Source organism: Adiantum capillus-veneris, chromosome 3, assembly GCF_014529385.1.
Source record: "Adiantum capillus-veneris isolate H3 chromosome 3, ASM1452938v2, whole genome shotgun sequence".
NCBI lineage: Eukaryota > Viridiplantae > Streptophyta > Polypodiopsida > Polypodiales > Pteridaceae > Adiantum > Adiantum capillus-veneris.
The window spans coordinates 125,363,127-125,435,215 of NC_140933.1; the positions used below are offsets into that span (position 1 = coordinate 125,363,127).

At 43.5% G+C, this 72,089-nt stretch overlaps 1 protein-coding gene across 1 annotated transcript; it reads right to left on the reverse strand.

Annotated features, from left to right (window-relative positions):
* Positions 1-12,836: 12,836 nt before the first annotated feature.
* Positions 12,837-36,945, reverse strand: LOC147461657 (protein CONTINUOUS VASCULAR RING 1-like). Its single transcript, XM_086509147.1, has 7 exons — positions 36,679-36,945; positions 30,038-30,090; positions 29,851-29,960; positions 29,590-29,757; positions 13,404-13,501; positions 13,186-13,312; positions 12,837-13,039 (listed from the first exon to the last, which is right to left on the reverse strand). Exons 1-7 carry the CDS (start codon positions 36,817-36,819, stop codon positions 12,969-12,971), a joined length of 768 nt encoding a protein of 255 aa, XP_086365273.1. The 5' UTR covers positions 36,820-36,945; the 3' UTR covers positions 12,837-12,968.
* Between the last annotated feature and the right edge of the window lie 35,144 nt (positions 36,946-72,089).

Genomic DNA, 72,089 nt, shown 5'->3' on the forward strand with positions numbered 1-72,089 from the left:
GTTGTGGTTGTCTTGGGGGCACTTGCGCATTTGCTGGCTGGCGGCGTTTAGGCTTCTTGAAAAACTTAGAGTTGCGCCTGTTTACATGCTTAGGGGCTGGATCTGCAGCCTCTTGTGATTCATCCTCTTCCCTTGCCTGCCGATCTTGTGGTGCGGGACTGTCTTCCCCCCAACGGGCACCCGGTGTGTGCGTGATATTTTAGCTCGCAGCCATGGTGGCTCACTCTTTGATTCAGTGTCTGTATGGACCACTCTTGTCCTGGATGGTTCTGCTTGTGATTGGTGGCGCGACGGCTCCTCCCTATCGAACTCTGTTGTTTGATGGCCCTCTTCTTCTCTCCAGCGCTGGGCACGTTGCTTCATTCTTTTTCTAGGTGTTATATCTTGAGGATGTGGAGATTCAACAGCCCTCAATGACTCTGGTGGAGATTCAACAGCCCTCGATGACTCTGGTGCCCTACTACCATGCCCACTGCTAGAAGAGTTTCTGGAACGGCCAGGTGCTTGTGGCCGTTTTCTTGTGCCTATAAGCCATGCCGGCTTCTCACATCCTTGGAGGGTGTTTTTGTTGGCAGGCGGATGCTCTTTCGCGGTTTGTTTGGTGCGCACCATTTCGTATGATAAGAGCTCAACTGTTCTTCAGAAATGAGTGGTTTATGAGAGCATGCAATATTTATAAGGGCCCATTTAAAAAGGGCCCTATTCACACTAATTTTGAAAAAAACTATTATTTTTTAAATAAACATGTCGCTAAGAGTTGGACCCTGCGTTCACGTGTAGTGACTCGCGCAGTATCCACTTTGATCCTTGTCGCACTCTGCATCGTCGCCATGCAGCATGCTTGGCGGGACCTTGCGACATTTGCCACTTGTTGCTATGCTCTTGACGACTCCATTTCCGCACTTCAATAGCAATCTTGGATTGTCGTGCACGCTCCATTGTGAGCTTACGAGCAAATGTTGTGCGAAAAAACCAGTTGAACATCTCCTTCAAATAATTGGATTGCACCATTCCACCACCATGTCGAGTATTTTTGAAGTACACTCCCCTTGCTCGATAATGGGACTTCTCCATGCCTTGAGTGCTAAAAATTTCAAGCGATCCATACTTGTGCATAAAAAATGCACCATGTGCAAACAAGATATGTTCTTCACATGAGTAAACGATCCACATTATTTAATAAAAACAATCTCTTGTAATAAATACACCACGTAAAATGGCTTACCATGTAATGTGTGATGTTATTTTTACCCCAAGAAAGGGTGAAGACCTTGGTAAAATCCACCAAGGCTTCTTGAAATGATTGGCGTTGTTCTTCTGTTGTGCTGTCAAGGCCCATAAGCTTGACCATTTTATCAAAATGTGCCCAAACTTGCTTGCGCTTGTTTGCAAGCTCGCCATTTGAATCATTGTCAGTAGTAGCTTTGCATAACTCCTTCCAAAGCTCCCAAAGGTTACCTGCATGCTGGCTTTCCTTGGGAAACTTTCTTCAAAAAGTGTCTAGATTTTTGTCCACTCATTGACACTTGTTGAGCAATTTCATGGGCCTCCCCTATGTTCTTTGCAACAACGATAGACACGTTTCCACTGTGACAGCCAATGGAATTCAAGAGTACCTCCACTCTTTTGATCGCTTCCTGGGACTTTTCCAATGGTTTCATTGTGAAAGCATAGTCAATGTGGAGCTTCAATAGCCTATCAAAAATGCACATGAACGCGTGTAATGTACAAAAATGTACATTCGATAGAGGAAATGGAAAGATTAGATTCCAAGCGTGGTCCTTTTGATCAGAGTCTGGGGCATTGAGCATGGGACATCTCAGGATAGACCCTTCCCATTCTTTACCTTCATCTCCGACATCACGACAATCTAACCCTTGTTCTCCATGCCCTTGCCATGGAAGCATGGAACCGACCTTTGCAATGCTCTTATGTGATTTTTGTCCATTAGGTTTGTACCCTCGAGTGCAAAATGGACAAGGCATGAGAGAAGAAGCCCCTTGTTTGTAGCCAAGCAAACACTTTATGGTCTTCAAATCCCCACCTAAGTGCCACTCCACATCATAACTACCAAAACCCTCAATTTTCAACTTTTGTCTTGCAATTTGGGAGTGTATTACTTCTGTGATCCATGGAGTTCTCTCAAAAATCCATGAAAGTACTCCATTGGTCTCTTTGGGCACCTCAATAGCACCCAACCACCAAATGTCTTTCTCTGATTGCACGTTAAAAGATGGGGTGGAAGATGGCTCGACTAAATCCCTTCGCTTGGTTTGCAAAAGGGCCTCGTTCATTAGAGTGACACTTAGCCTCTCTTACCTTCGGCCTTTCACTATTTGACACTCATCGAGTTTCAGCACAAAAGCGACCTTTGTGCCAAGCACTACAAAATAAATAGTGCCAAGACCTTAAACTTCAGAGTCTATGATAAGAACAATACCAAAGAAAAAAGTAAAGTGTGTCACCTTCTTCAGGTAACTCGTAAAATCTAAGCATGGCTTGTTGAAGCCTTCTAAGATCTACAAAAATATTGTTCCACATTGTGTAAGGAAAGCCCTTCTCCGAAGGTCTTATGGATTGTTTCTTACCTTTTCCCCTTGTCTTTGTTGCGCACGAAGCATAATGGGAAGTTGGCATTGTGTCCTCAATGTGTAGGTATGTCCCAATGTGGGAGAACACATCTTCGTTTGTGGCCTTCTTTGTGAGGTTGACCTTGTGAGGAATGGGAAATAGGTTTTCCACAATGCCATGCTCTTTGAGGGTATCCTTTAGGAGTTGGAAAATAGCCTGATAGGCTTTGGTGCTGATTCCAGCCTCATCACAAGCTTGTTGCACGTCATCATCACTAACCACATTTCTCAATTTACGCATAAGGTCCTTGGTGACTGCATCCTTAATGTGCTTACCTCCAGGTGATTGTAAGATAGAAATCACATCTTGGGTATTGAGACAACTAGTAAGAAGGTTGACTCGATCATCTTGGCGTGTTCCACCGCATGTCTCCTGGATGAAGTTTCTAGCAACAAATAAAAATAAATGTTAGAAAATAGTGTGAAGTAAGAATGCATCATGCAAGTAAAGACCAAATCACCTTGTGACTGTAACTCGTCGTTTGCGTGCTCCTCCCAAATGTGCAAGAGTTTCAATGGATGAATAAGTGTGTTTGAGTTCCCTTGCACCAAGGGGTGTTTCTTTCAAGTATGTGATGGTGTTGGTAAGCTTCTGGATGTGGGACTCCTTTTCTTGCATTTGTTGTTCAAGAGTTTTAACCACCGTCTCCGAAGAGGCAACACTCTCTTGTAATGTTGTCGTCTTGAGGTGAAAAGCTTGACATTCGTGCATCCACATATGCAAACAAGCACATACACCCATACACAACCGCTTGCAATAGCCTAAAAGCCTGCTTCTCCCCTCCCAAGAAATTGAAGAAATGTGGAAAGGCTATTAAACGATGGATGGAAGCAACTTATAGGATCGTAAGGGTACAAATGGCCATCCACCCAAATGTCAACATTGGTCTCACAAGTGGTGTGACGTTCCTGTGATGACCTTTGATCACCCTCACTAGCGGTCTTCGGTGCAAACGCCGTGGTTAAGCGAATATGTATGCTTTTGGTGTGCGGAGTACGTGGTGGTGGAAGCAAACCATTTGTGATGTCCGTGAGCACCATGGAAGCTGTTGCGTGAGGAAGCAAATGATGAAAAGATAGAGGGGGAGGGGTAGGGAGGTTGAGGAAGATGGGAGGAGAGAAGGAGGGAGGGGGGGGAGGGAGAGATTGGGGAGGAGGAGGAAGGTAGGGGCAGGGAGGGAGAGGAGAGGGAGAGAGGAGGGAGGAGGGAGGAGGAGGAGAGAACAAAGTGTTTTTTACTTTTGGGGGAAAAGATTTTTGAAAAAATGGACTTTCTAAGCTTGTGGATTAAAAAATGGGTCAAAAAATGATTTTTGAAGGGGTATATACGTTGGGAGGGAGTTTTAAGTAAAAAATAAGTAAAAATGAATTTTTTTTTAAAATTCAAATTTTGACTCTTAGTGACCCACGTTTTTGCTGATGTGGTCACACCCGTATACTTCCTTCACTTTAAAAAAAGCTAGAGAGAGAAAGTAACCCCTTAAGTCCACATCCTACATTTGTCTAAAAAAAGGCTAGAAAAGCCTACTCAAAACTACCTTCTTCAATGCCCTTGCCCCCTTAACCCCACACAACATTAACCTTAATCCCTAAAAATTAGGATTCCTTACAAGGCCCATGCAAGGTTCATATTTCTCCTAATGAAAAGCAAGGATCAACAGCTCAGTGAAGTAACAAATAAACTTTTGAGCACTACTTAGTTAGTTCAAAAGCTCCAAGTACAATTAAATTTAGCAAATGCCTCTTTGCAATACTCGGAGCAGAGAATCAATGATCAAGATGCATTCCTAAAGCAAATCAGAAAAAACCTAGTCGTAGCTTCACTCAAGGGGATAGATAAAGTTTACAAGACTTTGGAAAAGAGAAACAAAGAGCTCGAACTTAAGTTGAAATTGGAACAGGTCCAAAGACGAGACCTGGCCTTAATGAGGGTACAAAGAGAAGAGCAATTGCTTAAAAAGATAGAGGACTTAAAGAGAGCCAACCAGCTTCTAAGAGAAGGGAATATGGAAGCTCAAGAGGAGGCAGGTACATTTGAACTGCCAAATATAGATATACCATCAGTCTCCATTATAAATATAGAAACATAGTCAGCAGAAGGGCAAATAGGAGATTCTGAATTCCAAGTACCAAACCACTGAAGAGGAACAAGTGTCTATGGTCTAGCTTTCTAAAGCTGAAGAAGATGCACTTAAAGGACAGATTGTTCATGAAGTGGATGTTGAATGGAAAGCGGAAATGGATTGGGGGTTGAGATTTCTTTACTCTATCAATGTAACACAGCTCATTCCTAACCAAATCAACTCTCAATGGCATCAACATTCACTGCCCTACCCTTTGATAAAGATGGAGCTGCTACAAGTAAAAGAAAGACTTTACAAGGATATGCAAGAAGAAGGGTTAGATGCTCTCCACCCCAAATGGAGAAAGAATTTGCTCAACAAAAACTCAAGGTATCTTATTTTGTTTTCAACATCATGTGTCTTCATACTATTGAAAGTTATAGGCCAAATGGTTGTGGATGTCTCCATGCATGGGGATGATGAGGTGTATTGTGACAAATTCCCTCAAGACACAAGTATGCTTGTAAACCCAAACAATAAGGTTGGTGATACTGTGCTATTTATTTGTCTCATGTATGTGTTGTCCCTTTGCTAGTTATTAGTGCATGCCTACCATGGCCTCATTGGGGGATGTATTTCCTTTGACTTCAGGTGTCTTATGAGGGATTTTCCTGAGGCTATGGTTATGCAAGTGTCCATACTTGATCCTCTAGTGACACAATGCATATTCAACAAGCAAGGCAACCTTTCAAGTTTTTTTGAAAATTTTGACATGCTGACATGCAATTACATAATATACCCCTATGTTGAAAGGTAATTCTTAACTCCTAACAATTTTTTATATTTTGTGGTATTCCTAGCTAATTTTTATTTCTTGTAAAGTCCATCATAGCCTTATTATCTTCAATCTTTTGGAGAAAGATGTTATATTTATGAATTCATTGCCAAGTATTCATAGGAGAAGTAAACTGTAAGACTAAAGTATGATCTATGCTTGATGGCCCCTTGTTTTCTATTAGTATCTCTTTGATTTATGTTTGCTTGCAATGTTTTCAAGCTTACTGTTGGTCACCTAAGTACCACAAATAAGGATTACAATATATAAACTTTCAAGTACTACAATCAAAAAGTGCTTTTACAAACAGACTCAACCTAAGTACCACAAACAAGGATTACACTATAGAAACTTTCAAGTACTACAATCAAAAAGTTCCTTTACAAACATACTCAACATCTTGTGGATGGAGGGTGCTTGCCAATGCATGTAGATATCTTGAGTCAAGGTGTAGGATGACTACACTCACTGTAAGTGTGCATCACATGTACCATTGATTTGTTTTGACTTTTCAACTTATCCAGAATATCCAGAGTCTTGGGTCATGTATGTGAAAGAGAAGGCTATTTCTATGGTCTTGGAAAGATCAATAAATCCAAATGATCCCGAATCTCCTATGCCACCAAAGAAAGGTAGAGCCACCAAGGGTGTAGATGCAAACAAAAGGGATGACTAGAAGAAGAGCCATGCAAAGATCCCTGCAAAGAGGATCCATGCAAATAAGAACCCTACAAAGAAGAGCCATGCAAAGAGGAGCCCTACAAAGAAGAGCCATGCAAAGAGGAGCCATGCACAGAAGAGCCCTGCCAAGAGTAGCCATGTCAAGAGGAAGAGCCTTGCCAAGAGTATCCCTGCCAAGAGGAAGAGCCCTACCAAGGAGAAGAGCCCTACAAATACAAAAGTAGAAGCAAAGGGCTCTCCATTCCATTCACCATTGAAATTCAAGGTTCAAAAGCATCGTTCAGCTAAGAACATTAAGGGGGGAAATCCTGGCTCACCTTTCACACTTCCATTCATGTTTCCAAAGGATTTTGCCAAGTCTCCAAGCCAACCCCTCAGGAGCCCAAAGCATCACCCCCCATAGAACCCACTGCCAAGTCCCCCAAGCTAATGCCGGAGGATCCCAAGTCATCATGCCCCAAGGAATCTAACTCACCACGACCCCCTCTTGAATTGATTTCACCCCCTCCTAAACACAAAAGAAAAAGGGTCTTTGAGGATGTAGGATTCTCTCAGGCAAAAGAAAAGTGGAGTTTCATGATTGATTACTCCACAAAAGTTATGTACACTTTTGTTCATTTTGTCCATATGACATACACCCTTTGGTGGTTCATAATTTTGTACTTCAAAATTTAATACCAGCTATTCGATTCTTGACTGTGTATCATGGTGTCATCTAGATTTTAAATCACATAGATAATGATCACAACAAGGTAGAATAGATATGTATATTTGCAAAAGGTAATGATTACAGCATTGAACTCTGGTTTTGTCAATCCTATCAAGTGGCTCAAATACAACTCTTTTTGGGGGGAGACATGTGATGCATGAGGTTGAACTTGTGCTGACAACAATGCCATCCACTTTGAATCTATACTCAAGAGATGTTTCATCAAGAAATTCAAGAGATTCTCTGACATCTTGTAGTTTCCAATTTGTTGTTATTATAAGGCTTCTATGCTCTGTATGAATGGAGTATGACCTTTAGTTCAGGCTCTGGACAATTTTCCTCAAAGTTGAGAGGAACCCAACTACCTAACTTGCTTCTCCATCTCCTATAGTCATAACCCAAAACTAATGACTGACGACATAGTGGGTATGAGATAGACATAGAGTTTAGGCTTACTCTACAACTGTTATTATCGCCAATATGGAAAGTTTCTTTGGTACACCATCCTTCTCCAAGTACAGTATCGAGTTCCGTCATAGAAAACCTTCTTTGAAGCCACATCATGTTTGTCCTCTGTAAGTCCATTGTTTTGAAACGTTCCACAAAGACATGTATAAACAAGAGCCATTGAGCTTTAATCCTTCTGGAGATCCTACCCGGAGACATAGCTTAAGGATGTCTTCTTTGATATTGGATTTGAAGTTTGATATAGTACATGCATTAGGGGCTTTCCAATCAAGTGATCTTATGGTGGGAACAAGTAACTCATGTAATTCCCTATACGCACCTTCTCTTTATGGAACCCTATCTTCTACAAAATAGGCAAACAAATCCATTGTTTTGTAAAAAGAAGGTGGATTTTCAGCATACATAACATTTGCAATCCGCTTAATGCATTGCTTTGAATGTCCCACTTACGCTCTCCACAGGTGACCTATTGAAGGAAAGATATCTGAAATGGATTCAAAAAATGAGAAAGACCAATGGGAGAATGTTGAATTCATTGTATCAATTATATGAGATTTTCTATTCCTTACAGTAAAAATGGAGTGTGGAATGTTCATCCAAGTTTAACACCGTATCCTTGGCCATGTACACATGTTGAACTTTAGCTAGCGAGCCATTATCGGTCACTTTGAAAGCAAGAACACGAACTTTCCAATGGTTTTTAATTTTATCTCACTTGGTTCTCTTCACTTTGTGTACACCTTTGCATAAAGGAAGCATTGTTATCCAGTCATTCACACGGAAAGACATGGGTTTCCAAAGCCATCCTCTCTAACATTATGAAAGTCACAAGAAGTTATGTTATGAGAAGGGCGACGTGTAGAAGATGCCATGGAAACTTAGAGATCATAGAAAGAAAATGAATATACAGTGACGGAAAGAAGCAAAGCTCTCACAAAATGGAGGGAAGGTGAAAAAAGTAGGTGATTTGTCATTAATGACCTTGTTTTTAGAGCCTTCAAACAAATATTTTGTATCTTTTGACAACAATTTTGTGAAATATAAAATAGAACAAAAGGTCATACTTCATTACATTGGGATGCAAATTTAATGGCATTACTCGCCAAAAGCACCTAAATATAGCAATTTCGGCCTTGTGATCAAGACATTTAGCCGTTCTCCACTAAATAGGATCATCAAGACCCAAGATAGAGGAGACAAGGATGTCATATTTTTGTATACGTGTCAAATAACTATTGGACTATTCTTTAATCCTTAGATTAACAAACATTTCTTTTCTAACCGTTTTTGGCCCTAATGGGTCAAGCAACCAAAGACACATACTTGAGAAATAGACGGCTTCTTGTCATTCCAAGATTTACATGGAGTGATAGACAGTGAAGTTTGGTGGACTCCGGTTGAGTATGATGACCTTTTTTTTTCTCCCAATAACACTGTTTTTCTCAGAGGTATGCGGCACTATATAGTGGTGGTGTATCCCATGTATATTGGTGTTTTATCCCACTACTAGCCGAAATGCATAAAATTCTTTTGGCATATACTCTCCTCCTCAATCAGACAATCGAGTGTTTCACATTACACCCAGATACATTTCAGGCCATATGAAAAACTTACTTGAAGCACATAAACACTTGTACTTTGCCTCAACCAAATATATCCATGTATCTTAGTAATTATGAATGAAAAAGTGTAAATCATTGTCAAAAGATGGAGCATCCATGGGATCACAAGTATCACGAGGGACAAGCTACAATTTGCAATTCTCCTACACAAAGCCATCCTTTGAAAGGCCCAAATTTAAAATTTTGCCCAAAATATAGTCTTTACAAACATTGTCTAAATGGTGCATCATATCACATCTCTACGAATGCAAACAAATGTACTATAGATGAACATGCATCCCAAAGTATTGCACATCCAGTATCCTTTGCATCAGAGATCACACATGTTCAATCTTCCACATATCTTTTATATGCATTGAGCTTATACAACCAAACAAACAACATGCCAAACGCCACATTTATATCACGAGTTGACATCATGAACAATACATCTCTCATCCACAAATGTAACTACAAGACCATGTCTCACAAGGACAAAGACAAACAAAATGTCCTTCCTCATTTGAGGTACATACAATGCATTAATAAGTGTGATAGAGATGCCACTCGCAGTAGCAAACAAAATCATGCCAAGTCCCTTAAAGACATTGTTGGCACATGTGGCAGTATTCCGGTTATAGATAGCCTCAAAATAAGTGAACGTATCAGGATGAGAGGTAATGAGGTAATGTGCTTTGTGACACCACTCTCAAAGTGCCATGTATGTGACTTGCAGCCACTGCCATACATGCATCAAAAATAGAAGGTTCATATTGATAATATGCACCAGTTGATTTTGTATCCTACCTAACATTACTAAAAAAAATGCACTAGAGGAAGCATGTACAATGGTTGCATTTTCCTCTTTCTTACAAGCCTCTTTAGCATTTAGCTTAGGGCATTGTTAGTTACATGGATATTTTGCCTTACACTTATTCCATTCCAATTATTTCCTAATTCACAAAAATCCTTAAGAATTATTGATGGAGGAGCATTGGAGGTGACATCATTAGTTTTGCTCTCTAGAGCAACCACAAAGGCTTGTTCGACAACACAATGGTTAGCTATGTTTGTCTTAGATTTATCATATAAAGACAAGAGCATCAAATTGTTTAGTATCATCATCTTTTGCCACAAGTCTCCAAGCAAAGCTCGAAGTGTGATAAAGATGTAGCAAAGCATAAAATATAGTTTGCACAAGGAAGCATCCAAAAATAACTTCACCAACCTAGCTATTGCTCTTGAGATCTTTAATTTTTGCCAAGAATACATCCATAGCATGCTCCTCGTGCACAATCTTTGATTCCAACTCCTTATACGAGTAAATAATCTTGGCCTCATTACATAGTGCATACAAAGAAGCTAGATCATATGCATATTCTATTTAGGCAAACGTGTGAAGTGATTGGGTGCTTCAACAATTAATGCATGGACCTACACAACTCTATCGTTTCAATGTGATTACTCATCTATGGGGAAAACAACTCTAGGAGCATAGCTGGTAGAACCCACATCATTATCCACAAAATTTGTATCTAGAACACTATCTAAACACCCTTTGCAACAAGAACATGCTCATCATGTAAGCCCATAGTGAATAATTTTCCCTAACCAACCTTCCTCAACATGGAGACTTGTTATCAACCACGATGGTCGATGATTGCACCTAATGCAAAAATTGACTATGTAGAGAAGATAATGCATAAACCAAATTTGTGTTGTACAAAACCTAATGCAAACTACGAAGAGTCTGTTTTGCAAAGATTTGCACTAAAAAGTACAAAATTATTGGTGCATTACTACTTCAGAGGCAAGAGAGATCAGTGCCTCATTGAAAATTATAGAAACAGTGATGCTCCTCCTATAAATCCCAAGTAAAAGTATAAGCGGATGAATCAACTCGGAATAAAATACCCTAAGATTAAAACCCACTTAGAATAGTCAATTTTGCTCCTCATTAATTGAGCAAGGTTTGATATCTCCCTCAACTTGGAACATGTATGATTCAATAAATGCTTATCGTGGATGATAAGCTGATTATGCCTTGACAATACTAACATAACATCTTGTGACATCCCTCGATAATATTAGAGTTTGGCATTACAAAATTGGGAGGATTCCACTGAACGTGGGGAAAGAAACACTTGCCATGGTAGTGACTCAGGAAATTACAAACCTCTTTTTTTTTTTTTTTTTTACATTACATTAACAGTGCGGCTCATAGCAGCTTTTTTACAAGGGTGGGTGGATAGGTTAAAACAAGATAACGATAGAAACATTAAAGGAATGATGGTAATCTAATATGGGGAGAATGATAGGGTTCGGGGAATTGAGGATTTCTCCTAGTACCGCCGCACCGAATAGGTGTACGATCTTCTGTTGGTAGAAGACTTTCCTATCTACATAGATATTCACATGCATATGTTGCAAGAATCTGAACGGGAATGTCGTCTTTTCATATGCTTGACTTAGCTTTAAGCTTTCTGAAGATTTTTTGCAAAGCCCTCTCTTTTGTAGCACAACTCACAGCACTCTCTCTCTCTCTCTCTCTCTCTCTCTCTCTCTCACACTCACACACACACACACACACACACACACACACACAAGCGAGCAAGCAAGCCATGTACCTTTTGTTTCTTTTGCAGAAAAGGCAATGCTCGTTCAAGGCATAGTTACTCAGCGATTTTGGCACAATTGCACTAGTGGATAACCGGAGCTCATGAGACCAGTATAGACATCATCAAACGAGAGAGAGAGAGAGAGAGAGAGAGAGAGAGAGAGAGAGAGAGACCCTAACCAGCACCAAGGTGGGTCAGAGAAAAACTCTTTCATCTCCTTCCAAACTTCTGTCAAGAGTTCTCCTAAGACATGCTCCCAACTGATGAGCATGCTTTGAAGTCACGGGAGAGAAATTAGATGGATCAACAACCTCGAGGCTGCTGGGGCAAAGTTGAGTGACAGCGGCCTACAGCGTATCTTATTAGTACCATAGTCACACCCACAACCTCCAAAGTATCCCAATTGCACCTTCAAAGTTTGAATTGCTCTTCCAACAAATGCTTCTTTACGTCACATCTATTTCAAATGCGTTTTCAATTTTCTGCTATCTCCATCACATCAGACCCCAAGCCTAAAAACCCGAAGTTGTCAGAGATCTTATGAATCACAAGTACAGCTACCGAAAATTCTATTGCTTGGTGCATTTTTTCACTTACATTGGATGTAGAGCTTGAAGTTTTGAGTTGAGAGCTATGACAACAACAAACCACAGGAACCAATATATAATTTTGACAACCTAATACTTGAAACACGATGGTACTACTGCTGCTTTTGCAAGGAAGAGCTATATGTAACAACTTGGGAGATTCAATCCAGCATACAAAACTGTCTTTACAAGTCCCAAAACATTTAGTTCAGACGAATCTTCTCTTAGAAGGCGCAGAGCAGAGGTAAACACTACTAATACTGCCCTTGAAACAAAAGCTTGGAGTACAAGCAGAAGACTTGGAATTACACGTCGCCTTCTTTATTGGTCTTATCAAAATTCATGTGCACAACAGCGCCCCCCATTGCAAAATGGATATGCAAGGAAAAGTTTAAAAGTGGCTTACTACTACATTTGGGCTTCTACAAAGATGTGAATAAGGAAATGCCTGCAAAATTCTACAGATAAAGGTGACGGGAGCGAAGTGTAGCTATCAAAACCTGTGTGTACGTTCGCTGTCTAATTTAATGCTGATTTAAGAGAGAGACCACCATTTGAGCTACCTCCAAAGCCACAAATGTACTCGCTCTGTTCCTAGCTTCGTGCTAAATATCAGTACTGTTACATTGGGTATACATGTACATGCCAGTATGGCCGGTCAGAACAGGATTAAGATCAGGAACTCTTTGACGGTTGCCACCTCTTGATAAAGCATGACTCTCTAATGGCCCATGGCATATGCATAAGGAAGGCCTGGATTCTTTAATAGCAGCCACTTATGACAAAGTACGACTCTCTATAGGGTAGATATGTTGCGGCATCGTCATGCCCCCCGATAGAACGATTTCTGCAAAAACAGAGGATTCCACGTTGTCAATGTAGACCTACAAACTCTGCCCACCCCCAAACTTGGGAATGCCTTTTGATCTGTTAAAACTCTTAACCCATAGACAGTTTATACCCTTCAAGCACAGAAATGAGAACCTCACATACCTATCCCTTCACGAACAGAGAGATTGGGCCGAATGATATCTTTCGTGTTCAGTAGAACGATGTCACCAATGTAAAGATGATTCGTTGGCACATAGACGCTGCAAAGCTCTTCTTCTGTTGTGTCATGCTGTAGAATAAAGAGTGGCAGAATGTGAAACGTGCTCTTGCTCATAGAAAACCAAGACTACTATATATATAGTGTTTAATTTGTAAAGTACCTGAAGAGTAAGAGAAGAAGTGATGAAGCCGAAGGCGTACTCTCCAACTCGCGGATGTCTTATAATTGCCACTTCTTTGAAAGCCTGAGTGTTCTGATCTGTGATACACATTGATGGAAAATATTATTTACAGAGAGTGTGCAGAGCCCACCAAAGAAAAGCAGGTGTCGTAGGCCATAGCCACTCTCACAGTATCATGAAAGTTTCTCAGCATTTAAGTTACTCCATCTCTGTGAGAAGTATAATTCACATACTCTCTGAACCTTTTCTCCCTCAAGCTCCCTGAGAAGCCTAATTCTCTTTCACATCTTTCACAATCCCTTTTTTTTTTCTGTTTAGAAAGTTGATTTAGGGCTTTTGGGTGAGAAATAGTTTGAAGGTTTGAGGAGCCTGATGTTCGAAGATAATCCCGCAAAGTTTTCGACCTCTCATCTGCAAGGTGTTCAGGTGGTTGTTTCTGTTGCAGTCGTCGTCACAGTCGTTCTTTTTTCGCCCTTCAGCCCTATGGTTGTGTTTCTCTCTTTTGTATCTCTGAATCGCTAGCGGTTGGCCCCTATGTTTAGTTTTACCTGAAAATTTCAGGGGTTTTTCACCACTTGCATCAAGATCTATGAGGCAGGATAATAAGAAAGAGGCGGCAAGATTGCTACATAATTGTTTAAGTCTATCTCTTGGCTCGTACCGAACACGCGCGCTCGCTGCCTGCTGCTGCTTGCCCTCCCTCCCTCGCCAGCACCTGTCGCCCCCCCCCCCCCCCCCCCCCCCCCGCCCCCCCCCTCCCGCCATCGCCCCCCACCCCACCCCCCCGCCCTTGCGCCGCCATCAACCTCTGCTGCGCACGCACTGCCTCCTGCCCTCCCCTTGCCGTACGCTGCCCTCCCTGTCCGCCCTCAGTCACCTGCCCACTGCCGCTGCCCTCACCCTTAGCCATTTACAGCCCCCCCCCCCCCCCCCCCCCCCCCCCCCCCCCCCGCGGGCATTTTCTTCGTTCTCTGCCACTCTCGCGCCGAAGGTCTCTTGTGATTGGCTCTGACAAGTGCTGGTTTCTGGACAGTGCTCGTTGGGGCTCTTTTGCAGAGAAAATTTCTTTCCATTTCTTCTCCGACACAGCAGCAGACACAGATGGAGGCTCGAGCTCTGCCACAGAGGGACTCTGATGAAGTCCCCTCGCCCGACCCCGCTAAGCCCACCATTCGACTTGCTCTTACTCTAACAGAGCAAGCGAGCCTAGCCGCAGAGGTGGATTGTTTGTAGCCGCCTTCCGTCATCTGCAAGATTCTCGGCACCAAACCCAACAGAGGAGAGCTGCGTGACCTTCTCCAAGCCCGCCTTCTTGCAGAGGTGGGCAAGATCTTGGACGTTCAGTTCCTCGAACGAGGCTACTATCAGATCGAGTTTGAGACCTCCGAGATGGCGTCCAAGGTCATAGCTATGAGCCCCTTGACCATCCGAGCAGTTCGAGCCCACTTTCGACAATGGAGACACGGTTTTGACCCTGCTTCAGATGTTCTCATAGAGGAGGCAGACCTTCCCATCTCCGTCTGCTTTCCTTGTTTGCGGAGGGAGTACCTATCACTTTTGTCCAGGATAGGCTCAGCGATTGGGACTGTCTTGGAGACACCTCGCACGGCAGCCTCAGTAGCTCCCAAGGCGGCCGGCATTCCCTCAGTTCGCGTTCTGGTCAGACACTCACACTCTCCCGAAGGTCATCCTTCTTCCTCGAGTGAGTGGGGGTTGGTTTAGACAGAGCGTGGAGTATTCGGGCCTCCCGAACCAATGCTTCATTTGTCGACAGATGGGCCATCTTGCGAAGGCCTGTCCATGGAGGAGGCCCCGACCTACACCACAGACTCGGCCCCAGCCTGCAAGGACTGGCCAGCAACCACAGGCAGAGACACAGAGCACACCCGCAGAGCCACCCTCTGAGCCTGGGGCTCCAGCGGAGGAGGGATGGCAGCAGGTTGGTGGTCGACCAGGGGCCACAGCGACAGCCTGGTGGTCCTCATGTGCCTGCCCAACAGCAGTGGGTTCCCACGGGGAACTGATTCGGTCCTCTTGAGCAGGACGGCGGTCCCTGCTCCAGCCCCCTCCTCAGCTTCACCCTCGACAGCCCCTCCTCCCTCCGAGTTCCCCCCCTCCTCATCAGCCTCCCCCCCACCTCCTGCTCCTGCCGCCTCTCCCCCTCGCCCCTCTACCTTTGCCGGTCCCCCCCACCCCTCTTCTCCCCACCTCCCCCTGCTCCTACACCGCCCCTCCCCCCCTCCCGCTCCAGTTCCACAGTCGACCCCAGGGGCAGGGGCAGGGGCATCTCCGGCTGCTAGGAGATCTCTTGGCAACGCCTTTGCCACGAGTCGCTTGGCGAGAGAGGGACAGCCTTTCTTGCGACCCCCTCTACAGGTACAGAGGTCTCCCTTTGCAGCAGTCCCTCGTGGTATGACGAGTTTCGACATTCGGCGCCGATGGGACTTCTTTGCCTACGACTTTACACGTTTTCTCAGCGACTCCTCATCAGACCTTGAGGAAGCATGCTTCAGGGTTCATGTTCTATTCCTTGCAGCTAGGGGAATAGAGGCCTTGGACTCAACGGTTGGCTTCTCTTTTCCCCTTTGCGGCAGGGACCAAACTGAATGGACTCTCGACTCAGTGTTGGAGTGGCTGCATACACAGGCCCCAGAGTTCTCTCACCACATGGGAGACCTAGGAGTTACAGACATGCTTCAGACTCTGTGGCCATTGGCCAAGTTTGCGGTGACCCCTCCAGATGCAGGTGGTCACTGATAATGCCTCCAATTGCAAGGCCATGGGGGATATGGTGGAGGCTGAGTTCAAGCACATTGTGTGGACACCATGCGCTGCACATTGCCTAGACCTTCTCATGGAGGACATAGGCAAACTTCCCTGGGTGCAGCCTACAGTGTCTGATGCGTCCAAGCTTACCACTTTTTTCCGCAAAAAACACCAGGCCTTGGCAATCTTCAGGAGCCACAACACAGTAGACATGGTGCGTCCCTCGAAGACCAGATTTGCATACATGTATCTGGTGCTTCTGAGGGTGTTCAGATTGAGAGATCCATTGTTGCAGACAGTTGTGGATCCAAAGTGGAGATTGATGTACCACGCTCAGTCAGAGGCGACCAAGTACATTCAAAGAAAGGTTCTTGATGAGACCTTCTAGACACAGGTGCAGTCCTTGGCAGTGGTTCTACAGCCATTGTATGTACTACTACGTGTCACAGACATGGAGGGCTCTACACTTGAGTTGGTGTATCATCTGTTTATGCAGATGAAGACACACATTTTTGGATGTACCTCATTGACACAAGATCTGTAAGTACAAACTACAAAGTGCTCTAATGTCCTCATGTGACATGTCTATTTATAATTTTTCAAAACACATACTTACTGTGACTATTTTGTTTGCAGTCGTGATGATATTTTGGCTATTGTAGAGACTCGATGGTAGTTCATGCGTCGTCCCATCCATGGGACGGCTGCAGTTCTCCATCCTCTCTACAAGAGCCAAGAATTGTTTGAGGAGGCTTCATTGCTCACACTGCGCTCTGAATATCTGAACATTATATATGATGAGGATGAGCAATTGATTCTGGATTCAGAGATGAGTAGCTACATGAACAGTTTAGGACCCACCTTTGTGCGGTCCGTAGCATTGAGAAAGGAAGCTACCAAGCTTCCTTTAACATGGTGGCAGAACTATGGACGCCAGGGCCTTCCCAAGTTGTGCCACCTTGCATTGCGCGTCCTTTCTCAGGTGAATACTGAAGTCTGAATTATAATTTATAATTATTGAATGATGAATCTATATTGTCAGCGTAACACTTGTGACCCATGAGTATTTGCTGTTTGAATTGTTGTAGGATTGCTCAGCTGGGGCATGCGAGCGCAACTGGAGTGCGTACTCTCTTATTCACACAAAGATCGCAATCGTCTTAGCACCAAGCAATTAGAGAGATTGGTTTATTGCCGTGCTAACATGCGGCTTGTGCGCAGCTTTCATGCCTTGGGGACACCCAAGCAGGTGAGATTTACATGCGCATTTATGAAAACAAGTCAATGATCAAAAGACACTGTTGAATCATGGACTATGTTTTGTCTTGTCATTGTAGGTGGATCCCACAGAGTTGAAGATGGTGGCAGATCCTACTGCGGAGGAGGTCGATGCACGGATTAGAGATGAGCAGGAGGAGATCCTTCGAGAGTTGCACACGGAGCTAGAGAGCATGGATCGCCGGGTCACTAGATCTCGCTCTCGAGCTTACAGTATTCCTCTTTGCATTGCTGCTGCAGATCCAGAGGTTGCACACAGAGAGAGCATTCGCAGAGGAAAGTTACCCGTTCGGCCTGCTCGTAGACGAGCCAATGAGGCTGTTCGACTCATCCAAACCCAGAGTTCAGAGGCTGATGATCCAGATGAGGGTGATGCACCCCTAGCATCTGTGCCAGAGGAGAGAGAGCCCGATTATGATGATGAGGGCAATGTCTTGATAGATGGAGACATGCTATCTGAGTCTTCATCAGCCTCTGATGATGATTTTGAGTAGTAGTGATTGCCCAATGCTTTGGGTCTTGGGACTTGGACATTTGTCATGACTCATTTATGCTTTTTATTTTGTTGCTTGAGCCACCCAAACTCTTTATTGAGTGACTATGTTATTTTTGTATCAGGATTCAACATTCACTTATGTACTTTTGACTTACACTATGCCATGTGGTCTGAACTCGATTCTAGCGGTTACATCACTTGTGCGGTGATTTTAAGTGTTTTTTGAAAGTTGTGGCTATGTTTAAGTATTGTGCAGTGTTTTTAAACTAGATAGGTTGTATATAAATTTGAAATTCTTTGTATTTTTAGCTTTTAAAAAATATACTACGAATTTTACGTACCTTATGCCCAATCCATACGGTACAACATACAATACGTACTGAACACGTACCGAATACTACGTACCTTACAACCTTGATTGGCGCGCCCATCCATAGTGTTTAAGACGTATGATTGGTTCCTTGCCCATGCATATGCATTGAACTCCAACCTACGGGTCCAAACACCAAGAAACTTGAACTTCAACACAAGGGTCCAAATTAATTATAGGGAGCAATGCTTGCCCCTCTCTGCCACTCACAAGCCTCTCTCTGGCTGAAGCTAGTGGTGACACCAATCATTTGACTAAAAATCTGACGTCGAGGCCACTGTGGTCACCGCCACGAGTGCCATGCCAATCTCCTCTGTCAAATCTTTATTACTGTAATCTCTATCCAGCTTGCCTTTGTCGTTGTTTATCTATGCCTTTGGCTTCAAACTCCCGAGCCAAACAAAGCGTAGAATCAAAATCATGACAACTGTGGTCGTACCTTGTGGGTACCGAGGCAGCTAATTGAGTACTGGTACAGCCATCCTTGTCCAAATGACCTTTGCCGCTTTCCTCTAGTAAACTCTTCCATTTGCTTTTGACTTCATAAACTTGAGCCAAACAAATTGCCGGGTTCCTTGAGAACTGTGCCAATGCATAGGCCGCTAAATGGATGGTTGACGATCCGTTATCCATAGCTTTTGGTCGGTTTTTCTTGCCTCTTTTGCTGCTCCCCGACCGCTTCAAAACCGCTCACAAGCCGCTCCGATTTAGCTTCCATCTCCGTCTCTTTCGAGCCGCCGCGTAGCACTTCAATGGTGGTTGTAGAATGTGCACCAAGCCGGCTCCTAAACACATTAGGATGCCAAAGTCTCTCCCTCCAAGAGGTGGCCGTACAAAACTCCACCAAGCTGTTTCGCCAAATTTGCCCTCTCTTGAGCTCCAAGATCCTCGCCTCCAAGGACTGCAAGATGGGCACAAAGCCACTCCCAAAACTGCTCCCAATTTCTCTCCAAAGGAGGGAGGACAAAAAACGTTGCATTTTAAAATGCAAGCCGTTGACCTCCTGCTGAGCTGGCATTTCAAAACGCAAGAGACTTCCCTTCTGCCTTCTGCGTTTCAAAACGCACGCAGAAAATTGTCGCCACGAGAAGAGGGCCGGTCAAGGCAGCAACGTTTCAAAACGTTGTTTGTGGGAAATTGGGTGGTCATTGCCTGGGGCATTTCAAAACACAACACACAAGGGGGGCGAATCCGATGACTGGCGGCAAGGGACTGCGTTTTAAAACGCAAGCAATGGAAGACAATGGCGTCATCAAGTCAGACCAACTACGCGTATTGAAACGCAGGGGAGAAGATGAGTCGAGGGCTGCGGACAGGTGTTGGCGACCTAGCTTCTCAAAACGCTGGCTGGCGAGGGGGGGGATCAAGTGCTGCGAACAGCTTTTTGAAAACGCTAGCAAGGGCAGCAAGGCAGCAATGTGGTGCAACGTTTAGAACACTCTTGCAAAGAGTTGGATGGAGAAATGTCACCAACGAGTGCCTTCTTCTACTCCTCTAGAAGCTGCTCCTCCACGCCAAGGCCTTCAAGGAGCACACAGCTTTGATACCATGTCAAAGTCGACGATGCGGAAGCGTAAAGACCAAGGAGAGAGAGAGAGAAAGAGAGAGAGAGAGAGAGAGAGAGAGAGAGAGAGAGAGAGAGAGAGAGTCTCCTAAACCAATCAACCTTGGCAATGAATAACTGAATATATATACAATGGAGGCAAGGGGTTGCTTATATAGCAATCCCAGTAAATTGCCCTACCCAAGACTTTGACAAATAAGTAAAATAAATACCTTAAAGCCAAACTAGATATTGGGATCACATTGGGCAGTTCACTTGAGCTACCTAAACTTTAACAAAACCGTCTAGAGAAAATGGGGAAGCCCAGGAACCGTCATGAGAATGACCGAAAGCTTGTCAATGCATGAATATGCAACCCAGTGTGCCAGGTGGCTAAGCTGTGAAAAAACTCCAAGAAGACCAGATGTAGCAATCTACGCCATAAACGTCCCCGACATCAAGGAAAGCCAAACTAAACAGTCTGCACTGTAGAAGCTACCGTAAGCTGCGGTAGTCACTCAGAGATCACACAGACCACCACCTGATAGTGTCCTGTCAGTAGGTGGGGTAATCCAAGATGAGAGGAAAGCCAAACTCAACAGTCTGCGCTGTGAAGGACCTTTGAGAAGAGATTTGGTCATACCAAACTATCTGCACCATAATCATCCTGTATAAAGAAGGGAAGCCAGACTGAGAAGTATGCACTGAAGATCCTCTGAGAAGAGGAAAGGCCAGACCAATCTGTCCGCGCCGTCTTGCTTTTATCTCTTGCCTCCAATCCTCCGGTGTCAACCAAAACAGAATCCGCGCCAACGCCACGCCTTGGACTCAACTGACGACTAATACCATGTGAGTGCGCATGCGAGAGAGAGAGAGAGAGAGAGAGAGAGAGAGAGAGAGAGAGAGAACACAAACGCTACATATGAGGAAGAGGGGACGATCAACCCCCCATGACAATCAGAGCAGAAGACCCGTACAATGATCAGATGATAATGAAATGTGTATCCCCTTGGCCCCATATATATGAGTGCCCAAGGTGTAACAAACTTGGACACTCCAAGTCAAGATTCTACCACGACACAGCAGAGATTTACTTCAAAATAGTTCACAATTGATTCGACACGGCCCGTGAAAGTCTCGTGCCTAGAGATATTGGCCCCAAGGACTGGCGCCCCTTTCGGTATTTCTTTTTGTATTAAATATGTGCTCAAAGTACAAGGGAGTGGGAGGGTCTCACTCTCAGACTCTGCGTCCAGATGCTTTGCAGAGTGGGAGCCTTGCCCACACTTATAAAGGTTTACAAGGGATGCTAAAGCAGAGCCCCAAAAGCTGAAAATCAAAAGCTACCCTATTTTTTAAAAATAGGTTTCAAAATAAAGCAACTCCAAAAGCTCTCTCTCTCTCTCTCTCATGCTTTGCGTAGGAGTTTTGCATAGCCAAAAGCTGAATTTCCGTACGCTTTTGCCACCTCAGCAGTCCGTGTTTTCCGCCGGATTTTGCACCGCAATTTGCGGGAGTCCGTAATACTCTTGCCATGTCAGCCCTGTCTGCCAGAGAAGTATGTGTGTGTTTGGTGTTTCCTCTGCCCATGGCCATGCCACGTCACCTAGTTTGTGACATACCCCCCTCTTGAAAGCATTGTAATCACCCTTGATCACGCCTGCAAAACAAACAAAGGCCATAAACTGTCTTAGCAAACACTGACTGTTAGTACCGACGCACTAGAAACACAGATCTAGCACATGTACTAATCGACAGTCACATCACAGGACATTACATGACAAATCACATTCAAAAATCCATTCGGATCTCAGACCATAATTAATTGGCAACGTATTTAGCAATCGCATCTAGATCCACTCGGGACCTCATAGATACCCGATTAACTAATCCATATTGCAATCACGTCTATTGAGATCTTTCAGACCGAAATGCAGCAATCATTTCGTTTATCAGTTCCTGCACTTAAACAAGTGAAGAACAAATCAATATCATATTATCGGGAATTCCAGTTTATAAAGTCATACAGCAGAATATTGTCAGCTCACAATATCCCTGAAACTCAAAAGAGACATCAATGACTTTAGTATCAAAAATCGGGGCAATCAATTGACAAAGGAGTGGAGCAACTCCCCTCTTGTGCATATCCACTGCACCAAATTCTGCCCAACTGAGTTCGGGGTTCAATTTTGGAATAGACTATGCTAAACCAAAAGCTTCAAGGTAAAGGTTCAAATATGAGGAGTATCTGCCAGGTCCTCTTGCTCTATCGACTTCGCATCCAATGCAAGATAGTTCTTGAATTTAACTAAGAACCGCCTTATCATTTTACCTTTTACCTTTCTTCCAAAATCTGTTCGAGTATCTCCTCGTTTTCCTCCACTTCGGGCTGCTCATTAGGCTCAATCATCGGACACATCGCCTTTAAAAGGCTTCAAGAGACTCACATGAAAAACATTGTGAATCCTCCAAGTATCGGGCAGCTTCAGTCTAAAGGAGACATCATTTATCTTTTCAAAAATCTGGAAAGGTCCATAGTATCTCATGCTAAGCTTTGGAAAAAGCAGCTCCTTTCCCTTTTTCTTTCTCAAGCATGCCTTCTCAAAGCGTAAGAGCACCCCATCATTCTCCTTTAATTTCAAATCGCGACGATGTCGATCTGCTGCCTTTTTGTGTCTTTCTTGAGATTTCTGCAAAGCCTCCCGGACCTTGGCAAAAGCCGTGTCCAAGTCCCGCGTGTACTTGTAGGCTTCAAAAATCTTATCTTTCGTGCTTAGGAAGGGTGGAACCTTCGTAGCACCTTCAATAAACTCAATGGCGCCTTTCCAGTTGAAGAGTGTATCGTGTTATTGTAGGCAAATTCCACCAAAGGTAAATACTTTTCCCATTGAGTCTGCTAATCCGAGATGTAAGACTTCAATAAATCTAGTACCATTGAATTAGCAATCTTTGATTGCCCGTCAGTCTGCGGATGGAATGATGACGAGAACTGCAACCGCGTGCCAATGTTCTTCCAAATAGCCTTCCAAAACAAACTCATGAATCTAGGGTCTTTGTCGGAGACAAACGTCTCAAGCATGCCATGTAATCTGAAGATCTGGGCCACAAACAGTCTCGCTAAGTGATCCGGCTTGACTGTTTTCTTCACTAGAATGAAATGAGTTTGCTTGCTAAATCTTTCAATAACAGTCCAGATACCATCATGCTCACTCTGTAATCTCGGGAGATCAAAAATGAAATCCAATGCAATACTTTCCCAGGGGCGGGTGGGTATGGCTAACCGCTGTAACAATCCATGTGCTTTATGTCTGTCAAACTTGACCTTCTGGCATACCAAGCAATTGCATACAAAATCGTCCACGTCTTTCTTGAGTCCGGCCAAAAGAAGTATCTCTCCATGCCTTTCAAGGTGGTAGCAATGCCGCGGTGACCCATAAAAGATGGTCAGTGGCATTCGGTTGGAATCTTTTCCCTTAACGGTTGTGTAACGCACAACATCGTTTTCTTCATCAAGTAGCCATCCCGAATGGAATATCCCGCTACTACCTCCCCATTCTGTATCTGAGTGAAAATATATGCAACATCTATATCTGTGGCATACTGATCGACCATATCCTCGAAGCTCCTATGATGAATCGTGGGAATAGCCAAAACCAACGGCGTCCGAGACAAAGCATCTGCCACCAAGTTCTTTTGTCCCTGCACATGCAATCTGAAAGTGAAACTGTGACACCTTTGCCCACCGCATCTGCTTTTCTGATAGCTGCTTCTGTGACAAGAAGTAGCGTAAACTCTGATGATCTGTGAAGACCGTAAAATCCGCTCCGAGTAGGTAATGTCGCCATTGAGTAAGAGCATGAATAACGGCCAAAAGCTCCCTCTCATAAATCTGTGCTGTCAATTCCGGCCGAGAACAATCGGCTCTCGTAGGCAATGACATGGCCTTCTTGCATTAAGACCGCACCCAAACTACGACCACAAGCATCAATACACTTCAAATGACTTCTGCAAATCTGGCAAAGTCAAAACTGGTCTTGTAGTCAATTTCTCTTTCAATGTCTGAAAGGCAGTCACCTCTGTGGGTCCCCACGAGAAAGAGACTCCTTTCTGTGTCAAAATATGCGAAGGGAAAGCAACCTCTGCAAACTTTCTAATGAACCGCCAGTAGTACGAACATAAGCCCAAGAAGCTTCTAACTTCATGGACATTCTTCAAATCGGGCCAATCACGGATAGTCTCTATCTTGACCGGGTCCATCTGCACTCCTGCTGCTAAGACAATATGTCCCAAAAAGTGTATCTCGGGTAGGAAAAATTCACTTTTCTTTGCATTAATCACCAACTTGTGATCTCGTAATGCCTGAAAGACCTGTAGCAAATGTTCTCTATGTTCTGCCTCATCCTTGGAGAAAACAATGATGTCGTCACACAAATTGCCAACAAATAGTCTGTACTCTCGAAAAATCATGTCCATCATTCGGTTAAATGTCACTCGAGCATTGGTCAAGCCAAAAGGCATCACCAAAAACTCGAATAAACCAAAAGTCGTCCAAAAAGCTGTCTTGTAGACATCTCCCGACGCGATTCGGATCTGATGATATCCGCTCTTCAAATCGGTCCTGTTGAAACAAGAGGATCCTTGTAGTCGGTCAAGAATATCATCGATCCTAGGAAACGAAAATCTGTTCTTGATGGTAATTTTGTTGAGAGCTCTATAGTCAATGCACATTCTCCAAGATCCGTCTTTCTTCAAAACCAACAACACCGAAGAGCAGTAAGGTGAAGTACTCGGCTGGATAAGACCCTGTTCCAAGAGGTGTTTCACTTGGTTCATAATTTCTTCATTTGAGTTCGGTTCACATGGTAAGCTGGCCGGTTCGGTGGTGTGCTTCCAGGTATCAAATCAATGGTATGATCCTCAGGACGCGAGCTGGTGGCAACTCGCCTGGCAAGCCCTCAGAAAAGCAATCGGCATCAGTGTGGAGAAAATCTTGGCGTTCTTTTTCTAGATCAGACACATTTGTTCTATGATGATCATTCAACTCTTTCAAAAAGATCAAGTAAACAAACAGATTGGATTTGATTAATTTTGAGACGGTCGAAGCCGATACAATAGGGACAGACTTACCCTTAAGTTTTACATCAAGTACAATGGTTCGACCCTTTTCTGTAGTCAAAGTCGCTTTTCTTGCTCGATAGTCGACCACGGCGTTGTTCTTATGGTACCAGGGAATTCCTGGGAGGACATCACAACCTTCCAATGGTATTATGTAGAAGTCCTCTTGCATCAAATACCCCTGACAATGCAACCGAAGTTTGCCAATGACAAGTGTAATGGCTACGTCCCTGCCGGGTGCCGCTAGAACTCTCTGCTAGTCGTCCCATCCGATCGGGTGTAATCTCGCGCCGCGCCGCTAATTCAGGTGAAATCAAGTTGGCCTTGGCTCCTTCATCAAAGAAAATCGGGGCTTCTTGATCTTTCACTTTGCCCCAAGCTCGGCAAAGTTCTGTACTCTCATCAATCGTGCTAGGGTCAATACCCATGCAATCTGGAACCAATCTTGCTTTCATATTGCCTTTCCGTCCACGTTCCTCAGCTGCTTTTGAACTCTCTGGGCTTTCTTCAACTTATCTTTCTGTGCCTTTTTTAGGGCACTTTGCAGAGATGTGTCCTTGTTCCCCGCATCCAAAACACTTCACCTCTTTGATGTAGTTGGCTCTCTCCCGCGGAGTGAGCCGGGGTCGTGCATCCTTATCTTTCTAATCTTAGGGGCTCTTCTTCTTTCTACTTTCATTTTTAGAAGTCTGTTCTATTTTCTACGTCATGATCTCATCTGTGGGGTAAGTCAAACTGCCTGAGTGTATGGCAAAGCCTCGTTTCGCATGACTTGTCAGTTCTTGAATAGAATATGACTTTTGCTCTAAGCAGTGATCTTGGATCTCCGTAGGAAGTCCCAAGGTAAACCGCTTAATCTGTTCTTTAAAGGAGATCTTCTTAAATGAAGAAACGAGTAGAAAAGAGCTCCAAAATCTCTCGCAATGTGTGTCCAAGATATCTTTCTTGGTCATTCGAAGATGGTTCCAAGCAGTTCGTATGTCGCGTTCGTACTCACGAGTCAACCAAGAAGAAATAAAAAGCCTTTTAAATTTCAGGCATTTAACTAGTGCTTTCTTGTTCAATAGAAGAGCGGACCACCATGTTCGAGCATTTCCCTTGAAGTAAGAGGTAGCCCTCCGTATCTTGGAGTGCTCTAAGTAATGCCCTCCAGAGAAAGCTATATCAAATTGTTATATGAAGGCCAAAGCCCTCAAAGCATCTCGAAATCCAGAAAAGGTGTCAAATTTAATTGCCTGTCCACCTTCTTTAAATTCTCAAACTTTCTTGCTTTTATCTTCTAGAAAATCATATTGGTTGGCTTTATAGAAATTCTTTTTCTTTGCATAAAATCTGCGATCATCGGAGTCCGAACTATTCGAAGACGAGTCCTCTGTAGAACTGTCAGAAACTGGGTGAAACCTAGGCTTCTTTGCCTTTTTCCGGAGCTTTGCTTTTTGCTTCGCTTTTTCCCTTTTCTGTCTTCTTCGCTCGAGTCAGAAGAGTTAGAAAAACTGTCAGAAGAAGAAGAAGAACTGGATACTCCTTCAAATCTGACATGCTTTTTCTGCTTTCTTGCCAAGGCAAAAGCAGATTGACAACCCAAATAACCCAAGAAGTCAGTTCCTTTCTTCTGCTTTTTGGCTTTGTTGGTTGCGTCAAAAAGCTAGGTAATCCGTGTATCAACCACCTCTTCTAATTCTTGCTCTGTACACATCCTCGGAGTAGAAGGATTCTTGAGTGCCGGTTTGAGGGGTGGTTTTGTGGCCTTCCGCCACTAAGAGTGCACTTCGTCAAAGAATGTCTGCGTCAAAAATTTTGCAAATTTGGGATCCTTCGCAATGTTGATCATCATCTTTGTCGCATCGTCAACCAATTGTCGACGCTTCATCTCTTCAACCTCCGCCTGAGTAGGTCGAGGCGGGCCATACTCCTCGTGAGAATCTTCTTCGTGATCTCTTCCCGCATCCCCAGATGCAGAGAAAGTTGATTGATCTCTGTTTGAATCCATACGTGTCGCGAGAAAAGGATCGGATTTCCGGGTAGAAGAGAAATCGGCCGCGCTCTGATACCACTGTAACAAACTCCAAGTCAAGATTCTACCGCAACACAGCTGAGATTTACTTCAAAACAGTTCACACTTCACAATAGATTCGACACGGCCCAACAGAGTTCCGTGCCTAGAGATAAAGACTGGCGCCCCTTTCGGTATTTCTTTTTGTATTAAATATGTGCTCAAAGTACAAAGGAGTGGGAGGGTCTCACTCTCAGACTTTGCGTCCAGATTCTCTGCAGAGTGGGAGCCTTGCCCACACTTATAAAGGTTTACAAGGGATGCTAAAAGCAGAGCCCCAAAAGCTGAAAATCAAAAGCTACCCTATTTTTTAAAAGTAGGTTTCAAAATAAAGCAACTCCAAAAGCTCTCTCTCTCTCTCTCTCACGCTTTGCATAGGAGTTTTGAGTAGCCAAAAGCTGAATTTCCATACGCCTTTGTCACGTCGACAGTCCGTGTTTTCCGCCAGATTTTGCGCTGCAATTTGCAAGGGTCCGTACACTGCTGCCACGTCAGCCTTGCCTGCCGGAGAAGTGTATGTGTGTGTGGTGTTTCCTCTGCCCAGGGCCATGCCAGTGTGTACCCCCTTGGCCCCATATATGTGAGTGTCCAAGGTAGTGGGCGATCAGCCCCAACCTTGGCCAGCAAGGTAAAACCTATGCTAGGGGTGGCCAGTCCGGAGACACTAGCCGTATAAGGAAGTGCCCTAGACCTGTGTGAAGCAACAGAGTGGTGTAAATCTAACATTTCCTTGTGTGACCCGTGTGTGTGTGTGTGTGTGTGTGTGTGAGAGAGAGAGAGACCCAAAACGCTTGCCTAATTGGATTGGGAAGTGCAAAGGCAACGCACCCGCCCCCCCATAAGCATGTAGGACATGGGGCCATAGTAACAGGGAACAGGCGAAACGGACCCTAAATGTTCCAAACCAGCGTTCTGAACAAGTACGGCTCCCGAAACGGAGTCAGGAACGGGACAGAACAGCGTTCCAGAACGGGGTGTAACCAGAACGGGAATCCGGAACAGTCAAACCAAAAAGTCAACTTTTTTTTTATTGGTGGCATGTATGGGCTGTTTGGGGACAGGTTTCGGGCTATTTGGAGGGCTGATTTGGGGCTGTTTGGAGGCTCGTCTCACCTCCTCCTCCAGCTCTCAACCTCTCTACTGAGCTACTCTCCTTGCTAAAGCTTTAAGCTAGGACATGGAGTTGTAGCTTCTACCTGTTCTTTTTTGGCGGAAAGCACAACACTCTCAAAGAACAAATGTGGCTTCTACCTCTCTTTCTCAAGCTCTATCCCTCCCTCTAGTGTCTCTAGCTCCATTCCTCTCTCTCTCTCTCTCTCTCTCTCTCTCTCTCTCTCTCTCTCTCTCTCTCTCTCTCACACACACACACACACACACACACATGAGTCAAACTCCATCCTTGTCTCAAGCTCCGTCATCGTAAAACATGTCTAAATATGGCTCTAATTAGGAGGATCGAATTCAAAAGCTTAGCTTATAGTTTTTCACTAACATATGAACCTATAATACATATAATATATATAGTTTCTTTGGTCTGCCGCTCTGGCCCCGTTTCCGTCCCCCCCCCCCCCCCCCCCCTTCCCTCCCATTCCCATTCCGGATAACTATGCATGGGGCTGCCCTACCGCCCATAAAACCTCACGACATATCAAATGTAGGGTGAGGATGCAAATGAAGAAAAAACAGTCCATGAGGGCACCTACAAACTGTGCCTAAGAGGTCATAAATCTAGACAACCAGGGACACTGCCCAGACCAGGCACACATGAGCATACACGAAAGATCTACCTCACTACGGCCGAGCACAACCACAAATCAACCCCCACTCACTATGACCTGTTCCTAAGAGAAACCGGGATGCCTACGGCATCATCCAGACGTGATACATTCTCAAAAATCTATAATTCTCTCACATAAGAAAACCTTCACATATCGGTCTCTCTTATCTGTTCCGTAAGGGCAACGTGACATTCTCTACATAAAAGGAACCAAGTACTCATTTGCTCTCTCTTCCTTCACTCTCTGTACTTGAAACTGCATAAAGGAAGAATTTTTAGCTTGCTGCTTAACACTAAAAGAATCCAAGCTAGATTAAAATGTAGGTTGCTTTACAAACATTGAACTCATGTTACGCCTTAAACGAGAGTGTTGACACAGTTCTTAACAAGACTCCACCAATCGCTTCATGCAGCAGTTCCTAACTTCTTGATGATTTTCAATGCCGAAGAATGGGACTAGCAGCGTATCAGGACTCAATTGAACAGCTAATGTCAGTTTTGAGTTGAAAAAGAAGTGGACTCCTGATCAATTATCTTGTCAGGAAAAAGGAACCCTAATCCTCAGCAGCGAGTTCTTAGAACAAACAAAAATACAGCATCATACAATTAGTTCAGAAGCAGGCCCCACAAAAAATGTTCAGCAAACTCCGTCAGACATGATATGCCCTGCACAGGTATTTAAGGTATGAAATGCTTTGATATCAGAAGACCAAGCACTCCTACAAAAAAAAGAATCCTTTACAAAGGACAAAAATAGGGCATCTCACCTGGGGAAATTGCAGCACTAATCTGTTTGGATGCTGAATAAATGTGCCTTACTAAAGGCATCCGCTTAATAAACCATTCCCCGACAGATAAGATATTTGCTCCAACCCACGAGGACACAAAAACACCAACTGAAAATATAAAAAGAATGGAAGTAACAAAACCAAGTCCTGCATATTATCACCCCGTGGACACAGATTAGTTATAGATTGGTCTCAATCTTTACGTGAGAAATGTAAAACGACACAATAAATACACCATACCAAAGATGTTGATGCCCAAGTGAGCATAAATTGGCGAGAAAAATCCATCAACGAATTGGATGAACCACCATGTGACATAAAAAGTAATTGCAATGGGGAGTAGTATAACACTGCACACAGGTACAGAACTTAGTCTCTACAAAAAATTTCGCACATATTACATCAATAGCAGCAAAAGCACTATTACCATCCACTCATGAACTTTTTGGATACCCACCCCCGCAACATTGACGAGTATGCCTGCAAATACCATTCCATTTGATCATAAACAAAATCTACCTAAGAGCAGCTAGAACAAGAAAAGAACAGGGGCAATCAGAATACATGCTGAAGATGTGCAATCAGAATTCTGAACCCTTGCAGACAAGATACACAAGTGTTCTTGGATCTCAAAACTAATGACAAAGCATAGCAAACCTGGAATAACCTCAATGATACTGAATGAAGAACAAAGACATAAAATAAGTATTTCCACAAGAAACTAGTGCTCAGAAAGAAAGGTTTATTAACATCTCTTATAGGCCAAAGTCGCCCATGAGACCAATCAAGGTACAAGTAGTGATAAAATATCATGATAAAGGTACGGATATGAAATTTATCATCCTAACTAAACCTGTAACTAGATAGAAAAGAAAAATCACTTATCACAAACTGATGATTTGGCTGGCCCCCGGGGCCCGAACACTGCAACTAAAGAGGTGGCAGCAGTGACACGTGGCAACGTACGGAATTCTCGAAATTGCGCCGCATAATGCGCTGGCAGCCTGGCAGGGCTGACATGGCATTCCGTACGGAAGTCAGCGGAAATTACGCTGGCTGATTTACGGCAGCTTTTGGGGGCTGAATGCTTTAATTTTTATGGCAGCTTTTGGGCCTATTGCTTCTGAATTAAAAGCTTTTCAGTTACTGCTTTTGGGGCTCTGCTTTTGGGCATCCCTTGTGCTTATAAATAAGCGGGCAGGGCCTCACTTCTCAGAGCATCTGGACGCAGAGTCTGAGAGTGTGCACCTACCCACTCTCTTGTACTTTGAACACAGATTAATACAAAAAGAAATACCGAAAGGGGCGCCCGTCTTTGGGGCCAATACCTCTGGGCACGGAACTACGCCGGGCCGTGTCAATTTTGTCAACTGTTTTGAAGTAAATCTTTGTTGTGTCGCGGTAGAATCTTGACTTGGGGTGTCCAAGTTTGTTACATTACTCCTCGTGATTCTAGGCTGTAAGCTTTTGAGCATCCCGCTCATCCCAATATCTCTATAGGTGAGTTCCAAAAGTTTTGCATTGTTCTCGCGATGACGTGTGACGATGGCTCCAACTTCTGATGGTGACGAAGCTATGGACGTGATCCGTGTGGTCGTGGACGTCTCAATCTGCAAATGGCAATAATTGTCATCCCTCTACTGGGGCAATAATTGTCATCCCTCTGGTGGGGCATCTCTCACATTGCAGAACCATGGGTAGGCAAACGCACTCTCCTGGAGCTATTGGAATGACACCCAAAAAAGTCTGCAAGGGTCCTCAATATGTCGGTGGTCCAAGCTCTGCTGACCTCTTATCTCTAGAAAGAGTTTCTCTATGGTGCCTAAGCCCACGTTAAAAGAGCCCTTGATACCTTTGATCCTCAAAGTTCATAATCTGGAAAAAAGGTCCAAATCCTTCTCGGAAAAGGCAAAAGTATCTCCCATTGAACTCATAAACAATGCAATGACATCCATGTTGTTTCTCTGACTCCATCTCTTGTATACACATCCGGCGTGTCACGTGCACATCTAACCCTATGTGCATGTGGACAGGTTGTTCTTACTTCTAGGGTTTAGGAAGCCTAGGAAGTGTTCTAGCACCTTTGTGAGCCTGTGCGCGGGCCGTGCATGTCCAGGCAGCATACCCTCTGATTGCACAACCCAAGATCATTAGCATCATGATACAATACCACGCATGAGTATTTTCCACATAGTTACATGGGACGGCGGGTCGGGGTCGGGAACGGGGTCGGGACGGCAAAAGTCAGGAAACGGGGACGGGGTCGGAACGGCAAAAAAAAAAAAGAGAGTTTTTTTGGCATTTTTTGACCTACACACATGCCACACACATAGAGCATCACTTTGACCATAAATTTACACTAAATAGAACAAAGAACACGAGTCATATAGGCTGAAATGTGCTAATAAAACATCGATGATCAATGGATACAAAATGAGAAGTGCATGCCACAAGGGCTCAAGAGTCAAAAAGCCTAAAGGACTTAGGACAAGCCTGAGGCCTCAAGGATAACAAAAAGTACAAAGGGCTATGTAGTAGGTAGAGTCGTAGACTCAAGAGTCTAAACTCGAGAGTCGAGTGATCAATGATCATCAAACTCAAGAAGTGCTCGCCTGTTGAATCTCCACATCGTCGTCGTAGTCGAGGTCGTCAGCAACGTATGAGGGCTCCGGCTCGGGAGGCTCGCATTGAGGCTCGAAATCCTCCTCTAGCTCCTCCAAAAGAGTATCGGCCATAGATGGATTCTCTTGTGCCATCTCCCACTCAGTGAAAGGATCTGCCTTGTGTGTGATGCTCTTGGCAAGCATGCGCAAGTTAGCGCTCACAAACACCAAATCATTGGCCCTCTGAACGCCAAGGCGATTCCTCTTCTTAGAGGCAATGTGGCTGTACACACTCCATAGTTGCTCCAAGCAACTAGTGGTACATGCTTGGCTAAGGACACGAACAGCCAAGCGCTGCAAATGTGGGCCATCTCCTCCATAGTCCTCCCACCACAAAACCGAGCCAATCTTGTTGCGATCAAGCTATGCATCTACACATCCATAGGAGCCCTTCTTTTGCCTGTAGTTGAGTAGCTCGTCTCTAATCTTGCGCCTAATGTCACTGCTAGGCTCAAGGCGCTCCAATGCAAGCCGCCATCCTTTGCTCACCTCCTTGTCGGTCTCTTGACGCCTTCCTTGAAACTCAGGGTCAAGCACATAAGCTGCCGCATGAAGTGGAGAGTAGTATCCATTCCACCTCGACTCACACAAGCCATGAATCTCCGCATACTGAACAGGGTCAGGCACAAGCTTCTCAAGTGCCTCTATCATCCGATCCATGGCTTCGTAGACTTTGCCAATGCATGGCTGCAAGCCATCCACCACTCAAAGTAGGTGTAGAATAGGCTTGACCATGGCGTCAAGAGTCTTCACCTCCTCCCACCAAGCGGCGTCGTCGGCCCATTCTCGGCATTTCAATCCTACTGCTGATGTAGACTCCGTCATGGCCTGGAACTCATCACTGAGAAAGAGGCCCCTCAAGGCTCCGCCACATGTAGACAAGCGGCCTAGCATAAGCCAATTGAATGCAAATCTTGTCTCTGAATATTTGAGCAAAGACAACTGGCTCCTCTTTGAGAATTCATGGCGCACTTTTTGATGGTTGAGCACAAAGGAGACAATTCGAGAGGCGTCACCAATGGTGGGTGAAATCCATGACAAGTTCCCTATGTCCTGGAGGAGGTTATTGAGGCAATGCGCCATGCAAAATGTGACATGGATGCTGGGATACATGCCCTCAATGATAGCTCCGGCTGCCCTATTTGACGCCTCTCCATCTGCAACCATACAAAGGACATTCTCCAGGCCGGTGATCTCTATGGTGCTTGTCCACTCCGCAACAAGCATCTCGGCGGCCTTGCCACTATCGGATGCATCATGTGACTCCACAAAGTACATCTCCCCCCGAGAGTAGGCCACCACCCCGTGGATGGACCGCTTGCGGGTGTCGCTCCATCCATCTACAAGAAGAGAGACGCCATTGGTCTCCCACAAATCCTTTGTTGCTTGGGCCGCTTGCTCCACGGCAAGCTTCTCTTTGTCAAGAAGGGTGGTGCGAAGCCTCTCCGATGAAGGTGGCACATAAGAGGAGCCATATTCCCCTATTTTCGTAACCATGGTTCGAAAGTATGGAGACCTATCCACACAAAATAGAGCATGTTGCGTTAGTATGGAGAGTCGAGAAATTATAACCCATTATGAATACAAAATGGAAGATTGCAATGTGCATATGCCAAGGGAAACTCACCGCGAAGCATGGAAGGCAATGTGGTCGTGGAAGAAGAATCGGGCAACCGACCTATCTACCTCTTCCTTCAATTTAGGATTCCAATTTTCGTTGAGAGTGGTTTGGCGATGCGGAAGGGAAGAGGACGGTGTAGATCCATGGCTCTTGAAGGTTCGAGAGATGTCGTCAAGGTTGGCTTCCCTTTGCTCTCGCGGTGTCGCCGTGGCGGAGGGATCAACGGCAACAAAACGGCCCCTCTTGGCCGCTTCCGCAACCTCATACACCGTGAGTTTCTCAAGAAGATCCAACCTCTTCTCGGGAGCTACATGAGGGCAAAACTTCACCTCGTGACCGGGTTCATGAAGAAGATGGGCTCGCACTTTGTTTGAACCACCCGATCTCTTGTATGGACATAGCTTGCACGTCCATGGTCTTGCACCGCCACCTTTGCCACGCGAGCTAAAGTCGACTTCATCCCACCACGACCACGTTTGCACGGCGGGCCTCCTTCGAGAAGAAGCGGCTTGAGAAGTGGAGTTGGCTTGAGATGACATGATGGTGGAGAGACTCGAGAGAGTAGAGCTTAGAAGTTAGAAGGGTTAGAGGAGAGCTTGTGTGGAGAGAGAGTAAAGGAGAGCTTCAAAGTGGGTAGAAGAGGGAGAGGAGAGCTTCAAAGTTCAAACTTGAGCCTTGAGCTTGAGGGAAATGGAATGAGCTTGAGCCTTGAGCTTGAGGGAAATGGAATGAGCATTGAGCATTGAGACTATGAGTATTAAGAGGCCCAAGGGAGCCTTTTATAGCCTCCCAAGGGCCAAGGCTTAAAAAATATGGCAGTTGGGGCTGCACAGAGCCGTTGCAAACGGTCAAAAACGGTCACTTTTTTGAATCCGACCCCGACCGACCCCTGCCGTCCCCGTCCGGTCCGTCCGACCCCGGTCCGACCCCGGTCCGACCCCGGTCCGTCCCCCCTGCGACCCGCCCGTCCGGCCCGTTTTCCGTCCGTCCCTCGGCGTTCCCAGCCGTTCCCGACCCGGTTACGGCCGTTCCCCGGCCCTAGGGCCCGTCCCCCCCGTCCCCTGTAACTATGATTTTCCACCGCATGGTTCCAGTTTCCGACCTTGTGTGTAAAACACTTCTTATGAGTCATTTTATTAAAAGTGACTTTTGGAATTCTTTCTTGTAAGTTTGTTGGGAAGTTTGCCCTATCCAACATCTTTCCTATAAACAAAGACCTAGCACTAGCAGAAGAAGGCAGAAGAAGCATGGACACAGAAAGGGCACGCACCCGCAGCAGACAGGCAGGCACCCTCAGGCTCCCCAACATTTACCACAGCATCTAGAGGCATTGTACCAGACTTTGTGCAATCTAATGCAAATACCTCTCTAGCAATAGAGAGAAGGGCCCTTGGAGGGAGGTTTGGGACCCCATCTCGTGTCGTCTCTTCTCTCTCTCTCTAGCACTCTTTGCACACTCACTCACAATTTGCATTCCACTCGTATTTTGGTCATTGCACATTTTTTCATTAAGTCAAGGAAGGCTCTCCCTTCTCGTCAGTAAAAGGAACCTTGAGCACTTTCTGTTCACTCATCCTAAGCCATACACCATCATTCACTTCCGTTGCACCTTACACGACGTATGTGGCCTCTCGTGGTATACCCTCGTATCTCCCCGCCTCCAATCTCAAATTGTGCGATGAGGTTTGCATCTGCCCAATAGCACCCCTAACACCACGTGAGAAGTCTGGACTCTGTGTCCATGTATGCAAGTTGTATGGCAAAACCCACATAGAAAAGTACACAAAAACTAGGACTGACAATGTTCCATTTTTGTGCCCTATGGCTGTGAGGGCTTGATCCATGTCCGCTCTGTATCCAATTTTACAATATCCATCCGAACAATGCGGTTCACGTCTATGCAACTAAGGTCAAGGAAATGATATCGAGGCTGTAATCAAAGGGTGGGAACCCATCTGTATCCAACTTCACAATATAACACAGTTCAAGTCTGTGCGACTAAAATTGAGGATCAAGGCTGTAATCAAAGGGTGGAATGCATTAATCAAAACATGTAAAGCCAATCGTGTGCACACACCGTTAGTATACTACCATTGGTTGTCTCCCTCATCAGCTAGCTGCGTGAAAGAGATGAGAGCTAGACGGGGATAGTGTTGCTATGATAGCTCCCATAACCTGTGGGAAAAAGTCCATGACTCGAAATAGCGCCTCAATGACCACTGGGGTTTCCCCATCTGAGCCGTCACGGTACTAATGACTTACACTAAATCATGCATGCAATCATTGCTCTAGCAACCTCTCCATATGCTCCCATTCACCATAGTGGTCTCTCTCTTGTTTCGTCTTGAGGGTTTCCATAATGAGCATATAGTGCAAGAAGAAATACACAAACGCACCAATGTGAGGTCGGTCATCTCTTTGTATGTATCCAAAGAGTTTTTGACTTTCCACCTTCATCCGTCTTTTCATTTCTTAAACTCACCCTTCACTTATGCATAAGATGTTTTGAAAGGTTTTTTATTTTTCCAAGAATGGAGACCTGATTGTGATCGTGCAGGATCGCCGGTGAGATGATAAAGCACAGACTCAGCACAATCTGCTTGGTTAATACAAAGCTCTGGAAATCCATGACTCAAAAATTGCACTCCAGGAGCAGCAGAAACCATGGAAATCTGAGAGATGAAGGTGTGTGTGCGTGTGCAGTGTGTGTATGCACGGTCTCAGAGAGAGTATGTTTGTGTGCACGAATGTGGGTGCGCACAACGGTAGAGAGAAGGATCTGACCTCATGGTTGACTCCGTTCAAAGATGCGGCGGGCTTAAGAGGGTCTTCTGGATCTTCGGACGACATCAGAAGCTGTCGATCTCCAGCTGCAAGCCTTGATCCCGGCGGACCCGTAGAAGAAGGGGCGCTGTCTTCGCCCATCAAAGCCCGCACACACGAACGACCGGGCGAGGGCGCGCAAACACACTGTTCTCACACAATCTCTCGCACACGCAAAAGGGCAAAGCTTATCGACAGCTGCTCTAGCTAAAAACTTGGACTTTGGAAAGCACAAATCCTACAGAAGAGAGGGTCACAGAGCTCGGCCGCCCCAAAACGCGAGTGGATCGAGTCTTGCGTGTTCAAAATGCTGGCATTTGCTCCCTAGCCTAAACGTCTCTTTTCCATGTTTTCCTGATGGATTGTTATTATCCTGATCGGTCGCAAATATATTAAATATATTGTGGTGTGTAGGCGTCGTACTCGAGGTTCTTGGAATGAGCCCATCAGTTGTAACCAACCTTTAGCATTATATAAAGAGGCACGCTCAGTTTAGTCTCATTCCCTCTCTCGTGACTGCACGTCACATTGGTGGAGATGACGAGCATTCACTTTGTTGCCTAGCTTCACTTTCTTGCTATAGTGTTCTTGCTTCACATAGCTATGGAGTTTTCCATCGAGCCAGACTAGGAGCTACAAGCCATTCCCATCTCTACGAGTCATACATGATGCACTCGCAATTCGATTTTGTGGGGTCAGACAACCCACGTCCCAATTGTCATCCCTCAATCTTTTCGCCTTGATCTCGGTAGTGGTTGGTGATGTGGCCGACACAGCAGAACGATCAAAGCCTCACAATAGACTATATTGAATGAAGCCTGGGGCTGGACACAGAAGAATCATTCTTCGTCCTCTTCATCGTCAATGTTCTCTGAATTTGAACTGCCTTGCTTGCTTTCCATTTCCCTCTTGCTTGCTGCTATAAGCAGTTCTTGGCAGCATCAAACTCTCAAAGTTGTGCCTACTGCAACCACACTTAGATTTGCATGCAAGTCTTTGCTTCCCTTCCCATCAGTCCCTTGCATAGTCTGTATTGCATCTTGTCGCACTCTGGTTACCAGAGTCTCGTACACATAACCTGTTGAGGATTTTTAACATTTAGAATATCAACATGGGTGCCAAGAATCGAGTCGTAGTGATGGCAGCCAACCGTTCAATCTGTGATGGAAGACGTCTTGATGGGGGGGAGTACTCTTCTTGATGTCCTTAATCCCCTAGTCAACGTCCCTGACGTCCTCATGAACTTTGTGCACACAGGTATTGCAAGACTTCTTGTCCTCGCGCAAGCTGACCAACAGATCGGACCAAACATCACGATGGTAGAAAGCTCTCTTGGTTACTTGCTTCTGGATGAGAGGTGATCCAACCCCAGCACAAAGAAACCTCGGATGTGTTGTTCTCTTGGTTTGTTGGTGGTTTTCAAGTGTCGTTGTTTTCCATATGTTCAACGAGATGGGAGTTTCTGCAGCTATGCTGCAGAGGTGCCCGATCTTTTCATTTTGTTGGTCATGAAGTAGAGCTACAATCTTGAAGCTCAATCTTTCCTTGTGTTTAGTGATAGTCTTTTCATCTTTAGCTCATTTCGCATGCTACTTTTAGTTGAATAACCGTTATCCTCACACCAAGCCCCTTATGGGAGGGATGTATGTCACCAAAAACATCATGTTCATGCCATTATGCCATAGCCCTCCTTTTGTTGTTCCTCGCTTAGCCATTTGTATTGGGATAGCGACCTGATGCATTGCCTATGTCGGGATGTTGTTTTTGTCAAGTCGAGTCCTCTCAGAATTTATCCATTAAGCAGTTGTAAGCTCGCTCCCCCCGAATGAGGCGTCGGAGTTGATGCAATCCCTTTAGTCGTGCCGAGTCCCTTCTTCGTCCAAATTTGTAAAAAAGATGCCCATCTTTTTTCTCCCTAAGGAGGGAGGTGTGTATGTACTGAAATGCTTACAAGACCTTCTAGATGGTTGTTTTTGGACAAACAATTCAAACTATAGAGTCTACAGACATACGCATCCTTTCTAGACAATGGAATACACCAACGGTCTTATATGGTATCATGAGCATGTAACTCCTTTAGGCCATCATGAGGTAGCGAAACCCTTTCTTACCCATCAGTATTTATTAATGCCCATAGAAGATTGTGTACATGTGTGAAAAACTTGCTTTTGTGCCAATTTCACTAGATTTCTACAAAATGCAAAACCAACAAGATGATGTAAATGCTTAGCTATCAGATACGGAAAATTGCCTCATTTTGCACCTTCAATAAATATACAAAGTAAGAACGTGCGTAGACTTGAGGGAAATCGACTTTGCTACAACCAACCAATGCATGGGCATTGGACTTTTTAATGCAACTAAGATCCCATTGTACTTATCATGATTTGCAACTCTCGGGAGCTACGAGGCCAATCATCTACAACACACTAATTGTTGCCTAATGACATCTTTCTCTGGTCTACTCTACGATCCACAACCAGGTCTTGCTATTGGTTTATCTGGTCTTTAGTGTCCACAACACTACTATCTATCTCACTACCCCAAAGGTGACATGATACCTCTTCTCAGCAATTGAAAGCATGAAGAAACTAAATGATGCATAACTTTGTGGAGAACTGTAACAGAATTAGGCTAATAACATTGATTGTAGCGGAATTAAAATAACAGTAGTGAGCATTTCACTAAGAAAATTCCTAATGAAGGTAGAGAGGGAGTACTTGACTAAAGATAGCAATATAACATGACACCTAGTTATCTAGGCATGAACATTAGTTGTAAAAGAGAGAGAATTAGAGAAATTGCAACAATCGAGGACCGAATTTACTTGGAGTCAGGCCCCCCTCCAAAAGGCTTTTGTATTATATGTTCTTCCATAGAGAGAAACTTGGTACATTACATTCTCTGTGTTCCTTGAGACTTGGTTGATGCCATGAAGATGGAAAGGTTCATGCAGCAAGATTATGCCCAAAACAACAAAACTTATTTGCAATAACATAAACTTGCCCCCGGCCTCGATCCCAAGACCACGTACACCTTCAAACGTGAAGAGAGCTAGCAGGGAGTGAGGAAAGTAAAGAGGAAGAAGATGTAACATATGAGAAAGAAGTATTCTCCTTACTAGAGATTACTCTTAGAGCTTAGCTTAACATAGTAATATAGATGGTAGAGAAGATGAGCATGACATTGAAGCTCGACTCTTGCTTGGATTTGTATTCCATAGCGAAGAGGTGTTGGTGTAGGCTCTCTACTTCTCAAGCTTCGAGAAAGAGATGGAGTTCTTGATCAACTCATGCTTGTGTCAGGACAAGGGCAAGGCCGAACTAGACAAGGGCAAGGCAGTGTGGAAAGGGAGTCCAACTAGGGCAAAGGGCTAGGAGCTTGCTATATAGTGGGAGGTTAGGAGGTGATGCACTAGTTCCCCTAGTCTTACATTGGTATCAAGAGCCAACTACTTTTAGGGAGGAAAAGAATAGGCGTGGAGAGCTTTGCTTTTTTCATGTGCATGGAGGCATGGCCGCTTGCTAAGCGGTAAAGGAGAAGACCCGTGAGCGTGTGTAGGCGACCTTGTCGAGGAGGACACGCAGAGCTCGACCATGTCAAAACGGGCCATGTCTTAGCCGCCTTGGGTCGCACTGGCCTGCTGAGGCGAACCCAACACGGGGTCGAGCCCCGCCGAGCAACGTTGGGCCAGTTTCAGCTCTCCCCTGCTCATCCCCGTCGCGACAGAGCTGCAGCCGAGCTTTTCTCCAAATTGTGGGCGCCCAAACCCTTAGGGTTAGTGGCCAAACTTTTTTTCTTTTAAAGTAAGGGTGGGTACCCACAGCAGGGCTCTCCCCCTTTGCTCGTGAACGGGCAGGATTGTTTCCCAGGCACCGTATGCTCGTGGTAACGTCGTGATGGTGCAGAACTGCAAATAGTGGCTTTGAAATTTTTTGTCAACTGCGTCAAATCGATTGGGTGCTCTTCAACAGGTAAATTTGCGGTTTCATAAAGCTCAGACTACCAACAATATTGCCGGACGCTTCAAGCAACTTGGACTACCAACGAAATTGCCAGTCGCTTCAAGCTTGGAGCACGAGCTCCAAGCTTGAAGCGACAGATATCAATATGACTTTTGATTTCGAACATAATACACCTAATCCTGCCCATGATGGCTTGCAGCTGGATGCTCTCACGAAGAGTGCCAGCGATGCTACGGCGGGTGACGACACTTATGAACTGCTTGATATTCAAGAATTTTGTGAACTTCATACACGCATATCAGTCATGGAAGGAAATTTTGCATCTTTAAATGAAAATGTCACTAAATTATCCACGTGAGTGATACAATTAATGCAACAACAGTCCAAGGGTCCTGCTGACATGCACATGCATTTGCACGTTGCTACACAGGGGCAAGGCCCTTCTGATCATGGACAAGGTCCATCTGTCGATGCTTTACACACTCTCACTACAAAAGAGGTGGATGAGTTGTTGAAAAACACCAAACCACCAATTTTTAAGGGAGAAGACCACCATCGCAATAAGGATGCAGTGAATATATTTTTCAGCAAGTGGGATGGAATTCACGCCTTACGGCATACTCCGAACGCAATCAGAGCACTGCAAACAAGTTTAACTCTGGAAGGAAAGGCCTACAAATGGTGGATGTCTCTCAGGGAGAAGAATATCATACCACAGAGTTGGGAAATTTTTGAAACTATGTTTCGCAAAGAATTCTTGCCTACAAATGAGGCAGATCGGAATTGGACGACTTGGTACGCATGTTCCATGCGCCAATACCCATCATCACTTGAATATATATTTCACTATCGGGATGTTATTCTCAAGTTGGAAGGCCTAGACACCTTTCAGCAAGTACATGGGTTTATCCGTGGTCTGACGCCAGAGCTTAAGAAGCACGTCAAGACTCAAGACCCTAAAACATTGAGGAAGCCATAGTGAAAGCACATATTCACGATGATTCAGATGAAAAGAAATCACGTCATAATCACGTGCCTACTAATACACATGGTAATACACGCACATAGTACGGGCACAATAAAAGAAAATTTATAGTAGCCAATTCAGAAGCATCTAAAAAAATCCAAGGGGTCCAGAGGTCCTCTCTCTCCTGAGGACTTTGATAAAGCTAAGAAAGTGTTTCCAATGTTTGGGAAGCGGTCATGGCAAAAAGGATTGTCCCAAGGGAAAATCTGCTGCTCATGGCAAGGAGAAAGCAGTGCACATGGTGCAACTGCTGCCTCTTGAGTCTTCCTCATGATTCTCTACAGTAGAAGTAACACACACTGAGGTGGTGCATGAATGTTGTCTCAAAGCTTCCATGTGGTAACAGACCTTCGGACCACATGAGTTAGTACGTATGCACGGATATCTGCAAGGGCACAAGGTATGCATCTTGGTAGATGACGGTGCTACTCACAATTTTATCAATTATGGATTGGTGAAAAACTCAAATTGCCTCAAACTCCGAGTACCCACCGCTACAAGGTAGCAATGATTAATGGACATGATGCCAAAATCTGGGATACTCAAGTCCGAGCTGTTCCGTTGGAAGTACAAAACTACTCCACATTTTTGGATTTTCAGGTTATGAACATGGAGAGGGCAGACGTGGTCCTTGGTAGGGAATGGTTGCATAGCCTAGGACCATCACTGAAGCGTAGCTATGAGCACAATAGCTTGATGTTTGAATCCCATGGCGCATATGTGTTGTTGTTAGGAGAGAAGGATGTACCTTCTTCACCATTGATTATGCAGCTCATTTCTAATAATAAAATACTAATTGTCTCATTTTCTCTCTAACATTGAATCTGTTGAGCATTCCTGAACGCCGCATGTTTCTCTCTCATCTCTTCCACCAGTGGCTACTTCCCAACAAGCAAAAGTTGCTAGTGAGTTAAAAAAATTATTAAAGGAATTTCACGATGTTTTTCCTAATGATTTGCCACCAGGATTACCGCCGACACGATCGGTGCAACATAGCATCGATGTGGTTGCAGGCAGTAAACCTGTCAGTAAACCACCCTACCGCATGAGTTACTCTGAAGCTGCTGAGGTGGAACGTTAGCTTGCTGACTACCTTAGCAGAAGGGTTTATACAACTTAGTTCTTCACCATGGGCTTCTCCTATCCTATTAGTGAAGAAAAAAGATGACAGTATGCACATGTGCGTAGACTACCGTGGCTTAAATACGGTTATTGTTGAGTAGCGTTAAATGGTAACCTTGCATTTGCACTACATTTCTACTCAAATGTATATATTTTTTATCAAAGTTTTAACCTAATGTTCATTCTCTCTTTCCGTAATAGCCTTTTTCCATACAAACACCTTACCCTTCTTAGATCTTTATGCATTTACATCATATTTCTCTCTTCATGCTAAATGTAAATAGTAAACTTAATTCTACTCTTCTAGTTTTTTTACTGTATATTCTTTTAACTAATTACCTTTACTAATTTAAATACCTATCTATATCCCATAATTTGTAAAGAAATAATTTATGGGCACTTATCTTACCCATCTTCTCTCAAGGGTAGGGTTAACCTTGTAGGCCTTCCCTTCCCCACCACTATGTGACCCAAGTCTTGGATCATTTACTTGTGTTGGTCAACAAATCTTAAATATAATGTATATCCCCAATAAATCAAACTTTATTGGATCCTACCTCATTTGTTTAAGGTGGATTTCCTTTTGAAAAAAGCATGCTACACCTTGGATGCATGCTAAAGGGCCCCCTACAAGGAGACTTGGTTCAAAAGGTGTTTTGGATGCATCTTGAACGCCTTAGCTCGTGGGTATACTTGAGGAACACTCCAAAATCAGCTTAAACACTTTGAGAAGGTCAACTTTGCCTTTTACAGCACCCAATTCTGAGTTACAGGCTGAAAGTTATGGTGAAAACAAGGTGCTGCGGACACTGTTACTGCAGGTCAAAGTTACAATCAGGTAAACCACAAAGGTGAAAAGTTTTCTTGACTTCTCCAACATTCTAAAATACCAATGGGGAGTTAAAAACCACTTGCATGTGGAGGGGTCGGCTCAAGATGCTTCCAGAGACACAACAAACAGGATGGGGACACTCTGCAAGAGCCACTGAAGGGACATCATGGTGGGGCCCACATACATTATCAACCCTTATGGATCCTCCACGACCTAAAAGGCTATTTTTAATGAAAAAATAAGTCCCTTATTTGCATAATTGAAGGAATGGTCAAAAGGGAACCTAACTATGGTTAATTACCTACCCTAGTCAAGTTTAACCTAACCCAAGGTTTTGTACAACTATAAAAAGGCCCTTTGGCAAGCACAAAAATACACACACCTACTCCATTGCTGCAAATAAGCTCCTCTAAGGTTAGGGAAGCCCTAATCTCTCTCTCCTCTTGTCTCCCTATCCATTTCCTAAGCTCGCTATCATAAGCGGCACCATAGAGAGAGCATCAATATGCTATTGCTACCATTCTCTTGCAAACATTTCTCTTACCATACTCATCCCTAAATAAGGATTGTAGATTCTATATGAGAGCAAGGATATCAAGTTCAATGATCTATCTCATGGTTTGATCAACAAATTGTTGCAATTGGGGTGTCGTCGTCACACTTTTGCTCTAAACGCATGTAAAATTGGTAAGCATATCTTGGCAGCTTCTCATATTTTGTGCTCATTGGGTTGCTTGTTTGTTGAGAAAGTTTTTTGTGCACCATGGCGTCTATTTGCTTGGCTTCTCTCCTTATGTTGTGTGTAAGTAAGTCTTGGGGCTGCATAGATGGAGAAGAGCTCTCTATGCATGCCGCCTTATGTGTGTAAGTAGTCTCTTCTTTTGGGGAAGGAAAGGAGTTGTCAAGTATTTGTGCATTATGGTGTTTTGAGTTTTGAGGTTTTGTGCTTGATTTTCTTAGAAGTATATGAGCACTAATATGGTGAAGGTCAATCTTTGCATGTGAGTTTGTGCAGTGTTCAAAGGGATTGGTTAAGGAGTGTGTGTTGAATGGTTGAAGGGCATTTTGTGTTGAAGCACATAAGGAAGGTGTGAGTGTGTGTGTGTTGTATATGGTTTGTTTTGGTTTCCTTCTTTCTCCATAAAAGAGGGTGGTGCCCCTAAGAAATATGCGTGTGTAGGGTCTCACGGAGTGGTTGTCTGGTGGGAGCCTTGAGTTGAGCCCTATCTCAAAAATCCGCTCTCATAAAAGTGGTGCCCCCACTAAGGAACTTTCCTAATTGCCTTCTATTCTCTTCATGAACAATAGAGTTGCACCATATGCTTTTCATTTTTCACAACGCATCAGAATTAACATTTGTGTAGATCGCAATTTTTTTTACCAACAACGCATTGTTTTTATGTTTGGAGCAGTAAGACTTGGTGAAATCTTGGCATCTCCAAATCCCATCATTCTTCCATTCATTAATTATGATGATTCATTTGATGTCCATGTTTTTATTTTGTTTTGAGGCAGGCACAAGAGGCGCTTAGATAGCGATCCACTCAAAGGAAACTTTCTTCAAGAGAAAGAAAAAGGAGAACACATTGTCACATGAACCAACCTGGAGCTCCTTCTCCTTTTACACCCATAGCTCGTCAATCTGTGCACATCATAATTGCTACAAAATTTAGATTTCAAGCAACCATTAGGAGAATTTTTGGACCCACTCGCCTTAATGAAATTAATGCCTCAATCAACCCTTTTATTTTGCCTATGATAAATTATGAACTAACACTTGATGTATATATTTTCATTTTGATGTGATCACTCATCGTAGTCAAAACTTTGTGGTACACAAACCTCCTTGTATTGTAAAAATGTCAAGCACTTTTCCTACCTTTCATTCTAAAAATGGTGAGGATGCACAAGGATTTTTGGATAATTTGGAGATGGCACACCTCATCTCTGGGAGAGATCAAGAAGAGGTAAAGCTGCGTGCTTTTCCACTCGTTCTCAAAGGGGAGGCTAAGGCATGGTACGAGGCCTTGCAACCTCGAAACAAAACCAATTGGGAGAGGCTACGTGCAATTTTTCTTGCCAAATTTGGGCAAGGAGATACTCCAGAGGGTCTTTGGAATTGTCTACTTCAACATAAACAGGTATTCCTTGAAGACTACCCATCTTATGAGGCCGTTTTCCTTAACCTATGGGATAGATGGGAGGCTACCTTACAAAACCAAGGTGGTGCACCAAACTTTCTAAAGAAAGATAGGTTCATGGCTGGCTTGTATCCAATTTTGAAGACCAAGGTAGAGTTAAAATTCCCATCAACATTTGAGGAAGCACGTGAGGTGGCCATGGTCAAATTCAAGAAGTTAAATTTTCAAGCACATAGAACAAGGGACCTAAATGAAGTCATTGAGAGGGATTCTTCACCAAGCATGGGAGCACAAGTTAGGGGCTCTCTTGCCCAAACTTCACAAATAGGGGAAGGATCACAACAAGAGATCTTGCAAAGATTAACTCAACAACTAGAGAGTCTCACCTTGAATCTAGTGCAGGGCCTACCCCAACAACGACAACCAAGAGAAGGGAATCGCAATCAACGACGTCAAGCACAAGAGTTGAGATGCTGGAATTGCAACGAAGTTGGTCATGGCATGTATAATTGCCCTCACCCTCGAAGGCTTCCAGGGGACATATACCCTCCTAGACCCCCTCCGCTCATGGTGCAGCAAGAGCATGCTCAAGCCCCGCAAATTCTTCGTCGACCACCACCACCTCTAGTGGCAAACATCCCTCCTGTCCCACCAGTGGAGGAAGAGAGGGGAGTAAATGTCATAAAGCTGGAAGAGGAGATAGAGGTGAGCCCTATACATTTTGATGTTATGCCAGCAGAAAAGCGCACAAGAGCACACAACAAGGATGAAGACACAAGGAATGAAGAGTCAGAACCTGCAAGGAAGGAGAGGAGGAAAAAGTCAAAGAAGGAGGAAGGAGGCAAGAAGCAGAGGTCAAGGCGAAGGGAGATCGGGATCAACGATTTTCCATTAGGAAAGAATATGGAACCCTACAACATCTTAGAAGATTTGCAAACTCAAAAGCCCAATATTTCTTGGCCTCAACTCCTACATCTATCACCCAAGGTGAGAAAGCACTGGTCCAAACTTGTAAGTACAAGACTCCCAAGAAAGAAAGAAAAGGTGACAGTAAAGGCATTGACTTCAAAGCCACAACAAGATGTGGAACCTATTGTAGATTCTTATGTAAGGGGTAGGAAGGTATCCAATGTGTATGTTGATGGTGGAGCACAAATGTGTGTGATCACGGAAAGAGCCATGAATAGACTAGGGCTTGAAATCACTAAATCCTCTAATTGTCAAGCTAGGCTGGCCAACAATGCAAGTGTGAAGTGCCTAGGGATCATCGAGAATGTAAAAGTTTCTGTATGTAATATAGATGCACGTGTGGACATGTATGTTATGCCAGCCAAGGGGGAGGGCTATCCCATCATCCTAGGGAGGCCTTGGCTCATTGCTGTGAATGCAGATCAAAAATGGAGACGAGGACAATTGATTCTCAAAAAGGGGCAACATGTAGTATACGATTGGCATGAAGGAAAGCAGCTCGACATCAACTATGAGACCACGGCTGATGAAGAAAGTGAAGAGAGTTTTGGCTCAAGCGACGAGGAAGGTTCAACCACTACATCCAATAGCGAAGAAGAATCATCTTTGGAGGTAATGGGAATCATCTTCAACACATCAAAAACTCCATCAATAGAGGTTGACCCAACAAAGGAGCAAACAAAGGATGACAAAGGTGACCACAAGCACTTTGAAGACTTTGAGAGGATGCTTGCAAAAGATCTTACCCCTGAGGAGAAGCGGTCCTACATCGATATGCTCAAGAGGTATCCCAATTTGTTTATCACTGATTACTCACAAATTAGAGGTGTAGATGTTATAGAGCATGGCATAGAATTAAAACCAGGTACTAAACCTGTGGCTCAAAAGCTAAGGCGCCTAGGAAAAATACAACAAGAGGCACTTTTGACAGAGGTTAACCGACTCCTCAAAGCTGGTTTCATTTACCCTGTGTCTAACTCTGAGTGGGTATCCCCAATTGTAGTAACCCCTAAAAAGAATGGAAAATGGAGGGTCTGTGTTGACTACAAACCGCTCAATGCTGCAACAAAGAGGGATCATTTTCCTCTTCCTTTCCAAGATGAAATCTTAAACGAAGTAGCCGGCTATGAATGTTACACAGTGTGTGATGGGTATTCAGGGTATTTTCAAATCAGAATAGCAGAAGAAGATCAGTTAAAAACCACTTTCATCACACCTTGGGGTTGCTTTGCCTATAGAGTGATTCCATTTGGGCTCACAAATGCTCCTAGTACCTTTATAAGGTTTACAACTCTTGTCTTTCAGCCCTTCTTTGGAAAGTCAATTAGGGTTTTTATGGATGACTTCTGTATCTATAGTAGCCAAAGACTTCATTGCCAAAAAGTTGAGGAGGGGCTTAGGAGGCTTCATCAATTTGGGGGACAATTTAATCCTGAGAAGTGTCACATTGTAGAGTCACAAGTGGTATTGCTAGGTCATGTGGTTTCTTTGCAAGGAATTCAAGTGGATCCATCAAAAGTAAATGCTCTCTTGTCACTATAACCACCAACGACAACCACAGAGCTCATGACTTTCAACCACAAAGTAAGGTACATGTTTCGTTTCATTCACCTTCTAGCGGAAGCTATTGCACCTTTGCACAAGCTAGCAAACAAACCCACATTTGAATGGAGAGAGGAACACGAATTATGCTTTACTGAAGTAAAGGGTATTCTCAACTCTCTTCCAACAATAATGCCACCAAATCCAAAGGATACATATTACATCACGCCAAGTGTAGGAATGGAGGCCATCGGTGTAGTTCTCATGCAAAAAGACCCAAAAACATGCTACATGAGGCCAGTATACTTTGCAAGCAAAGTCATGACCGCTGCAGAGAAGGGCTACACCGATATGGAGAAGGTGGTATTCACAATTATGTTTGCGGTAAGAAAGTTCCGATCATATCTCTTACCTGCACCATTTGTCATTCTCACCATGGAAAACAATTTACCATATGTTGTGCAACACATGAGCCTCTCATCTAGGATAGCCAAATGGGTTCTAGATCTTCAAGAGTTCGAATACACTTTTCTTGTGGAAGATAGCACAAGGGCAGGTCTTGCAGACATTCTCACATACAAAGTGAGAGAAAGGAAAGAGTCACCAAAGGCAGGAGACAAAGCTACACCACAAAATAATGAGGAGGAGATGGACAATGCACACATTTTGTGCTTTGATGGAGCTTACCGACGACAACACGATCAGGCAACAGGGGGGGTTCTTATTCTAAGTCCACAAAGGGAAGTTCTTGTTAAGAAAGGTATCACCTTGGAAAATGTTCATTCTAATAATGAGGTTGAGTATGTCACCTTAAAGTTGGGGCTTGAAGAATGCAGAAAACTTGGCATCGAAAGACTTGTAATAAGAGGTGATTCCTTACTAGTTATTAGGAAAATCCAAGGGATATGGAAGTGCAAGAACCCTACTCTAGTGGAGTGGCTTAGACAGGTGAAGGCTTTGATAAAGAACTTTGAAGCTACACAGGTACAGCATGTTGTGAGAACCCTCAACAAGGAAGCAGATTATCTCGCCAATGAGAAACTGCAGATCATGGTGGGAGGTGTGAAGCTCTACGAACTAAAGTACCAAGGCCAAGAGGAATTGAAGGACATCATATTTTTCCTCCAAACTGGTGAGTGCCCTAAACACTTGGATAAAGTGCAAAGGCATAGGTTGGTAAAAAAGGCAACTCCTTACCAACTCATAGGAGATGATCTGTATCATAAAGGGAAAGATTTGGTGCTAAAAAGGGTGCCCTCTGTTCAAGAAATAGAGAGAATCCTCTTTTCATGCCATGATGATGTCTGTGGGGGTCATTTTTCTCATGATATTACAAACAGGAAGATTTTGCAAGCAGGGTTTGTTTGGCCAAGTCTACACCGTGATGTCCAGCATTGGTGTAAGTCATGCAAAGGTTGTCAGATTGCTGGAAATCGACGACTCACTTACGAACCTCGAGTTCCAATAATTTCGTATGGTCCTTTTGAGAAGTGGGGTGTGGATGCAATAGGCCCCTTACCTCGCACATCTACCGGGAAGGTCTTCATCATTGTGGGAGTAGATTACATGACACGATGGGCGGAGGCAGCAAGTACAACACGAATTATAGCCGAGGAGGTATCAAAATTTATCGTTGATCACATATGCAGTAGATTCGGCACACCATTAGAGATTTTGTCAGATCGTGGTCCAGGGTTTAGAGCAGAGCTCTTAGATAATCTTTTGACAAAGTTAAAAGTCAAACATTTGCATTCTACACCTTACTACCCTCAGTGCAATGGGTTGGTTGAAAAGGTGAATGGAATGATATGTAAGATCATTTCTAAGCAGGTTGCAGATCGACCAAACGACTGGGATCGTCATTTGACCGCAGCTCTATGGGCATACAGAACATCTTTCAAGGTATCCACTCAATTCACTCCTTTTCATTTGGTATATGGACAGGAGGCACTCCTTCCTATTGAGGTGGAGATTGCAAGCCTACGCATTCTCTCGCGGGGAGCAAAGAGGCCAAAAGAAGCTTTGCAGGAAAGAATTTTAGATCTTCAACGACTTGAGCTTGATAGAGAAGAGTCCATCGACTATTACATTGCCCAAGCCACAAGCCAAAGGGACAAAATCAACAAGAAGCTCAAGGGGAAAGGATTGAAGGAAGGTATGTTGGTTCTTCGCTATGATAACCGACTTGATACTCGACTTGACAAAAAGTTTTTGCAAAGATGGGAGGGACCTTTCATGATAAAAACAAAGTTTGAGAATGGTAGTTACAGATTAGCAGATTTATCAGGAAAACTCCACAAGACCAGAGTCAATGGATGGAGATTAAAGCCCTACTTTCAACGTATCAATCCGTTGATAGGAAGTCATCTACCTACATCGTCTAAGCTCCAAATTGCCATGGCTCCCTTCGGCTTGGCAAATGCTCCACCTATTTTTAAAGCTTTGATGTGCAAAGAAGAACCAGCCTTGGAATCTCAACATACCCAAGGCAACCCTCCCATCTCCGATTTATGGGATTGAGGTAATGAAAAGCAGGTCTAATGAAGTAAAAGAGTGTATATCACTCCTCCTTTTTTTAGAAAAGTAAGGAAAAAAAAAAAAAAAAAAAGAAAGAAAAGAAAAGAAAAGAAAAAACTCTTTTGTTTCATCTAGGAGCATGAATGATCCTAGATGAAGGGGGAGGGCTAATATGAATAGCGTTAAATGGTAACCTTGCATTTGCACTACATTTCTACTCAAATGTATATATTTTTTATCAAAGTTTTAACCTAATGTTCATTCTCTCTTTCCGTAATAGCCTTTTTCCATACAAACACCTTACCCTTCTTAGATCTTTATGCATTTACATCATATTTCTCTCTTCATGCTAAATGTAAATAGTAAACTTAATTCTACTCTTCTAGTTTTTTTACTGTATATTCTTTTAACTAATTACCTTTACTAATTTAAATACCTATCTATATCCCATAATTTGTAAAGAAATAATTTATGGGCACTTATCTTACCCATCTTCTCTCAAGGGTAGGGTTAACCTTGTAGGCCTTCCCTTCCCCACCACTATGTGACCCAAGTCTTGGATCATTTACTTGTGTTGGTCAACAAATCTTAAATATAATGTATATCCCCAATAAATCAAACTTTATTGGATCCTACCTCATTTGTTTAAGGTGGATTCCCTTTTGAAAAAAGCATACTACACCTTGGATGCATGCTAAAGGGCCCCCTACAAGGAGACTTGGTTCAAAAGGTGTTTTGGATGCATCTTGAACGCCTTAGCTCGTGGGTATACTTGAGGAACACTCCAAAATCAGCTTAAACACTTTGAGAAGGTCAACTTTGCCTTTTACAGCACCCAATTCTGAGTTACAGGCTGAAAGTTATGGTGAAAACAAGGTGATGCGGACACTGTTACTGCAGGTCAAAGTTACAATCAGGTAAACCACAAAGGTGAAAAGTTTTCTTGACTTCTCCAACATTCTAAAATACCAATGGGGAGTTAAAAACCACTTGCATGTGGAGGGGTCGGCTCAAGATGCTTCCAGAGACACAACAAACAGGATGGGGACACTCTGCAAGAGCCACTGAAGGGACATCATGGTGGGGCCCACATACATTATCAACCCTTATGGAGCCTCCATGACCTAAAAGGCTATTTTTAATAAAAAAATAAGTCCCTTATTTGCATAATTGAAGGAATGGTCAAAAGGGAACCTAACTATGGTTAATTACCTACCCTAGTCAAGTTTAACCTAACCCAAGGTTTTGTACAACTATAAAAAGGCCCTTTGGCAAGCACAAAAATACACACACCTACTCCATTGCTGCAAATAAACTCCTCTAAGGTTAGGGAAGCCCTAATCTCTCTCTCCTCTTGTCTCCCTATCCATTTCCTAAGCTCGCTATCATAAGCGGCACCATAGAGAGAGCATCAATATGCTATTGCTACCATTCTCTTGCAAACATTTCTCTTACCATACTCATCCCTAAATAAGGATTGTAGATTCTATATGAGAGCAAGGATATCAAGTTCAATGATCTATCTCATGGTTTGATCAACAAATTGTTGCAATTGGGGTGTCGTCGTCACACTTTTGCTCTAAACGCATGTAAAATTGGTAAGCATATCTTGGCAGCTTCTCATATTTTGTGCTCATTGGGTTGCTTGTTTGTTGAGAAAGTTTTTTGTGCACCATGGCGTCTATTTGCTTGGCTTCTCTCCTTATGTTGTGTGTAAGTAAGTCTTGGGGCTGCATAGATGGAGAAGAGCTCTCTATGCATGCCGCCTTATGTGTGTAAGTAGTCTCTTCTTTTGGGGAAGGAAAGGAGTTGTCAAGTATTTGTGCATTATGGTGTTTTGAGTTTTGAGGTTTTGTGCTTGATTTTCTTAGAAGTATATGAGCACTAATATGGTGAAGGTCAATCTTTGCATGTGAGTTTGTGCAGTGTTCAAAGGGATTGGTTAAGGAGTGTGTGTTGAATGGTTGAAGGGCATTTTGTGTTGAAGCACATAAGGAAGGTGTGAGTGTGTGTGTGTTGTATATGGTTTGTTTTGGTTTCCTTCTTTCTCCATAAAAGAGGGTGGTGCCCCTAATAAATATGCGTGTGTAGGGTCTCACAGAGTGGTTGTCTGGTGGGAGCCTTGAGTTGAGCCCCATCTCAAAAATCCGCTCTCATTGTTAAGAACAAGTACCCATTGCCACGCGTGGATGAGTTGTTTGACAAACTCACTCATGCTCATACTTTTACGAAAATAAACTTGCGGGTCAGGATATCACCAAGTACGTATTCGATTTGCTGATATACCCAAAACTGCATTCCGAACAAGGTTTGGACACTATGAATTTTTGGTTATGCCTTTTGGGTTAACCAATGCGCTCGCAACATTCATGACACTTATGGACAGTGTCTTGAAGCCGTACTTGGGCAAATTTGTCATCGTTTTTCTCGATGACATTCTAGTATACAGTGCTTCTGAAGAAGAACACTTACAACATCTGAGGCAGGTGTTCGAATTGTTACGAACAAATAAATTATATGCCAAGGAAATTAAGTGTGATTTTCTGAAAGAAGAAATTCACTATCTTGGACATGTTATTTCAGCTACGGGCCTACATATGGATAAATCCAAAGTGGATACAATCCGGCAGTGGCCTTCTCCTAAAAATCTTGAAGAGTTACAGATTTTTTTAGGATTTGCAGTTTTTTATCGACGGTTCATTAAAAACTATGCTAATATTGCTATTCCCATGACGAACCAACTGAAAGGAAAAGGTAAAGCTTTTCAATGGGGACCTGCTCAACAACATAGTTTCGATATGCTCAAAGATGCATTAGCTACATCTCCAATACTAGCTATTGTCGATCCTTTGAAACCATTCGTTTTGGAAACGGATGCCAGGGACCGTGCTATTGGAGCAGTCCTATTACAAGACGGGTGGCCAATTGCATTTGAAAGCAAGAAGCTTGATGTAGCATAGCAGAACTACTCTGCATATGAACACAAACTCTATGCAATAGTGTCCGCCTTAAAAAAACATGGCGACATTATTTGTATGGTGCTCAGTTTGAGATTGTGTTTGACCATGAAAGCATCAAATGGTTTACACAACAAACTGATTTGAAGGGTTGGAAAGCTAGGTGGGCTGAGATTCTTTAGGAATATGACACCAAGCTCCGGTATCGTAAAGGACGATACAATGTGGTGGCTAACGCTCTTAGTCGTATGCCGTTTATCAATTCTCTCTTGTTCACGGAACTTCGCAGTGAATTTTTGGATTCTCTAAAGGGCAAATATGAGCATGATGACGCATATTCCAAAGTGTGGAGCCATGTACAAATGAGGGATCCTTCTCACTCCAATGATGGTAATGTAGCATTAACCTCCACACATAGTTCTCCTCTGTCGAGTGATGAAAGACAATGATGGAAGCATTTCACCATCGACAATGGATACCTACTCCATAAGGGGAGAGTTTGTGTACCGATGGACACAGACATTCGGTGCCAAATTCTTTATGAATGTCATGATAGTCCAAGTATAGGGCACCCGGGTATTAGAAAGACTTATGCTCTCCACGACGACAGTTTTACTGTTCAGGTTTACATGGCTTTGTTCAAGATTATGTCTTACATTGCCAAAAATGTCAAGTTAACAAAGTAGAGCGCCTGAAGCAGGAGGACTCTTACATCCGTTGGAGATTCCGAATGGTAAATGGGAAAGTATCTCTATGGATTTTATTGTGGGTTTACCAACCACTATACGAGGTTATAACTCGGTATGGGTGGTCGTAGACCGATTGAATAAACTATGTAAGTTTATTCCAACCAAATCAACGATTAAGACTCCAGAAATAGCCAAGTTATTTGTGGACAACCTATACAAGTTGTATGGTTTTCCAAGTAACATTGTCAGTGACCGTGATCCCAAGTTTAACAGTCATTTTTGGAGGGCTGTGTTCAAACGATTGGGTACACAACTAAACCTCAGTACAACGGATCATCCAGAAATAGATGGTCAGAATGAACGAGTTAACCAAGTGCTAGAGGATATGCTATGCGCATATGTTAGCAAGAAACAGTCAGACTGGGAAGAATATTTACCTATTCTCAAGTTTGCCTACAATAGTGCTAAGCATGTCACGACTGGATTTAGTCCTTTCGTGCTCATGTATGGTTTTCAACCTAGGTCACCTATTACGGTAGGGTTGGCAACCAAAAAACTTCAACAGGTTAAGGATCTTCTCCAAGACCACATGGATATGCTAAAACTCGCTTGTCAGAATGTCCGACAAGCGCAAGATCGGTATAATAAGTACGCTAATGAGAAACGTTGGCAAGTTACCTTTGAGGAAAGGGAGGAAGTATTTTTACGTATGCCAGAACATTCAGAAAGTCTGAAAACTGGGCCAACACCTAAATTATTTCCACGATATTGTGGGCCTTTCAAAATACTCAAGCGAGTAGATGATCGTGCCTACAAATTATTGCTACCTACACATTCTCGTATTCATCCGGTGTTTCATGTAAGCCGTTTACATAAGCGATTACATGGGGACGATAATGTCATTGGCCAACAGATTTTGGTCGATTTCGTTGAACCCCCTACCTTACCACATGAACTTGAACGAATTCTCGACTATGGGCCTTGACACAGGGTGTTCGACCACCAAGGGGACCAAGATGCAGCGAGGGAAGCAAGACTTCGACCTCCTGCGAATTGATGCTTTTGTGTAAGAGAGTATTTTCACACATAGCAAGGTTTCAACTAGGTTTTTTTGAAATCGTGGTTTTTTCCACACACAACAAGTCTTGACTTTCCACAAACCTCTTTGGAGGTTTTTTTAAGTAGGGCTAGTGCATGGTATTGAGAAAGACACAAGAAAAGCAAGATACGTGAAGTTTGAAACCAATTTCATCATTGAACATCAAATGCTTGGTTTTCTACAATATTTAGTTTATTTTTTCTCAAATTATTTATTTACTGATGTTTATGGCCTATCAAGGCATTTTTCTAAGTTCATGTGTAGGCCACTTAGAATGGCAAGATTCACCTAGTTGGAGCAAGCTTTCCAAGTAGGTGTGATTCCTATTATGTCTATTTTTGTTACGATATACATGTGGTAATGACGTGTGTGAACACACTTAGGACCACCATGGCATTTTTCCCTCACTAGGAGGTTTTCCCCTCATGCATTGGATATATGCCCATCACTCTCTAGGGCTATCTTATCTTTCCATTGCACACTAAGTAAGGTACTCTCTATTGTGTGCTTTGAGATTCCTTCATCTTCTCCAAGCTATGTGTGTTTTCTTGCAACCCTAATTCCAACAATTGAAATCAAAGCAGATTGCATCCTCCCGGGCTTAGTCGCCAGTAGCTCCAACACACGCGTACTCACTTTCTCCAATTTTTGTGAGCTTTGGCGAGCATCATCAGGTTGAAAAATACTTCGAGCAAGCTCATAGAGCTTAGTCTACTCAGATTTTTGATTTGGGCTCATTTGGACCTTCGTTTCCACTACAGGTAATGCTGCACATGCAATTTCGTCATTTTGAGTAGAATTTCGTCAGTGCCATTTTTTTGCATAATAGGTCCTGTACTTCTATGGTTTATGCTATATCGCACGTGTTGCTCTCGCCTTGTTTCTCCTCTTTTTGGGCAGTTTTTGCATCAAGTGCAACATTCACCATGGCTGACAACAACACAGATGTGTTCAAGATGTTTGTTGCTGAGGACAGATTGGATGGGGACAATTACCCTATGTGGTCTTACATGATGCAACATGTCTTTGTGTCAAAGGGAGTTCGGAACACTGTGCAAGGCATTGATGTACATCCTGGTTCTGAGGATGTAGGCAATGTTGAGGATGTTGGAGGTTTTGGTGGTAGGATTGCTGCTGCCAGAGCTGTTTTGCAAGCTTATTGGGATGTAAAAGATGCGTAGGCTCATGCATTGATTGCGTTGTCTGTGAAGCGCACTATTACTCCCCACATCCGTTCATCAAAATGTGCAAAATAGGCTTGGAATATTCTGGCTGGTGTTTATGCAAGCCGCAATGAGGCAAAAATTGCATTGCTGCGTAAAGAGTTGGAGTCGAAGATTATGCATGAGGAAGATGACATGGAAACTTTCCTTGTTGGTGTCAAGGATATCAATGAGCAACTTATTTTTGCAGGTGAAGTCATTTTGGACAGTTCTGTTGTGTAGACCGTTCTTGATGCTTTGCCAGATTATTACCAGTTTTTTGCTAGTACTTGGAGACTCATGACCCAAGGAAATCTGGAAGTTTCAAGTTTGATGCATTATGCACATTGCTATTACAAGAGTCACTTCCAGAAAAAACAAGACCAGACAGTGTGCAATTGAACATGCCTTTATTGTTGCTCAAAGAAAAGGTGGTAACAGTAATGTAGCCACTTCTCATGGTTCTTGTGCGAGTGGTAAATCACTTGTTCCTAATGCTTCTATTGGCAGCAATTCATATGGGAATTCTAGTAATCATTGTGAAGCTAATGATCACTTGATCAAGCAATGTCCTAAGTTGAAGGCCAAGAGGCTAAGAAGAAAGAGGCTAGTTCCACTACAAATGTAGCTATTGTTGAGTCTTCTGTGAAAGAAGACCGTGATGCTGATGTTGATGCAGAATGGGCTTTTAGTGAAGAGTGCACTTATGATCCTTATGTCCATGATACATGTTTGTCAGTTGCTGCAGATGCTTGCAGAATGGGCTTTTAGTGAAGAGTGCACTTATGATCCTTATGTCCATGATACATGTTTGTCAGTTGCTGCAGATGCTCAAGTGTGGTACTACTTGACAGTGGTGCTACAAAGCACATTACCTCTCATCGTGACTTGTTTACCTCTTTCTAGGATGTCCCTCATGGGAATTCAATCACTTTTGCCAACAACGCCTCTTATCCGGTTTTGAGAGTGGGAAAGATTGTGCTGACTACTGCAATGGTAGTTCTTTCACACTTGTTGATGCACTTTATGTACCTAGGATGAAAAAAAATCTTTTTTCTATATCTACACTTGCTAGACTTGGTCTTATAGTCAAATTTGAGGATGATAGATAAATAGGACATGATCTCAGTTTTGGTGATGGAATTGTTGCATTTGGCATTTTATGGAGTGGGCTGTATAGGCTCACTTTGTATGACAAGTGTGGGAAAAATTTTGCAAATGCAGTTGTGGATTCTAAGGCTATTTCAGATGCAAAACTTTGGCATGCACGTTTTGGGGATCTGAATTTTGCCAATTTTTTGTGTTTGCAAAAATCTGATGTGGTTACTTCTTTGCCACCTCTAGAAGCACCTGTCAAACATGTTTGTGAAGGCTGTATTTGGGGTAAGATGCAGCGTTCAAAGTTTCCAAAGGATGGTTCAATTAGGGCCACATGCAGGTTGCAGCTTGTGCATAGTGATGTGGACCCATGCAAACTCCATCCTTGGGCAATTACCTTTACTTTATGACTTGCATTGATGATTACTCCAGGCATGCATCGGTGTATCCACTTAAGGCAAAGTTCAAAGTATTTATGTGCTTAAAATTTTTCTTGGCTATGGCTGAAAATGTCTCAAAATATACTATGGACACCCTCTGTTCAGATCGAGGGGGGCCGTACATGTCTCATAAATTTTAAGCATTTTTGGCTAGTCCTGGGATAAAACACCAATGTACAGTGCCTTATATGCCTCAACAAAACGGTGTTGCTGAGAGGAAATATAGGTCACTTATGAAAATGGCACGATGTATGGTCAAAAGTCAAGCTTTGCTGCACTTGTTTTGTCTTGAGGCCATCATGTGTGCCACTTATGTACTTAACATGTGTCCTACAAAAGCTTTGCGGTGTATGACTCCATATGAAGCATGGCATGTTAGAAAGCCTTCTATTGAGCACATGCGTGTTTTGGTCGTCTGGCATATGCTTTGGTGCCACAAACACAACGCTAAAAATTGGATGATATAGTGCTGAAAGCAAAGGTTACAGGTTGTATCATCTGCAAAAAAAGCGTATCTTGGTCTCATGGGATGTTGTGTTTGTGGAAGATTCTATTCAACCCTTGCTGTCATGTACTGAGACAGTAATGTAAGCTCACAAGACTTTTATAACACTTTGTTTCCTCTTTTCATTGGTGGAAGTTTGTATGTAAATTCCAATGAGGCAACTGTACAGCCTATGCGGGTTTCTAAAAATGTTACAAATCAACCTATTATTGATGCAGATGTACATGATCTAAAACACCAATGTACAGTGCCTTATATGCCTCAACAAAACGGTGTTGCTGAGAGGAAATATAGGTCACTTATGAAAATGGCACGATGTATGGTCAAAAGTCAAGCTTTGCTGCACTTGTTTTGTCTTGAGGCCATCATGTGTGCCACTCATGTACTTAACTTGTGTCCTACAAAAGCTTTGCGGTGTATGACTCCATATGAAGCATGGCATGTTAGAAAGCCTTCTATTGAGCACATGCGTGTTTTGGTCGTCTGGCATATGCTTTGGTGCCACAAACACAACGCTAAAAATTGGATGATATAGTGCTGAAAGCAAAGGTTACAGGTTGTATCATCTACAAAAAAAGCGTATCTTGGTCTCATGGGATGTTGTGTTTGTGGAAGATTCTATTCAACCCTTGCTGTCATGTACTGAGACAGTAATGTAAGCTCACAAGACTTTTATAACACTTTGTTTCCTCTTTTCATTGGTGGAAGTTTGAATGTAAATTCCAATGAGGCAACTGTACAGCCTATGCGGGTTTCTAAAAATGTTACAAATCAACCTATTATTGATGCAGATGTACATGATCTACTTGATGAGGAAAGGGTTGAGAATGAGCAGGCTAGACGTATGCCAAAATGGATGGTGCATACTTTGCATGACAGTAAATTGGTTGCATCTTTGTCTTGTGGTACTCGTTAGGTTCTCGCCATGCGTCTTATGCATCAGATTGTTATGCTTTGGTTGTGTCTCGCTTATGTGATGCTGAGGAGCCTCTGTCTTTTGATGAAGCACATAATTCAAAAAATTGGATGGCTACCATGCAATCAGAATATGATGCACTATAGAAAATGACACATGGACTTTATGTGATTTTCCTCATGGCAAAAATGCCATTGGTACGAAGTGGGTTTACAAGTTGAAACGCAAGTCGGATGGTGAGATTGATTGCTATAAGGCTCGACTTGTTGCAAAGGGTTATGCACAACAAAAAGATTATGAAGAGAATTTTGCTCCCACTTGTCGTATTATGACTCCTGTGCATTTTCTATATGCATTGGCATCTCATTTTGGTTGGGATGTACATCAATCAAACATTGTTACTGCTTTCTTGAATGATGACATATTTGAGGAAGTTTATGTAACGCAGCCTTGCTGTTTTGTCAAGAAAGGACAAGAGGAAAAAGTGTGCATATGTAAGAAAGCTTTGTATGGGTTGAAGCAATCTCCTCATGCTTGGTATGAGAAAGCTGATACTCATTTGGTCAAACGAGGCTTTTGTAATAGTCGAACAGGAAGCACATTGTATGTAAAGCATGAGGGTGATGTACTTCTCATTTCGTTCTCTACGTGGATGATTTGTTGATCATTGGACCAAATTGAAGACATATTGCTGAATTTTAAGGCTGATTTGAATGCTAGTTTCAAGATGAAAGATTTGGGGCTGTTGCATCATAACTTGGATATTCATTTTAAGTAGTGTGATTGTGGTATTGCCTTGTGTCAGAAAAGTTACATACAAACATTTCTATGTAAGTTTGGACTTGAGGATTGCAAACCTATTGCCACTCCCATGGAAACAGGTTTAAAATTGAGTCTTCATGATGCTGGTGATCCTACAGATGTCACTCTTTACCAATTTGCTGCTAGCTGCCTCATTTATGTATGCAACACGAGGCCGGATATTCAGTTTGCAATCTCACAGGTCAGCAGATTTATGCATAGCCCAGGGTCTAAGCATTGGCAGGCTGTCAAGAGGATTTTTTGCTACTTGAGTGACACTTTACATCTTGGCTTGTTTTATCCCAAGGGGGGAACATTGTCGCCATATTTACATGCTTTTTCGAACTCAAATTAGGCTGGTTGTTTTGACACAAGTCTCCACAAGTGGTTTTTGGTTCATTCTTGGCAGCTCATCATATCATTGTTGAGCAAGAAGCAACCTACTGTGGACACTTCTAGTTGTGAGGCTGAGTATAGGGTACTCTTCATAGCTACGGTTGAGTGTGTATGGCTCAGACTCCTTATGGTTGATTTGGGTGTTGGACAGGACATTGCCAATGTTAGAAAATATGACGTAGCTAAGTAGATAATTGAGTAAATTACTTAATGGAGAGAGATAATCTTCACACACAAGAGATTATAGAGTAGAGAGAGAGAGAGAGAGAGAGAGAGAGAGAGTACACACAATATACGTGGTTCACCCAATGTGGGCTACGTCCACGGGAAAGCAGCCACTCAATGGCTTTAGTACTTCAAAACAAGAAGTAGGTTACAAAGGGATTATACCCTTTTGGAGCTCCCGCCTTGCTTCACTCTCACCACCTCACCTTCACCTTGCATCAACTTCACACTATGAAATGTGTGTAGAAATGGCTTCCTTTTATAGGCCAAAAGGGCTGCCCTCTCTCATGAGAGGCAGCCATGTGTAGCCGCCCTTGTGTAGATAAGTCCAAATCGGACCCTCCAATCCGCCCATGTGTGGCCGCCCTTGAGAAGACAAGTCCGCTTTTGAATTCGGCCACCACCGGCCACCGGCCATTGACTTCAGACCACCGGCCATCGGCCAACCGACCAATCGACTGATCGTTTTCCGACCACTTTTCGGCCGCCGTCCAACCATAATATTCCGGCGAAAAATTTTGGTTTCCGGTGAGTGATTTTATTTTCCAGCGAGTTATTTTTCTTCACGCACGATGGCTTCTCCTCATAATGGGGGCCTTACAAATGTGCTTTAGCAAAAAAAATTACAAGGGGTAAATTAGGCTCCATACTTAACAACCAACACTATCTACACTAACAGTCACATCGCATTGGTAGTTGCGAGGAAGCTAGTTTTTCATGCTTGAACAAAGTACATTGCGGTGCATTACCACTATGCCAAGGAGAGGCTCTCAACAGGAGAGATCAGCTTGGCTTATGTGCCAATAAACTTGCAGATCTTTTCACAAAGGCATTGTCTCATGAAAAGTTTGAAGCTTTCCGCAAAGCTTTAGGCTTACTCTCCTTTCTGGACTGATCATGTCCTCAGGGCATGGCACTTCCCTATACTCTATGTGCCATGTCTCGTGTGCCGCATCACTCCCAGGGGGGATATGCTACCATACACATGTGGTAGTGATGTGTGTGAACACACTTAGGATCTCCGAGGCATTTTTTCCTCACTAGGAGGTTTTCCCCCCCGCACATTGTGTATACGCCCATCACTCTAGGGCTATCTTATCTTTCCATTGCACACTAAGTAAAGTACTCTCTCTTGTGTGCCTTGAGCTTCCTTCATCTTGTCCAAGATGTGTGTGTTTTCTTGCAACCCTAATTTCCAAGTGTATCATGCTAGTGTCAGTCAATGTATGAATGACAATTCCTGTTGCAAATTCTCCTATTGCAGCTACTAGCTCGGGCCTCGACACTGGTAGGTCATACATGAGATGCCTGAACGTTGACAAAATTTGTGCAAACTTGGTTGTACTATCGTCCTTAGCACTATTGGCATACATTGCATCATCAAGACAATTCATCACGTATGGATGTGTCATTGTTGACACTGGGATGGCTATGTCCCTCTCATCCATAGGTTAAACTATGTGTCCTGGCATCAAGTTGTCAGTCTCTAGCATGAGTATATCAAAGAACTCCATGTCTGTCATCTCTACCCGTGTCTCTAGGGAGCATACCTTCTCTATCTCTCTTTGCATAGACTCTGATGACACGTATTGTGTCTCACTAGAGCTCTACAGAGTCTATTGACACGTCCTGCATATTTGCTTCTTTATTGCTTTAAATCACAACGGCTCACCCAAATGTGTCTTTCAACCCAAAATCTAGCCTCTAAGCCATCATACATATATGATGTGTAGGTGGTCAGAATGAAGTTCTGTTTCTACCCCATGTGCCCCTTGATGTGTACAACATGCAAATGTGCTCAGAGCAAAGTTTAGAGCTCAAACTTGAACAAAATCTCCACTTTTTACCAAGGAACTTCCCTGAAAGAATAAAATTCTCTTGATACTCAATCTATATGTCCAAATGAAATGAAACTTGGTGTATGTGCTCTACACAACATGTAGACTATGGGTCTCAAGTCAAAACTTCAATTTGACTGCCATATTCATACTTAGGACATCATACGCGTATGATGTCTGCTGATGAATTTTTGGCCTGGATCTATCCACAAGCATCTCCAAATCTCTAGCACTAGTTTCAAAGTACTTTTACCACTTTTCATGTAAAAATATGCTCATAACCACAAGTTTCCTATCTTTTTCGTTTTCGACACTCTGTCCATTGTCTTTTGGGTACTCAGTGTTGATCAAAACTTTAGTCTCAAGGTGAAATCGGGGTGAAACATCCCTTTTAAACACTTTGGTGCAGTCTGTTTTGTCAAATTTGGTCTTCTTCTAGGTCCAAAGACATCATACACGTTGTGAGCGGGATGAAAACACACACAGCGCCTCTATAACGACCCGACACACACTCTTGGGAAGATACACACACACACACACTAGGGGGCACCACTCGGCTTAGACAACACACCTGGCCGAGACAGGGAACACACCTCGGGAGTGAGAGGAGAGAGACTATCCACTTGCCCACTCCACACAGACACACACACACACACACACACACCCAAAAAACTCAGCTCAAAAGAGGAGAATTTCTGATGTTTAGATATAATTGAGCTTGGGCCAACACCAATGGGGCAAACAGCTCACACAATATGGGTAAAATAAGCCAGATACAATCACAAACTGGAGCAGAAACTTCGCTCATAGGAGAAACTTACACAGAAAAACAGCAAGAAAAGAGTGAGGAATTTGGCAAAATGGACAGCGCCATCGCGTCCGGAACGGCCCAAAACCCCAGTCTACAATGTCAAAGTGCTCAAATCCGACCTCGGATGAGCAGTTTACGGCCAAAACAGGCTCCAAAATGAGCAAAAACACACCTGCGGCTGTTCCTCCTCTCTTCTCCACGTTTTTTTCTGGTCTTCTCTCTGTTTTTTCAGTTCCCACACTTAGCTTTATTAGTTGGGCACCCTTGGCCTTTTAGATGACCTCAAACGGACCCCGAACAGGCCAAAAACTGACCTCGCAGTGCATAGTTGTCACCTTTTTGCATCATTCGCACACCTGGCACTCAGCTTTTTTCCAATAATGCATCTCGCCACCACGTGAAGTGGCCCCAAAAAGTGGTCCTCATGATGAAATTTCTGCATAATTATCACAAGAAAACATCCACGCCGTGTCCGTACTTATCCACGTGCAAGTATTGACCTCGTTCGCCCTCCTGACGCCACTAGATGCCATCTGACGCACCTGCTGACCTCACGTCGTCGGCCCGCGGATAGCTTCCTCGAGAAGTTTTACGCGCTACCAACTCCTCCTTATTGTAGAAAAAACACACTGGTACTGGTAATAGTGAAGATCGATGCACTATGTACACCCTGTCCTACCTGTACACATGTGGGCCCCACGTAACCACCTGGCTCTGGAAAATGGGCAATCCTTTATTCGATGCACCATGCATGGGTATGTACATATGCGCAATCCCTTGCTCCAAAAAACTCCTAACATAATTTGCCCACCCCCTAGCCTGCTAGAGCATTCATGCTCAGCAGCAGCACTAGTAGATGCTCATTCCACCAGGATCAAAAGGCCAAAGGCATATTGCACGATTCACAAGAAGAATCATAACACCACACCTATGTTTGTCAACAATCAACCAAAATGCACCATAGGCATATCCAACTAACACATCCGCCCTGTCTGGAGTTCCAAAAGCATAAATATTGCATGCCACATTCAACCCAACCGATAGAGACAACTCAAGTGACTCATCACCTGGCATCTTATCTTCACTAGCCATAGCAACAACCTGCAAATCATGCACCCAAGTAGCTAAAAGCATTGTGTGAAGGTAAAGTTGTTGATATCCAAAGCACAAAAGTATTCCCGCAACACACATATCCCTAGCATAGGCATCCACATAGCTGAGATTGGACTCATATATGCCAAACCCCTTCTCATCATCATAAGCATACTCATCATCACACATAACCTCATCCACATCATAATCATGGCTATCACCACTATCCAGAGCTTCTAGCATGGGTTCATCAGCCTCCAAGAATACAGATCCCTGCTCTAAACCACAATCATGCTCACAAATCGGTTCAATCACTGCACATACATCAAAATATGGCTTCAAAACATGCTCCACATCCAACAAATCCACAAAATGGCTCTCAACCTTGCCCTCTTCCTTATTTCCCAAGGAACTAGTATCCAAAGATGCGTGCTCATCATCAATAACCTCAACCTCACACTCACACCGAGAATCACAAGGTACACAAGTAGCCAATGCATCCTCTTCAAGACTTTTCAATCCTGTATCCAAAGCATTACTCACCTCTTTAGGCTCTTCCATAAACCTGTCAACCTGCAAGACCTCTTTACGCTTCACAATAGACCTTGGGAAGAAACGAGAAACATCATAGGATAGGCTACTTTTCACCTGCTTAGGCTTAACTTCATCTTCCATGTCAAATCTATCTTGCACATGCATACCTGTACTGATACCATGTTCCTCAAGACGCTTAAACTTCCATTCCTTGTGCTTTGCAATGCATACCGCATCTTCAAAAGACTCGGGCCTCTTCAACTCAACCTCGAACCGCAACCAAGGTGACAAACCATCAACAAAAAAACTTTTCTTCAATGAACAAGGGGGGGTCTCATCCTTAAGAGCAACACACCAACGAGTCCATAAATCTGTAAAAACTTGTATATAGGCATCAACACCTTGACAAGAACCTTGCTTAAGAGCATTGAGCTCATTCCATACTGCATTTGCATCTTCCACAACCTGGAAATGCTCTAAAAAAGCTTCTATAAACTTGTCAACACTCAAACCATAAGAAGAAGCCACTGCTTCTTTAGCTTCCAAATCCATGAACCAAACACGGGCCTCATCTTTCAAAAGCAATCCAAATAGCCTCAAAATCTTGTCCTCATCACACATATTGTTGCTTATGCATGCCACCTCGACTTGCTCCAGAAAGTCTTCCGCATCTTCACCACTTCTTCCATGAAATTCCGGATAAGAGAAAGCCATGGTTACCCAAGTTCCGATGCTTTGAGAATCCCTTTGAACACATGTGCAAGAACCCAAAACTTTTCACTTCCCAATCCCCAGAAACTTCAATGGAGCTCTGCTTTAGATAAGGACAAACACATCCACATCAAATGAGTTTTCATAGTTGATCATCGGAATGACAACAGGCAAAGGACATTCCAGGATCTCTCTCAATCTTCTTGGCCCAAACATAAAGACTATGCGCTGCTGGAAAAAGATCTTCCTGGACACATGAACATTAATCTGAATCCTTTGAGTTAAATGAAAAGGAGTGAAATGAGGTCCATTTTGATCATCCATTAAAGCCAACCATGAAGCTCCCAAGAAGGCACACCTGACTTATCCTCTGATTTTTTGCCCAAATTTCAGCAGCATAACAGCATAAATGGCTCAAAATACCAAAAAACCAGCCGTCATAACTTGGGAAAATTTCGACAGAGTTTCCCCAAAAGTAGAGCAGTAGGAACCCAAAATATAGACTGTCTATGTATGCATAAACTGTCAACAATAGAACCCGAGCATCAAGTAGGACTCACTAGTACATAGCCTATGGCGAGGTCACGAAAAGGGTGCTCCAGCTATCTGTATCACCGAAAGGATCTCTACATTTGAGAATCCCCCAGCTCAATAAAAACCTCACGCTGTCGACCCTCACATGAAGGCTAATGCAAATCGCATATAGTCAAGTCTCAGAAATGACTATCTTCCAGACCAAGTCTCAGAAATGGCTGGGACTGCCAAATACAACCAAGTATGGCTCCACAAATTCGTACAATGGCAGTTTCCACAAGTAACGTACAATCCAGCAGACAATGTGCTCAAATAGGCGCCAAGTGATGCATTCCCACAACAACTGCAAGTGACATCACTGCTAGTATATCACTGTACTCCAGCTACTTGTACCTGTGTGAATCACCTGTACCTGTACCTGTAACCTGTAACCTGTAACCTGTAACCTGTAACCTGTAATCTGCAACCTGTAGTCCCGAATCTCGAAGCTTGAAGCTCGAAGCAAAAGGTACTCGAAGAAGATCCTCCGTGGGGGCGCCAAAAGAATGTGAGCGGGATGAAAACACACACAACGCCTCTATAACGACCCGACACACACTCTTGGGAAGATACACACACACACTAGGGGGCACCACTCGGCTTAGACAACACACCTGGCCGAGACAGGGAACACACCTCGGGAGTGAGAGGAGAGAGACTATCCACTTGCCCACTCCACACAGACACACACACACACACACACACACACACCCAAAAAACTCAGCTCAAAAGAGGAGAATTTCTGATGTTTAGATATAATTGAGCTTGGGCCAACACCAATGGGGCAAACAGCTCACACAATATGGGTAAAATAAGCCAGATACAATCACAAACTGGAGCAGAAACTTCGCTCATAGGAGAAACTTACACAGAAAAACAGCAAGAAAAGAGTGAGGAATTTGGCAAAATGGACAGCGCCATCGCGTCCGGAACGGCCCAAAACCCCAGTCTACAATGTCAAAGTGCTCAAATCCGACCTCGGATGAGCAGTTTACGGCCAAAACAGGCTCCAAAATGAGCAAAAACACACCTGCGGCTGTTCCTCCTCTCTTCTCCACGTTTTTTTCTGGTCTTCTCTCTGTTTTTTCAGTTCCCACACTTAGCTTTATTAGTTGGGCACCCTTGGCCTTTTAGATGACCTCAAACGGACCCCGAACATGCCAAAAACTGACCTCGCAGTGCATAGTTGTCACCTTTTTGCATCATTCGCACACCTGGCACTCAACTTTTTTCCAATAATGCATCTCGCCACCACGTGAAGTGGCCCCAAAAAGTGGTCCTCATGATGAAATTTCTGCATAATTATCACAAGAAAACATCCACGCCGTGTCCGTACTTATCCACGTGCAAGTATTGACCTCGTTCGCCCTCCTGACGCCACTAGATGCCATCTGACGCACCTGCTGACCTCACGTCGTCAGCCCGCGGATAGCTTCCTCGAGAAGTTTTACGCGCTACCAACTCCTCCTTATTGTAGAAAAAACACACTGGTACTGGTAATAGTGAAGATCGATGCACTATGTACACCCTGTCCTACCTGTACACATGTGGGCCCCACTAACCACCTGGCTCTGGAAAATGGGCAATCCTTTATTCGATGCACCATGCATGGGTATGTACATATGCGCAATCCCTTGCTCCAAAAAACTCCTGACAACGTATGATGTCTGCTAATGAATTTTGTAATTTTCTCATCCAGATCTCTTGCATATGTGTTCTTTTATGCCCAACATCATTCAACCATGCACAATTATCCTTTGAAACTAGTTTATTGCATGTTATCCCTTGAAATCAACTTTTCAAATATCATCAATGCAAACAAGCATACAAGCAAAAGTTTCTGTGATGAATAACTCTAGATTAGAATCAGATCACTTACCTAAAACTACTCCTACACATCATATGGGGTGTTGTACTTATGATAAAAAATTCTTCACTGCCTCACACTGACTAACTATCGTTTTTATCACCTCACAAATCAATCACACACCATCAACATTAAACTATGACTAATACTACCTATGGCAAACAATTCAGGCAAGTCACGCACTCCCTAGTGCTCTCCTAAGATCTCAAGATTCCAACTCTCGGATCCTACCTAGAGTATAATAACAAGACTCTGGCAAACGAGAGGAACTTCTACCTTGTAGGATTAGTCTAAAGTCACCTACCTAGGGCTCTCGTCCCTGGCAACAATGCCAATGTTGTCGGGTAGATACGATGCTCACATTTTCTTGCAAAGTGAGAACTAGGCCAACAAACAAGATGTCAACCAAGGATGGAGCTTGACTCGTAGGCGCATGGAAACAAATAGATGGATGTCAATCACCTACTCGACCTTCTAGAGACAATCACTACCAAGGGAAATCAACTCAAAGCACACTATGTGTGCGTAATTGCTACCTTACCTGTGACACTTATGCTCATCGAAACACGACCTAACATTGTTGAATCGTCATGAAACTCAAGGGGTAACCTCTACACACCTAGAGGATACTACCTTGAAGTCTCTAACCCAATCTACTACTTGCAAACACTTGATGCAAAAACTGCATGTGAAGATAGGTAGGAAGTTATAGGTCACCGATTCTCAACATCTTAGGCCTAAAGTGTAGTAAAACTTGTTGTGAACACAATGACATAAAGCAATCACAAAACAGATACACGATGAGAGAGAAAACTCACCCCGAAGCTTGTAGGAGAGCTCTTCGCGAGGAGACCAGAATTGTGCAAGCTTGGTGTCGAATCATAGCTCTCACTATTGCTAATGCGATGGTGCAGTCGCCTCCACAACGTAGCTTTTGTAATATGCATAGAAAGGAGAAGAAGACCTCGCTCACTCTCTCACACAAAGCACAAAGTCATGGTACGCTCAGTAGAGCTCAAGATATGATTAATTAAAAGTTTCCTTTAAGGTTACAAAAGTTGGCTTATATAACTCAGTCGTGGAGGTATCGAGGGCCGCTTTTCAAATATTGGACGACCTCTTTCTTGGTATGCACTTGATGGCAAGGCTTCAAGGCTTTGAGGAGGAGGAGGGAATTGATGCATTAAATCTATGTTTATATTTTGCACATAGCTATGGTTTTGACACATTTGTATCTTGGAGATAAGGAGAGGTAGGAACAAACCCTATGCAAATGAAAATATCATTGGATGCTGATTCTGCCTGACGGTCACTACAAGTGAAGAGTAAAAGTTAATAGTGAAAGGGAGGAGAATATTATGCATTATGGAGTTGAAGTCAACAAAATATTATCAAATTCAATCATAATTCACTTGTGGACACAAGGCTTGCACATGGAGTCAAGGGGGGACCACATGGAAGACTTCTTGAAGGAAAAAGATGGAAACATAGTTTTGTGGGATTTTCTCTATTTTTCCCATTTCAAATTGGAAAAAGTTTTCAACAGCAAAGTTGTAGGCGTGGACCTGATCTTTTTGCTCCTATTTGTTTTATAATTTTTGGAGCTACGGTTCAAGAGATATGGCCAAAATGGTGGAGCCTATCTATTCACATGGGAAGAAGTCATGGTTATCCAACTCCACACACATAACTTCTTATAGGTTTCTCTCCATTATTGCTTGATTTTCTCTTATTTTATCAAGATTCTCTTAAATATTATAAGAAAGCTCTTGGACTCAAGCTATGGAAGGAGGCATGGAGACAAAGCTTGCCATGATGAAGGCGATTAGGAGGAATTTGATCAATAAGTAGGGCACACGGAGCTTCTCATTGGGGGAGTGCTTCTAACTGAGGTTACTTTGTAATAACTCCTTTTGCTCATAATCTCTTTCCTAATTACTCTCTTGGCCTATAAAAGGAGGCCTCCTCTTTTGTAAACACACACTACACACACACATACACTGGAGAATATGCACACTATCCCATACCCACTCACCTACACATACACACCCTTGTGCTACATGCTAGTAGCATGAACCCTAATCACATAATCACAACACCATCACCATCACCATGCACAAAATGAGCACCATGTCTCCACACACTTGTAATGAAGGATTGAAGGTGCGATTTCAACAAGAAGAATGATGGCTACACTCATGATATTCCTCGCCATCAACTCCCATCCCTCCATTATGCATCCTACGGTTTTTTCCCCTTCTCAACTTCTTGCCCTATGCTATCTATTGTATTCATCTTTTGCAAGCAATCAACACACTCCATCTTGGTGCCATACCTTGTGTCATTTGGGATATACTTCATTGTGAGTATGGATTATGCTTGTTTCTTTCCATTTTGCTTATGTTGAGGTGTGCGAATTCGCCACCATACACACACTCTCTCTCTCCCTCTCATATTCCTATAATCTTGCTACTTGAATCTTAAGGTGTGCGGATTCGCCACCTCTGGTATGAGAAGTGAGCATAATTGCATGTTTCCCTTACCTCGACATTAGCTTCCTTACTACATGCACAAGTAGCAAGCCCATTCTCACTCACTCCTCACCATTCCTCTCATCTTGTTTTCCGACCACCCCATCCCACACTTGGGTGTGGATCTTGAAATTATTTTCCATGGCATGTTTGATTGTGTATATGTATGCGTCCTAGCCGCATATCTTACTAGGTGGTGACCCTATTGTGTACCTCCCATGATGAGGCCATCATGCATAGTCTTGGTGTAAAGGCCACCCAGTCTGTTTTGCACTTCCACATCTCATTTGGTGCCCCCATGAAGGAGGGCTTTGCAAAGACCTTCAATCAACAAAGAGTAGCGATGCATGTCATCAATCGTGGACAAGTGGCTACAAGAGTTTTCAAACTGGAGGACTGAAGAAGAGGAGACTGTAGAAGCACTCAAGGCTTTCATCAAAGTGCTACTGCCAGGTTGTAGTATCATTGTTATCCAAGAAATAAGCTTCCCATCTCGCATTGCTTGTGCTAAACGCAAATCAAGAGCATCAAGAGCATCAAGAGGGAGGGCTATGAAATGTCATCACTGCTGTCAACCAAATCATTCTGTCAATGAGTGCCGACAGAGGAGGTGAAGAAAGCATGACGAGTTTTGCTTTTGAGAACTACATCAACACTCTCACATCAGTCATATTTTTTGTATCACCAAGTGTTTTCTCTCCAACGGTGAGAGAAGAGTCGTCAACTACATCAACCACAAAGTCCAAGCCACAAAGCCTAAAGCATTTGGTGGAAGCAAGTGGGCCTACACTCTCTCTAGGCCTAGAGAGTTCAAGTGAAGTACAACCACCCAAGTGTCGCCGTCGCATGCAAAATGGAAAGCCGATTGAGGGAGACTCTTCTTGCCTTGTCAATTTTGAACCTAGTATGGAGGATTATGTGGGCTTCAACAAGAGGTAGAGGCCCGTGGTGAAGGTGTCACCTTGTCAACAC

Bases quoted from the DNA above. Each gene is read 5' to 3' on its own strand.
- LOC147461657 (XM_086509147.1), bottom strand. From the start codon at position 36,819: ATGGGCGAAGACAGCGCCCCTTCTTCTACGGGTCCGCCGGGATCAAGG. The intron at 29,758-29,850 runs GTATGGTGTATT...GATAATATGCAG, and splicing joins CTTGGGCATCAACATCTTTG to GACTTGGTTTTGTTACTTCC. The intron at 13,040-13,185 runs GTATGTGAGGTT...CTGTTTTTGCAG, and splicing joins CTCTGTTCGTGAAGGGATAG to AAATCGTTCTATCGGGGGGC.